We start from the raw sequence: 71,571 nt of genomic DNA on the forward strand, positions 1-71,571 counted from the left end.
TATTATAATGTTGTGTGCTTGCGTGTGTGTGTGTGTGTGTGTGTAAGTGTGAGCGGGGGAGGGGTGTAGGGGATTTGTGTGTGCTTGTGGTGGCGTGTCTGCATTCATACTTGTCGATGTTTTTCTCCTTTTCAGGCGCCATTTTGTTTTTAGTGCCAGTTCCTCTCGGATCATTTTGTTATAAACTCGTGGTTGTGGTTCGACAGTAAAGAAATGATAGTTTCAGTCGCCTAGAACGTATATATTTGCTTATTTATTAGACTACTGAATTATTTATCAGAAAAGCATCAAAAGCCTGGTCTGTTGATCGCATTTAGGTAGTTACCGAAGAGTGTTTGTTTGTTTGTTCCTGTTTGTTTTTTCAAATTAAGTACAGACTATTAATGTTTAATTTGAGTGAGCCTCACTATACAAAAACATTGCTTGCCTATCCATTATCTTAGGCTTTTGAACTTCGGTGGCCATCTGAGGAGGAAAGACCTCAAGCAGAGTTCATTTCACTGTAGCTAGGTATCAGCTGTGGTTCCAGTTCCTACTGTCTCCAATTGCAATGGCTGGCGTGCCATACATCACATTATTTTCATAACATTGTATACATTGTTTTTTCCTTTAATTAAGAAATAGAAGGCATATTTCTTGTTTCCTTAGTTTTAGTAGAAACTCAACAAGCACGTTCTGTTGGACAAGTGCAAATGTAATTGGCTCTCTTATCTGATAGAATACGATTGTGTACGTGCGGTTTGCTCATCATTTAAAGGCTTTACTTTTCTTGATTTTTGGCTTAAAAGGACAATCAGGAGATTCTGCCCCAGCGTTATTGGAAGATTCTTTTGAAATACTATTCCGTAATTAATCAAAGATAAACCATCTAGAAAAAATGTTTAAAAAAGCACTTTTACGCTGGTACCTTGCTCAAAACTAATGAAACATCATCTCTTTAATATGAAAAATTACAAGTTTTTTGTTATACGTAACTTTAAGGGGCATAATATTATTTTATTTAGACGTGCCCCTCTCCTCTCCTTCCTATATACATAAGTGCTGTAATTTTGTATAATACGTTTTCTTTCCTTTGTTAATTTCATCTGTTACTCGGGGTACTTTTTCACCTTTAATATCATAGGTGACGAATTACTCCTTAATTCTGGCGCGAAATTTCAGCGTTAATTTGTAATTTCACATGTGAAATTACAAAATTGCCATGGCAACCATTCCGTACGTCTCAGTGTCAAGATGGCGACGAAGTTTTAAAATGCCGTGAATGAAGATGTCAGGGCACAAAAAGACGTTTTAGAAAACCTGAACACACAAGAGAACATCAAGAAGGTATTTTGCCGAAAAAGTCTGAAAATTTTTGAACTTTATAAGCCAAATTTAAGGTCTAAACATTTGAGAGAGTGGAGTTCTCGATCGATACGATACAGGATAAACAAGTCAAAAATCCAAGATTGCTAATGTAATTCGTCACCCAAGATATTAATAGGTAATCAAATGGTATACTCGTGAAATAAGAGAATAATTTCACCTACGTTTTGTAATTATTCCCTAATTTCACTCGTCACCATTTGATTACACATACATATCTAATTATGTATTATCATCTGCACTAAGTTTGTTTGGAGAAACAAATAAAATGAAAAATGAAATGAAAAATTTGAAGGTTTTGAACTCTAATCCTTTAGAGTCTCCTACAGCAATTAGGTATGAAGGTCAAGACAGGATAGTAAAACCAGCCCAAAACAATTCAAAACTCAGAACACAGAATACAGCAAAAGTAATTTTAATTCTTCTCTACACGATAATCTAAGAAAAGGCGATTATCACTTTTTTTCCCATTTCTTTTTGTCATATAAACCTTATAAAACGCTGCGTTTTGAGAGGCAGTCTCCCTAAAAGCGTTCTACTCGATTTCGGACTCGACAAAACTTTTGCCTTATATTTTTATCATCAACATTACTATCCATCCTAATAACAAAATTACAGTTAGAATTAGGAAATTGTTTATTTTACTGGCATTCCCAGCATTTCATTGTTGGACGACCGTTAGCGGCTAAAATATGCAAATTTTAGGTGCTGTTTCACAGGGTTTTAACGATCGTTTAAAAGTTCTTCGGGTCATCAAATCCTAGACTATTTTGTCAAGTTATGCAATAAAATTTGCGGCACATCGCGATTCCTGAGAAAAGAAAACCGATCGGAAACAGGTTAAGCAGATGATTAATATTAATAGTCTCGGCCGGCCGTCCTTTGTTCGACTCCCAATAGTTGACCTTCTTGGTAGTAAAGTGGGTCTGGAAAAATATGCATTGCTCCCTACCCCCACCCCCTCGCCCTTTTTCCTACCTGCGTCTCTCTGAGGGTCGCCCCTACAATCCGAACGCCTGGAAAAGGCTAATCGACATACTTCAGTCGCGTTCTAAACGAAAATTTTTGTTTTACAGATAACATTAATGAGTACCACGTTCTCCTGTCTAGTGACAGGTGGAAGTATTTACATTTTGCAGCTGGAAGGTCCTTCACACATTCACCTTTACGCTCTATATATATGAGACGAGGGTACACGGTAGTCCTTGAAAACAAATTAAGAAAATATGGACTGGAGTTCAACCGCTATTCACGTCTACGCCACAGTATCGTACTTAATCTGGCGCGACTTATTGGACCACATGATATCAAATGGAAATAACACATCCCAGTCACTTATTCTCTATTTTCGAAACCCCTATAATACACTCTGTTTGCTCCCCAAATTTTGCACAAAACAATTGTTTTCAAATGCTCCTGGGAATACTGCCATTTCACAAGTGTATTTAGAAGACAATAACTTAATAATTTTTTTTAATGCAAAATTTGGGGAGCAGTATGTTGGCAGTACGTGGTTTTCGTTACAGTGTTTCTAACAGCCTGAGCCATCACTTCAATCCGCAACCACAGGGTTTTTTCAAAACTTATCTGTTCTATTGTCTTGAACGAATGTTTCGAAATGTGACTATCTTTGTAAACTTCGCAAAGATTTCAGCAAATTTCAAGTTTTCCGCTCAACACTTCAGAAAAAGCCAATTTTATCTCAACTTTTTTTTTCCGTGGGGCGTGGAGGCATCTGCCCCCTTGCCCCTCCACTAGCTACGACCAATTTTTTGCAAATAAAAAAAATTGAAGCTAAGTGGGCTTGCGAGTGAATTTCTGCATGATATTTTTGTGCTGTTATAGGAATTATGCTATAGACCATATTATGTGGTCTTATGAGGCTAGTTAGTGAAACGTAAGAAAGTGTCGTACAATCCCATGTGCTGTAAGAGAGTGCTCGGAAAAGAAGATTTTGTCCATTAAAAAGACCTGGAGCCCGTTTCTCGAAAGTCCCGATAATTAACGGGCCTGGTAAGCTGTCTCCGTTTACATTAAAGATCGAGGTTTCAATAGTTTTGCATCTAACATGATAAAACTGTCAGTTAATGAAACGAAATGGAGTAGTTTGCTAGCCTGGACCCGCGCTCTTATTCTTTATATTTCAAATTGAATATTTGATTTCGGGCCGTAAACTTACCGGGACTTTCGAGAAACGGGCCCCTGCTTCGTTGAGCAAAAAACAAGCAACAAGTCAACCATCAGAGAGTCAGTAGTGTACAAATCACGATGGGCATGAATTTAACCCACAGTTTCCAAACAACTTAATTTAACCAAATTAAATCCAACATGAATACTGTGTTTCTTGATGGAATGGTTATAACTAGCTGTTAACTAAAGGGTCTACCCGAGCCGAGGTGATTAAGGTGCTTCCATTAGAGAGAACCGGTTTCATGTTTTCAGCTCCTCTTGGTTGTTTTGGGCGGGTGGTTTCTTTCTGCATTGCTTCTTAAATCTTCTGTTTCGAAAAGCGAAAAGAAATGGGTTGAGGGCAGAGTTAAGGTAACCAAACATCACAAATACAACTCGAACTTCATGAGGGATTTTAGCTTGACATGATTTACAAAGATTGGCAGTGATGCTGATGGAAGAGTGAGGAACCCAGCAAAAGAAAAACACCGCTACAAAGATGGAGATAGTCTTGGCCGCTCGGACGTTTCTTAAATAAACTCTCTTTTCTTTACTAGAACGCAGTGTTCGCGAATAGGCTTCCGTAGAAAGCATTTGCCGTGAGATCTCTTTATCAAAAGCGCTGCTTTGAGAGCGGGCTATGACGTAAATCTTAATGTAAATACCACATGTGATTAGTGATGGGATGACAAAATTTAAACAAGAACTGAGAGTAGAGTAAATCTCTGTGAAAGGAAAGTAGCAGATTCCCTCGTAGACAAACTCGTCAAATGCTCTCCAGCCCATGACGGGAAGTAAAGCAAAAACCAAACTGTAAAGCCAGATGACAGAAATGACGATTAAAGCTTTCTTTCGTGTCATGAATCGGAAGCGGCGAAATCGATTCAAGGGATCTTCAAGACTCTTGTAACGATCCACGCTCAAGGCCAAAAGGGTCAAAATGGACGTGGGTACAGTGATAAGGTAAACGGTAATCCACGCCTCGCACATTATTTCTCCATGCTTCCAAGCCCAGTTAAGGAAAAGGCCTTCTATGTCAAATGGCACTGCTAATGTTACAGTAAGAAGATCAGAGAACGCCAACGAGAAAATGAACAAATTTGTTGGGCTACTTCGGAGACTTTTGTTAGCGATTATTGCGTAACAAACTATGAAGTTTCCGAGGGCTGCCACAGCGACAATTAAGATGTGACACGTCGCCACTGGATACACGAAGGAGGGAGGAAAGACCGGTACTTTGTCGGTCCCTGTAGTGACTGGGTTGGGTTCAGAACTGTTGTTCATGGTAAGCTATACGTTTCCACGTCATGTTATATATCTTAAAGATGTGCTACTGGTGAGAGTTCTCTGCCGAGACTGGTCCTTCAGTGTAAGTGGGCGTCCTTTTTTATCGTAACATTTGTGCAGTGATTTATTTGACAAACATGGCGCCAAGTTGATGGTGTCAAGAAGTTTACCGTGCTTTGGCTCCTCAGTTAATTAGTTTAAGCCGCAGTAAATGAGATGCTCTTAAACCCTATTGCGGAGCTGAAAGCGAGAAAGAAATAGAACTGAATATTGATAAAACTGAGCGCAATGCGGAAATAAACGATTTTTTAAAGAAATGTCTCTTTCCTATCTAATTTCTCCTCACCATTTAGGTTGTATTATAGATACGGTAGTTACATATTTGGTCTTGTTCCCCCCCTTTTTATACGTTAAAGTTTTAAGATGTATTTTATCTATGACTTTTATCTACATCCTGGACAAGCTGCCTCTTAATAAAAAGAATCGAACAGATAATAAAATTTCTCATTAATTTTAAAAACTTAGAGTTTATTAGTAGGTTGAGTATGATCGTCCAGGTGAAGGTAGTCCTGAGTAGGAATGTTGCTGTTGACAGTGACTGACGTTTCGACAACCTGTGCGGTAGACATCTTCAAAGTCAAAGTAAGTTGTATCACATCAGTTGATCGTCTTTAACTCTGGTTGTTGATCTGATTGGTCAACTAAGTCGCGATGTTATTGGTTGTCTTTCAGTTAAGCTGTCATGTTATTGCCTATGAAGACTCGTTATTTTTATTGGTGTGTTTCGATCCGTCTATTGTCACAGTTAAACAGTCGTTTATTGTTAGTCAAAGTGTCAGTTGTCCAGTCGTTCTCGCGTAGTTAGTTTTGCTTGATTCCGTCAATAAGTCGTTTGTACGGTGCCGGTAACTGTTGACTTCGATTCAGTGGCGTTTGTTCTAAGTTAGTAAACCAGCTTTCTAAAGTGAGTCGTTGATAGTAGTATGTAGAATACGTAATACATATCCCAGAATCCAAGTCGATTTGATGTTTCGTCTGAACACAATCATACTCAACCTACTTATGAAATGACCGCTGGGTGCAAACCTTTAACACGTTGAGTTAACTTATCCTTAACTGAATATGTGCCTCAAACACTTTTACAGTATTACGCTTGACCTAGATCTCAAAATTGCTTTTATTTTTGTCATAGAACATACACTGAGTGGAATTAATCTACCGGATTTAACTATTTGGCGAGTGACTCACTGGACATTCGATTCGTCATTGTACTCTGTAAGTTTGCCTCGTTCTGGTACTGTGCACTTACTGTGATTAGAAATTAAGTAAGTGCGTTCGAGTATTCTTATAGGCCTTGTGTCAAACCAGTGGCTCAAAAAACATGGGAAATTGCTTTTCGGTACTTGAATGACCGCAACCGGGAAGAAAATACTTGGGTTTTAAAATTGTCTTTTTGAGAGCCAGTGAAGTAGCCGGCCCTAAATTGCTGCAGCTTCATTATTTTCGGACAAAAGATCGAAAAGGAAAGCCTTCCAAACTTTAGCCAGTGCAAGTACCAGTTGTGCGACCAGAAAAATGAGGGAACTAGAAAAGATGTACTACATGTTTAAAACTCGCTATTCAAGGAGACTGTTAATATCCATTCAGGATTCAGGTAGCAAACATACTTTGAGGAGTGCTTTTGCCAATGGAGAAACTTTACTTTAAGCCTGTTTAAAAATTGATCTTACGCTGACGGTATTAATACTCATGATCACGAAGGCGGCTATTTCTACTCATCATCTGCTAGTAGGCTTCATGGACAATTTACTTACCTCAAATTTTATTCACCACTAGTTTGACCTGACCAAGAGCGTTCCCATTCACTTCTTAACTGTATAAAACAAAATTGGCCGAATATCTAGGACTGTGAGAATGTTTTTATGTTTTGTTCGATGACGCAAATATCCACGACAGCTTAAACGCAAAGATAGAGTTAATAGGTAAGTGAGTAATTAGAAATTGAAATTGAGACACAGAACGACTAGCGGCGCCAGTTTATCGCGTATTAATAAAAAATATTTGATCAAAAACAACAGGTATCGCATCGTTTTTAGCATGACCATCGACTGCCCTTTTAAAAAGTCACGATATCTATTTGTAGTTATTACGGTCTTGTCTTAATGAACGTGAATTACAACGCAAAGTGGCAACTACAGTTTATTTCGAAGAATGTAGTTCATTACCGTGTTTACTGCTGAAAGTGCGCTGTCCTCGAATAAGCGCCAAACCCTCCCAGCAACAGCGCTTGGTGACTTCATAGTTCAGTTTGATATTTGTCAATGAGCTTTTGTTAACGACGCTTATTCGAGTACGTACTGTAGCTTCATAACTGATGTGTAACAGTCAACTTAATGGTGACAAAGAATATATATATATATATATAGTTATTTGATTGTAATCTTATTCTTTCTGTGGATGGCCCGAAAACTTAAATTTTAAAAAAAACCTACTCATTAGCAGTCTATTAGACCACTAAGGATGGTTTAATCCTTCGCACACAAAGGCAAAATGCGAATCACGAGATCCAACGAAAGCTGAGGCTACAACCCACTAGGTTATCCAGTCAAATTCATATTGTAAGAGACAAATCCCTGGCGGGGATTTTGCCAGAGGAAGGCGCTGGCACATTTTTCCACGGCACGATTTTAAACTTATTAGGCGTCGTTGATATGCCATTGGAAGAACGCCCTTCTCTCGTCCATCAAGGATTTTCAGTGAGAAAATGCTCTTTCGTGAACAACCATTTAAATGTGGAGAAGACCTGATGCAAAAATTGATGAATAATTATGCGATTATTTTAGAGTAACTAGTAAAAGCTAGCTACTTTAAGTAAGCCCCTTGGCCAATAATGAAAAGTTCCCCGACAGTTAACTTGACCTAATGCTGTCCCTTGCTTCCTAATTTTACGCCCTTTGCCTATGCTATAGCATCCGCTACAAACTCCTCTCTGTGGGAAACCAAAGGTTCCAAAAATCATTATCTTTTGTTTGGAAAAATTGATAATCTAACTAAAGATAAGCGAATTTTCATGACTTACGTCTTTTGTGCTGTTATCAGCTATCCCTTATCTTCTGTCTTTCATGTGTCTATTTTACTTCTAATTTGTTTTTTTTCTTCTGTGATTGCTATCTTACGTGGGTACAGGTAGCTACGCCGCCGAGAATTACTTGTAATGATAAAATTAACAAGAAAAGGAAAAGATGTTATTTGATGGGAGAGCTTTGAATAGATTTATTGAGAATTAACCAAATTGCCTTAACTCCAAATATTCTAAATCTATTTATTTTGTCAATTTCTTTTTTTACCCACGTATAATCAATAAGTAAAGAACAACATAGAAGTACACATTCATAGTCAATATCTTAATATAAAGACTAAATGATGATGACCTTATTGACGGAGATTCTCTGCAGTGATTTAACAGAGAAAGAAAACTGGGCTTAGACTGATGTACACTTGATGGCCCAAATGAATCATGAATTTATTGCAAGAAAGGTTAGCGGTAACTCGTATTTAGTGAAGCGGCTTTCCGGTGAAAATTTCTACAATGAAAGAAAAGAGGATGCAAAATAAACATTGGTTGACAAAGGACTACAATCTCTAAAGCAAAACACAAACTGTTCCAAAAGTCAGTCAAGTCTTCGACAGCTGGGAATAAATTTGAATTTAGAAGGTATATACAAAAATAAACTTCACGCCTGCTCAGAATGACCCAAAAAGATGATACAAACAAAAGTTGACACAGGCTAGACATGGGTCTTCTTAATAATAAAGTTATAAGCGTTCTAAACAAGGAATAAGGGATGATGAATATTAGGGACCTTGATACAGAGGATGAAGTAGAGAAGGAATTACTTCCTCCAAATCCAAATATGCCGACTGATGACGATGCTTTTAGTCTAAAAAAGTAGTACGAGAAATAACAAACTTTATCAAAAGCGACTCGAATTTTTATGCTTGTTTTCAACTAGTTTCTTTCCTGAAAGCAAGTTTAAAAAGTTCATTAAGCACACCAGGGTATAAAAAATGAAGGCAACTCTCTTTTTTCAAATTATAGACCTGTGTCTTTCCTGTCTTGTTTTTTTAAAAGTACTTAAAGAAAATTAATGCATAAAAGATTAACGGATCCAATTCCATATTTTTTATGACAAAAAATATAATTATATATACTTAGAAAAATAAAACTTTTGATGTAGATGATCAAATTTTAACCGAAAACGAAGTTAATAGGAAATATACTAACTGAGGGATTTCCTAGACGTATCGAGAGCCTATGAACCATTGATCACTCCATTTCAATATCAATATTAGATAAGAATAATCACACTAAAATGGCTTGAAAATTTACAACTATTAATTGAATATCATAGCAAAATTCAAGAAAAACCAATTTAAAAAAATTGGCGTACCTCATGGATCGGTTTTGAGCCCAATCCTTCTTTTTTTCTATTGAATGTAAATAAAAAATATTGTCGTTTTTTTTTTTCACTGATCGATTAAACCACGGATATATAAATCTTGACAACTGGTATAAAGCAACCTGACACTTTTGCCCACTTAGTCACTGAGAACTCTGTATTATTCAGTCAACTCATTCTCACATATGTAAGTTATGGAAATATATAATTTGAGAAATACATACCTTGGTTATTCATTTTGAGCTAGTCATATCCACGGGAGATGAACATCGCTTGAAGGTGAAGGTCGGAATTTCAAAGACGCACACGTAAGATCTGGCAAGGTAGACACCTTGCGGTCCCGCCTATCGTTTGAGTTTAACTTTGATAAAGCTTCGCTGAGCAGATTTGAATAAGTAGCCCAAAAAACAAAGGGAATGAGTAGAAAGGAGAAAGCTTCTGTCTTCTGGACCCAGTTCCTGAAAGGCCGAGCGCTAAAAAGCGCTAAAAATGGAATCAATGCCCAGCATGAGTAGACTGATGAAAATAATATACATTGAATAGGGAAGCCAGCGAAAAAAAAAAAAGAAATCTCTAATAAACATGATAATAGTCTTAGCTGCTTTCATATTTCCTAAATAAGCCTCATTTTTTTCTATGAAGGAGAGCCAGCTAACTCTGTTCTTTTACGCTTAAAAACTGTGCCATGAATAGCGATATTGAGAGGTGGTATATAAACAGCAGAAGAGATGAACTCGACATCCACATACCAAAAAGTATTTTGTTATATAACAGTTAGTGGTATACCGAGGGGTAGCAAATCGATAAATGCGCTATCCTGCCAGTGATGATATCACTTGTATCGACACATGTGTGATATCATTTTTGTCTAATCAGTTCACAGTATTTTAGCGCGCTGTCAAGCACTTGTGGTTGTCGTCGTTTGGTCTTTTCGGAACTTCTGCTTTGGTCTTTTTGTGAGTGGAAGTTAGATTTTAAGTTTATTGTAAAATAGAGACAAGCAGGTTTGTCGAGATCACAGATAAGGAACTGATTGAATTCGTAGAAGATAGAGAAAATCCTAGGACAAAAAGGAAGACCACGTACGAGGTCTAGTTATTCAGAAGAATTTCATTCAAACATCAGACTCGGACTTGCTTGGTTCAACAACTCTTCATGAGCTTTCACCACAAGTTCTGAACGACCGCCTGTCGAAATTCATCTTTAATTAACTTTAGAAAAAAAGATGGCTCCGACTAAGAACTCCCAAGTTTGAGAGGATTACTTTCAAGCATCCAGAGATATCTGAATACAGAGAACTACAGAATCACATTTACTGACGTTGTGTGTTTAAAACTACTGACAATGGTTACCCTCAAAGCAAAACAACCAGTGGACTGGGAAACAAGCCCAGGACATCAGATAGCCTAAAAGACGAGGAAGTTGAAAAACTGTATGCTTCCAAATGCCATCGATGCCATCGAAATCATTATAAACACGTTTTGCCCATATTCAACCTTTACATTTCGGCCAAGCAAACGAAATAGAGTAGTTGTTGTATTGCGAGGATTTTGCTAGTATAGTAATAAAAAGGAAATTACATGGTCGCGGGGAGATAAACAATTTCTCTTCTCATGTTGAAAATATTTCAACACTTGAGGAGAAATTTCCTATCTCAGCGCAGCAAAGTAGTTTTCTTTTTATTATGTAAAATCCTCGCAGTACAACAAAGGTCAAACAAATATTCTATATCGTCGGGTGTTTGCTTGGGTCTGGCATCTCCCCAGCGTCAGTTTGCCTCCGCTGCGAAGGCCGAAATGTGAAGGTCGAAGTTGGCCAAAACGAGACGAGTATTTTACCTGATATCCAGAGAGCGAAAGCTGGGCATAAAACTCTTTTGAATATATGATGTTAAATGCTTCTTTTTAGCTTTCAAGTTTATTAATAAAATAATAATAAGCATTGGAATAATATTAATGGAGTGGGAAAAGTTTTCTTAGGGGAACGAAAAGCCATGCTCATATTCAGAGAAGTTAAATGAAAAGTGGGTAATAATGAATATAAAAGGAAAAGTGCATTACTACACTGTATTTACTTTGCATGAAAATTGAAATTCATTTTCATATCAATAGCTTTGTACCATTAGCCATAATCGGGATAGGAGACCACAAGCGCGCGGTCCACGCAGTTCCATCTAAATAGCTAAGTAAGCTATTTTAAGAACAAACTGTGCCACCCTCAATGTCACAAACTTCGCGGCTCTCGTGTGGAATTTCAGGAGATGGGTGATCGTTTTGAGACTTGATTTGAGTGCTTTCTGAACTTCCCAAGAGCTTCATTTCTTGATAGACAATGCATGCACAGAGGAAGAATGAGCCAATGTTATTAAAACAGTATTAGATAATAGGGCCGTTTATACGAGAGAATATAAGCCGCGGCTTACTATAGCCGCGGCTTACATAAGACGCGAACACCCCGTATAAATGGTACAAAATCTATGTTCCCGGCTTATTCAACCCAAGGCCAGCTCAAGCCGCGGCTTATCCTGGCCGAGGGGTTTTGGTATGGGCTTATCCTAGCCGCGGCTTACCTTGGACGTGAAAGTGTTCGTATAAATGCACTCAAACGTTGTCCGCGGCTTGCTGAAGCCGTGAACGACTGCTGCGCATGCTCTGTTTTCAATTATATCCCAGATCTTCACGGCCGAGAGACGCGCGTCGCAGTTGCGGGAAAATGGGTTTTGTTTTGGAAAATGGCGAATAGAGATTCATGTAAAAAAAGAAATGTGTTGAGTGCCCCAGAAGAAATACAAATCCTGGTCATATGCAGCGAGCTTGAGATTGCGGGGACATCTCGATGAAACCACTCAACGGATCGCTGTCGAATCTTTTGTCGGGGTTTTCGCATAAGTTTCCCAATTTTCTTTGACCAATTAGTTACCTGGGAACCCAACACCAATCTTGACCGAAGAGACAGTTTAAAATGGAAAAGACAGTTTAAAAAACAGCGTTTTTTACGGGCCAAAGCCAGTCGTTTAGCTTTTTTGCCCGCCCGAGCCATTGTTGAGAGATGCAAACGCAATTACCCCTAAACGAGGCACCAAAACAAACTACGTCATTATTGGACCGATCTGGCCGCGAACTAAGCCGTGAAGCATTTATACGAGCAGTTCGCGTCTAATATAAGCCGTACTCGTATAAATGGTTCCTTTCGCGTCTTATGTAAGCCGCGGCCAGAGTAAGCCGCGGCTTATTTTCTCTCGTATAAACGGCCCTAATTATGTTTATCGCAATAACCTCGCGAAGCTGTAATTGGCCAGCAGTAAGAATAAAGTTAAGCAAGCCATGGGGAAAAATATGGTTAAAAACAAAAACAAAAACAAAAAATATATACAGCAAAGAAAAAACAGCTTAGCCAAGGGTCGAACCTATTCCATTTGCACGGAAGGACGTCGTCTCCTAGACCACTGCGCCACACTGACAAGAATAAAGTACGGTGGAATATTATTATTCAAAGTGTTATTTTCGTGAAATTCTGCCAACGGACGCTGTTTGAAGCTGGTGGAGCTGTATTTATCAAGAATTCAAAGACAAATTTGAGGAAAATTAGTAATAATTATTTTTTTGTTGTTGCTGTTAACCTTCCGCCCTCCTTTTCCCAAAAGATTTTTTTGTTTGTCTCATCCGAACGGGATGTTCATCGCACGACATCTCCGACATCTATTCGTCGCTGGAATTGTCAAAAACACTCTCACTACGGTGTTTACCATAAGCAGAATCACATTCACAGTCGACAAATTAAGTCTTGACAAAAAGGTTCTTCTCAAGGTCTTGCCTCAAATTCAGAGCCGCAGGTAATAATGACAGAAATGTAATTTATTCATCTCTTACGGAGGTAATTTCCGACGCCATTTTGTTTCTTCATCCTTTGCGCGGCGTCCTCGTCAAAAGTGCGCGCGCGGGCCTCCCATATGGCACAGTCACAGCTTGTGCTAAAAATAGCACATTTGGCTAATTCGATGAACTCAACCCCATTACTGGAAAAGACATCCAGTTTTGGTGTAGCCTGCAGTAGAAGCGTATTTTGGGCGGGCGAAAGCTGCTTGTTTATGTTCGTACTTTTGTAACTGCCATCTTTGTTATGACGGAGGGAGATTAGGGAGAGTAAAAATACCCGCTCCTTTTGACTCGCCCCATTTTCTCACCTCTTTTCGAGTTTCAACATGCGCTTTCGCGAGCAAAACATTCGCGTGCCCGAAGAAAACGCCTGCACTGCAGGCTAGTTTAGGTGTCCTACCCCGATCATGGCTCTTGCTTTGTACTAGCCCTGGCTTTGAAACAGGGGTTTGAGCAATTCGCAAATGGCCCTATTTGGAAGACGTTTGCGATTTTCGGTAAAATGACGTTTATTGTACAGACTATCGCCGGGAGAATGGACGGCAACCGAGAGGCCACTGGGGACGAGGTTGCGTTAGCTCAGCGGTTTTTGTAGAGCTGGAGAATATTGCAGAAAATTTCACAAGTTTTGTGAAGACGAAATAGCCGAACTTCTGCCTAAAAACAGGAAGAACAGTAAAAATACAAGTCAAGGGATGACAGCTGCTACTAAACTTCTGTTTGTATCCTGAATTTGCGGAGGAACATACAAATTGAGACGGGAATTTAACATCAATCGAGGCAAGCGTACAAATCGTTTTGAATGGATAATTAAAACAATTATTGGATTCGTCTTTCGTATGATGTGAAGAATTATGCAGATCTCGGAGGTTGTTATCCACCTTGGACTTCGTTTTTGGAGGATAGCACCCTCCTCAATCAGATCATACTCAGCCTCACCCAATAACTGCTAATTGGCCTGTGGTGACAATGGACATTTCGATGCCGAAACATTGTGCAATTATACTTTTATTTATCTCTATATTGGCTCAATTTTTTAATTTGTTGTATTGTTACCTTTAAAGTTAAATATGGCAACCCTGTATTTAAATACAATTGATTGATTTAAATATTAAGAATTTACATGTTTTAACATTCGAATGAAGCTACAATGCTGATTATTCATTTATCTAAACTTGATGGTATAGAGCGTTGTACAGTGAAATGCGCCAAGGTTCCCAATAAGATTTACGGGATCCAGGATTTGGCTTTTCGAGATGCGGGATTTTAATGATGAGCGGGATACGAAATTTGGTCGTTTAACGATGCTGGTTTAAGGGTATGTTGCGAAAGCACAAATTGCTCGCTTTTTTTCCCACCCTATATAACACTTGCCTTTAATTTTGAGTATACCAACCAATTTACTCCAGCCCTCGCCACAGCTGGTCCTAAGAAGATGAGGGAGCTTCAGAATCTGTTAGCTTATTTTCAAGGCATATGGGATCTGCCAGGACTACCCTGCTGCATCAAGGCAGGGAACCTTTTTTGTAGGAATGACGAGATTGAAGAATCCTTTTGGGGACCGTCCCTTAGATTTACCTCTGAGATGTGATTAACTAAAAGAATTCAATGGTAAGATCTTTCACACATTCCACGCCAGGGCGCAAAGAGGGTCTGAATGTGTACCTTCAGTTGATAACGCTAAACACTAAATTTTTTGGCTCAGAGCTGTAACATCAAGCAGTTAAATTTTAGGCATTTTAATACTAACAGTAAAAAATACCTTAACAGTAATTTTTTTCCGGAAAGATTAAACAAAAACAGCTCCAGAACGGCCAATGTTATGTTGTTTAGTCGGCATAAACAATAAACCGATTCAGACCCACCCCAAACACAACCAAGCATTGACCTCAAAAAAATTAAAATTTTGTTAGTCATGATTCTGTTTCCGATGCTAACTTCTTTAAGAATTATGGAGTCAGAAGCTCATAGAGCAGACTGTCTTTTGTCTGCTCAGCTTTCTCGTTTCGTTTTAGCCAACTGTAGGCGAACCACGCTATCTTGTAGATCTGGAAGTTCAGAATGACAAGTACTAGCTGTTAAAGTGGAGCGACGTCTCAAACTGCTTGTAAATAGAGGTCTAGCTTTCATCGTGCGCAGTAGTGCTGAATAGGCGGCCTTGAACCTTTTGTTTCGAAAAGCGAAAAGAAATGGGTTGAGGGCAGAATTAAGGTATCCAAACATCAAAACTAGAACACGAACTTCATTTGGGATTTTAGCTCGGCATGATTGACAGAGATTGGCAGTGATGCTGATGAAAGAGTGAGGAACCCAGCAAAAGAAAAACACGGCTACAAAGATGGAGATAGTCTTGGCCGCTCGAATGTTCTTTAAATAGATTTTCTTTTCTTCAGTTGAACGCGTTTGTCGTGAACAGGCTTCCGTCGTACGCATTTGTAGTGAGATCTCTTTATCAAAAGTGCTGCTTTGAGACCTCGCTATGAGGTAAATCTTAACGTAGATACCGCACGTTACCAGCAGTGGAATGATGAAATTTAGGCAAGAGCTGAGAGTGGAATAAATTTCAGTGAAAGGAAAGTAGCAGACTCCCTCATAAACAAACTCTTTAAATGCTCTCCAGCCCATGACGGGAATTAAAGCAAAAATCAAGCTGTAAAGCCAGATGACAGAAATAACAATTACAGCTCTCTTTCGTGTCATAAATCGGAAGCGGCGAAATCGATTCAAGGGATCTTTAAGGCTCTTGTAACGATCCACGCTCACGGCCAAAAGGGTCAAAATGGACGTGGGTACAGTGATAAGGTAAATGGTAATCCACGCCTCGCACATTATTTCTCCATGCTTCCAAGCCCAGTTAAGGAAAAGGCCTTCTATGTCAAATGGTACTGCTAATGTTGCAGTAAAAAGATCTGAGAACGCCAACGAGAAAATGAACAAATTTGTTGGGCTGCTTCGGAGACTTTTGTTAGTGATTATTGCGTAACAAACTATGAGGTTTCCAAGGACTGCCACTGCGACAATTAAGATGTGACACGTCGCCACTGGGTACACGAAGGAGGGAGGAAACCCGGGTACTGCGTTGGTCCCTGTAGTGGCTGGGTTGGGTTCAGAGCTGTTGTTCATAGTTAGATGACCGTTTCCACGTCGCAAGTGATGATGGCAAGAGTTCTTCTTATGACTGGTACTTGGAGTGTTATTGGATTATAAATAACTTAAAGCGGTGTGCTATGATTTATTTGACAAACATGACGCCAAGTTGATAGGTGTCGGAAAGTTAACCGTACTTTGGATCCTCGGTTAATTAGTTTAATCTGCAGTACTTGAGATGCTGTTAGCGTTTCCTCAATTAAGCTGAAAGCGAGAAAATAGAATAATATCGATAAGAGGCGGTATCCGTAAAGAAAGGTTGTTTTCCTATACTCTTTCGGTATAGCCACTGGGCACGATTTGAACTAGGAAAAAGCTCACCGACATAAGCTATTGAAGAATATTATTCTCGTATTGTCTAGATGTTACTCTCACACGCCGTTTTCAGATAATTAAAAGTGTTGGTAGAAATTTGAAATAAAAGGTCTAGGGATGAATCCAAGGATTGGATAAAAATATTTTTTATTAACTCGGCTCGAAAAGAACTTGTGAAGTAAGTTACGCGCCACTCGGATCTACCAACAGCTATCGAGCTACCATTATATATTTTGATTCATTCTTTTCTAACAGCAAAAATTTCAGTATTAAGATAAGATTGTCTTTATTGCAGAACTGACAGTTGTTGATAAACTCTCACTTCAAAGTAACTAAAAGTTCCTTGTGATAGCAAGTATGGTATAAGTCAACGCATCAGTGAACTAATTATTTAATTCGCCTAGAGCTGTATATATGAGGGTTTATATAAAAAATTAAAGGCTTTTAAAATCAGAAATTGAAGATGCGCTAGTTGAAGAAAAGAAAAACAAAAACATAAAAACTTCAAATTACGAAGCATAACTGCTTTACAAAACAGCTGATTTTGTCTGGATAGAAAGTTTTGATATCTCTGCGCAAATGATCATCTTCTTCTACGCGATAGTTCTTGAGTGATTGACCTTTCGTGCATTGACAGACGCATTTATCTGAAAACGACTCTCTTCGAAGCCAAAACGTCTCGTTAACGGCGCCGGAATAAGTTGGAATGTTTTTAATTCACTGTATTTAATGACAATTGACTGATTTTTGAGTTTCTCCGCCCGGGTGGGAATTCATGTCGTTTAGCTATTGAAGCTTATAAGGGGTCGTTTATAGGCAAGGGTTTCAAAGTATTCGAATTAATAAATGAAGGTGCTAGTTGGAAATATTTTTAATATAAAAGGCTAATGTAGTTTATTGATGATCTCCTGAGGGTTTTTGATATTGAATATTGACAAAATACGATTGCTTTATCTCTATACCGAAATCTCTGCGCATTTAAATCTAAAGCTGCTCTTAAAATGCAAAAAAAATGTTATTTTGAAAAACAGTTACAAAACTCCCCATTATCCCTAATTTATATGTAAAGGGATATTCAGGGGCACCCAACGAGAATATAGTTCATAACCACATAGCATTGTTGAACGTATTCTAGTATTTCAACGGTAGGTATAGGCATATTTTTATCCCCTAAAAATTTTTCATCTGTTCGGATTTTCTAGCTGAAAGTCTAGTGATCCGAAAATTATACGGATCAAAACTTATCTCTTCGAAAATTTCAGCCAAAAAAAGGCTCCCGAAAATTCTAGGAGACCTTTTTAAGGTAAAAATCCGTTGAAAATGGGCAATCTACCATTTTTTTATACGTTCAAAAATCCTAGAAGAGGCAGGCAAGCAAGAAATTTTACAACAAATGTTCCGAAAATTCTAGATCTAAATTCGTCTTCTGAACAGATATTTTCCGAAAATTGACGTTGGATGCCCCTGGATATTACAACCACTGTAACGAACAGGGCCTCAAACTAAGTTAAATTTTGATGGGCTGCGCTAAAAACCTTCGACTTTAACCTAAGAAGGTCGCCTTTGGTTGAGAAATTGCTCAGCAGCGACTGAGAATAGTAGACATTCGGTTATACTTTGAATGGTTAAAAAGAAGTCGTTGTCTAGGTCTGTAATCTTCACCAGATGAAGACTCCCCACAGTGTGTAGTTTAGCATAAACAAATGAACCGAGTTGCTTGTGACCCTTTGATTTTATAACTTCACACAAGTGAGCTGATAGCAGCTCTCTAGCTTGCAGGAGAGGTGTTTGCAAGGCTTCCTTTAACCCTTACGATAATTGTCTTCCACATTTGTTCACTTCATAATTCAGGGACTGGAAGCCACACAACTGATGCAGGCCTCAAGCTTATGAAGGCAAGTCCCGCATGAAGACAAGACAAGATGATTTATTAACTCTCGACTCAGTTTTACATGACATAAAGGTTAAATTTACATAAGCAACTAAACACAGTTCAACTAGGGAATAAAAGAAAAATGTTACAACAAAATAGAGAGCGAGCTGCATGGGATCATCCAAATAGCAAAGGCTAATCTGGTGCATGACCCGGTCTACATAAAGAACCTGGATCTTCTAATCGCACCCTCAATTCAAATGATCTATTGCCTTCCAGTTGTCAAAATTTTATTTACCAATTTTTAGGTTATTAAAACTTTCTTTTATTATTGTAAGTAAGCTTAGCTTCCCTGGCTAGTTGTCCTCGTTCTACTATGAATTCATTATTTTCCAAACCTGATTTAAATTGTTTCAATTATTGCATGCGTCACCACTGATTTCAGTCTTGCATAATCATATTCATCTTATGCTGCTCCTTACTTTTACACTGAGATAAAAACAATTTTCGGTTTTCTTTTTAAAAAACTGAAGGAAGATAGGCGATACACACTAGTGTTAAAGGTTTCTTCCTTCTACATGGGCAACTGCAAGTCAATAAGATATTAAGATAAATGCAAATAAATTATCTACTATATTCAATTAAAGTCATTACTTCTGAAGGCGGTTATACACGCTAGAGAGCTAGAGATTTCTGTATATTAATCATACGCGACCGAGTTTTCACCTGTAATATGAAGTTAAATTTTTCAGATCTCCGTTCAGTTGCGAACAAACAAACAAGAAAACGAAACAATCTAACGGCAGCTTGAGTAGAAAGTGCGCGTTTCCGCCCGAGTCGTCCTTCGAGAAATAGCAAGTGGGACGAGAGACTAAGCGATTAACTACCAGTAGGAAGGCGCCGCAGAAAATTGTTTGTATGCAATTAAATATAGGCCTTAGTTGTCTTAACAAAGAAGAACCCTGTTGTTCAATTAGCTAAAAAACCTTTAAACACTAGAAATAAGAAAACTATTGGTTTCGAACCATCAGTATATTGTTCCTTTCAAATGGGTTGCGTACGTTCTACAATAACCTGGGAGTTAAACTTCGAGCATTGATGCTTACGTTTCTTCAATTAAAGGAGCGCACTAACTTTCACATCATAAAATGTAACAGCACTACGCTAGTTTCAAGCGCTTTTCTAGGCAGGTGTCAACAAAGTTGATCGGCAGATGATAATAAAAAAAAAGGAATCATCTAGAAATCAAGCAAACCAAATCCACACAATACACATTTAAACATATAGCCTTGTAACTGTCACAGCTCAGCAAAGTAGGATCGCAAAGAAAAATGTGCATATTTGAACTCTAGCAAAAAAAAAATCGCTTTAATGAGAAGTTGACTGATCTCACTTACATAAACTTACATCGCAGTGTTTGGATATTGCCTTCATCAAAACGACATCATGTTTCTGATTTCCTTGTTGTAACTGATTCTATAAAGATGCATCAGAAATTGCTATGTACTGGAAGTTGCCTTAAGGTCCTTAAAGGGGTAATTAAATTAAAAAGGAAAAACACAACATTTGCGGTCCCCTCAGCATCGAATGCTTATAGGTCGCGGATATTATTTGAATCTGTGGAAAAACCGAGTAATCGTTTTTATTCAACTCTTAAAGATGTCCCCAGCCGCGACAAATAACTGGGAACTAATCTTTAGACTGTTTAATGAGATCAAATTAATTCACCTCTCACAGTCGGTCCATCAATATTTGTAGTCTGTAACTACATCCTTAAATGCAAAAGTGAACTGCAAAGTACGCCATGACGTAAAGCTTCGTATTTTCACCATCTTGCAAAAATGAAATTTCTTCATTTGGTGAAAAATTGTGCGTGCAAATTCTGTATTTCGTGCTGCGAAATGTTAATTTCTTTGCCCCATATAATATTTTTGGGAGGGCACAGCGGAAGGAAAATCTGTGGCGGCCTTTTTGACAAACTTGGAGCTTTTAAATTAATTATATAAGTGTTTAGATCTTGTAATAAAACAAGATTTATCTCGAGAATTTGATTAAGATTTGACACTGTTAACAAGTTGATGTGGCTTTGCAAAAACAGAACCTGTGGGTTTAAAGCGTATAAAGTTCAACTGTCGGCACAATCTGAGTGAAGAAAGTTAACGCTCCCGGGGCAGTCATTTGCATACAAATGAAAGTTTGAAGTGTTGGGCCTTCAGATCAAAGTTAAAAGTAATACTTTCTTCTGAACAGCCGGCTGGTGTGAACTTTCATTTTTCTTTCTTTTTTGATTGACACTTTTTGTCGAGCTCTGTTTTTTTTTTTCCTGTTTTTTTTTATTATTTCACTAAATGGAAGGTCATTGGAAAAACAGCGAATACAAATGTCAGAAATAAGTTGAGGCCGCAGAGCTTTGAGATGTGAGATAAACAGGTTATATGCACTTTTAAATAACTTGGTACGGCCAAAAAAAAAGGGAAATGCTTTTAATATTTCTTCTCCGAATGTAAAATTAATATATAAAGAATGATTGTTGTGCTCGCGGCGGGAAAATGTACTTATCGTTAATATCTTTTGACAATGAACAAATTTATAGCTAAAAAAGGTATCTTTATTGAATTATGACTTTGCCTTCGTCAATTGTTTACGAAATAAACGACATTGTCAAAGCAATGTTATTAAACGTCAGTTTAAAATTATATACAAATAATACATCATTTACTAAGACTCAAAGCTGGAAAAGATAAAAGCAATTCTGTTTGGTCCAAACATAACAACATTTTTTCGTGTTCGAAAATATAACTTCAGTTTAAAAAAATTTAATTCTGAAATGGTACTTCCAACAAATTTGAGCAATTTCTTAGTACAGACATTATTACTTTTAAAGCATCATCGGTTTCAGTATTGTGAATTTTTATAACCCGAGCGCAGTATCATAATATGCACCTAAAGGTGATGTTACGCGGGACGATTCGCAACGACGATTTTTAGTACAACACAGCGCTGCAATGTTGGAACAATGTTTTAACCAAATGTCGCAACGATTTTGCAACGCTGTGTTACGCTAAAAATGGTCGTTGCGAATCGTCTCGTGTAACATCACCCTAGGACGATGTTAAAATTAGGGCAAGCCGCACTTGAGTATGCGGAGAAAGCGAACGTGGAAATAAAATGCGCACTGAGAATTTCCTGGTTGTCTACGACTTTTGCGTTGTGTTTGCATGGGTCTTTTTATGTGTTTTTGTGTTTTATATGATATGTTTTTTTTTTAACTCAGTACTCTACGACAGTGGAGTACACCGAACCTTTAATAAGTCATGCCCACCGGACGGCCGTATAACTAGCTCGAAGTAGGGTCTGTTAGTCGCTCGCAATCATGAAAATATGCATTTTTCAAAAGAGTCGTATGTTTTGTAAATGTTTTTTTAAAACATTTAAAAGAGTGATTTCGATAGAAACAATCAAGCTAGGTTTATTGGCCCAGAGCACAATAACCCAGATAAAGTTTCAAAAACCCTTTTTCCCTTTTAGATTAGCCTGCTCTTTACCAAAACAACGTCTCCAGTCATCTCTAAAAACTACCCACGGTGTAATGTGAAAATGACACCGGTAAGGTAGCCCATGATAAGAATTGCCAGTGATCAGTGAGCTAGAGTGGCCTCAAGTTATTTTCGCAGGTCTATCTTTACAATTGATCTAGCACAGAGTACCCCCACACAACCCCTTCTTCTCCCAGTGCTAACATCTCTTTCTTTAGAGTCTTATCTATAATCTTGAGACCCCCCTCGCCTTTCTTCGTTTTGGTCGTCAGTATGTTGTACTAGATAAAACACACTTACGTATTCCAGGATAGGGATACAATTTTCTTTTCGTTTCTCCGTGTATCAGAGTGTGGATACCGGCATAAGTGAGAAAATAGATCACACTGGTAAATCTCTCTGAAACAGTGTGAGAGCTAAAAAGTTGAATCCTTTCCGAAATCACAGAATGTTCGCCTATGTAAAACTTGTTTGCGTTACTCTATAATGATACAGCAAACAGTGTATGCATAGCTGTATGAACACAGAGACATAATGCAGTGTCTATTGACAAAACATCTTTTCCAACTCCACATCCAAACATTGTTTGCTTTTACAGTATGATAAAGGCTTACCGAGCCCAGACTAGTATAGAAAAACATTTATATATACTGAAAATGCATCACTTGTATTTGGGGGCCACTGATTTCAAGTGCGCTCAAAGTCAGACTTTTAAATTTGCGAAATTTTAATTCCCCGTCTAAATCATACCTAATTATGTAGCTTTATGTGACCTTTTATGAAGTCGAAAAGGCTTGTTTCAGACAACGGAGAGAACGATACTACCTAGCCTGTTCCAGGCTCCAAGAAAGTAGATCGCGGAAACTGTTAAAACGGATGCGAAAAACGCACAGGGGCTGGGCAGAGAGAAGGCCCCGCCCTCTTTTCCAGATCACGCGCGACTCTTTTCCATTGATCTTGTTTTTGCGACGTCCCTAATATGGTTTACTGTCTCGCGTGGGGTGATTTTCACGCGCGCTCGCGTTTCGCTCGCTCTACTATCTCTGAGGAAAAATGGGGGACTACTCGTAGTCTAAGCCTGACCAGGCTAAATGCTTGTAGATAGGCCTGTATACTGAAGTAACCATAACAAAATAGATTTTACAAGGGTATATTTCATACTTCCTACCTCCGCCATTAGAAAAAGCAGAGAACAATAAATGACAGTAAAAGTCCTTGGCCAACCCATGTCAAAAAGGTACAGCGGTAAAAGAACTGAGAGAAAATAATATCCGTTCGAAAATTTTATGTATTTAATTTGTAATCATACAGTAAGAAATCCAAATCCCTAGTTGCTATAAATCTCAAAAGAAAATCTCCCAAAACAATAACAGACTGTGAAGTAATGCTGGTGTACAGGTAGGAAAAAAAACATCTCGTCCAGCCTACTTCAGGAGCCATTCAGATAGTTAGGAGAGGCCCGAAGAAAAGAAAGTGAGAAAAAATAGAGGGTGGGGGATTTAGGGAGAGCGCCTAGGGAATCTTGCCCTCTCCCCCCCTCCCCCCCCCCCCGCCACCCCTCCCTTTTCCTTTTTTTTTTTTTTTACTTCGCCCCGCTGGAACGGGCTCGTTTACAGATTAGCAGGACTATGACTAAGCGATATGCTGACAAATGTGTAAAGTGTAAATGAAAGAAAAATTAGAAAAATGTGTGGGTTAAAATTTTTAGAAACTTATTGTAACCAGTTACATTTCGAGGAAAAACATACTCGAATCAGGAAAAAAGTGTGTAAAATATTAATCGTTTTGCATTAGAAATCCTATAAAATCAGTTGCATCTCTGCTAGAAAGGTCATTTAATAGAACTGCCCTTTTCAATCAGTCTGACACATACAGTTTACTTCCTTTGTGAAATTCCTTTTGTCATAGTAATGGCCCAAACGTGAAGCCTAGGGCCGGATCGAGTCGAACAATTCCTTCCCAATTCAAACTTTCCGAAATTCAACTCAGTTCAAAATATAGGGACGCATAACCTTGAATCTCTACACAGATATGTACGCTATGGGATTTAGTTCGACACTTCAATATAAATCGTTGATATCTGTAAAATGAAGATCACCTCTAGCTTTTCTTATCTTGGTTCACTAGTGAGTCGCACCAGTAGCCCTTTGGCTCACGACGGATGACTAACAAATCTTTAGCTATATCATGTGCGGTGACCGAACATTTCAATTGTTCACTGTTGTGGGACAGGTGTAACAATGAGCACTCTGGACAATGAGGCCGTTTGCAAAAGCTCCGGGAGAAAAGAAGCTACTTTATAACGAGTAAATCTCAAATCTCGGTAGTCATTTAAATTGCAGGAGCTCGTAAATTGTTATTTTGTGGTAATAAATAAAGAAAAGATCACAACGGAAATATGGAACGTTAAAAATGTGAGCCGGATTTTTAAAAGTATTAATTCTCTGTTCTTGTTTCTCAATATCTCTGGCATTCGGGCTTTCTGCCGAAGTTTACGCACGATCGATTGAGAGCTGATAAGATTTGCAATTTCCATTTTCTTTATCCGTAACAAGTGATGAGATGAGTGAATAATACACACATAACAGTAGAAATAAATCATACTTGTGCAAACAACGGCTGCCTTTTATTAAAAGGCGAGAAGATAACACTGGACATAAGCGCTGTAACTTAGATCAGTAAAATGAGCGGCAAAAAGGCTTAAAATTATTAGACGACCGAAAGAATTATAACAATCGCTGACCGGCTCTTGCATCACAGCTAAGGTCGTGGCGCGGAACTTCCAGAAAAAAAAACATACTTACGTTATGATTTACTTTGAAACTGAAGACGTCCTGAAGCAAAAATTATCAGTATTTTGGCAGCATTGACACTAGCTCTTCTCTTTACATGGATATAAATAAACACTTTAAAATCAACTTTATCTGCGTTATTCTAATGCATATTAGACTAGAAAAAGTTCTTGTCGCAAGGGCCTGTTCTACGATTATACGTCATAGTTTAGTTGGGAAAGTTATCAATGTGTCTAAGAAAAGGCGGTTTTCTTCGTAACTTTTCGTTTGTCAAATATCAAATTTAATTAGCGAATTGGACTATACTAAAATAAAACTTAAGTTGGTAAATCCGCCGCAATATTCAATAAGGATAGCGACACGATGAAAGTGTTATTGTTCTTAACGCTTCGCTTCCGATGAAAATAAACACTTCCAGAAAATAAATTTTATGCATAAACATCAACAAAGACCTTTTTTAGGGAAAGGACATGTTTTAGACATACCATACGAGATTTACAAGTTTTTTTTAGAATAAGTTCTTTCCGGAAAGTATCTTGGTCAATAGACTGACTGTATAAAATATAAGCGAAATTTCTATAAATTCACTCCAAACACGCCTTTTGTGGGTCGGTATATTTTGCTTTTTAATCTTGCAAATGAAAGGAATCAATAAAAAAAAGTTCTAGGACAAAATTTGAAACACTACTCAGCTTCATAAATAACTTTGGAATTGTAACAACTTGATCATTTTATTTCCTGTAATGACGTAAACAAAAAAACTTGCAGAGTTGAACAAAAATACATGAATAGTACGATACGTATATTGCGATCTGAGGCAAGAAAATAAATTATTGAGGTTACAATGGTTTTCAATTCTAAGGCGGCGAGAAACAGTTGTTTATTTAAAAGTATTTTCACAGAAGAAAACGAAAGGGGATCTAGATAAATAAACAAAAATTACTTTTTTAATTTAAAAATTTGTGTTTGTCCCGCAAAGCTGTTTGACTCCACGTTTCGTGTAACGCAATTCAGCCCCCTGGGTGATAATTCGATAACTTGAGGTGAAACGCGCGTGGGATCAAAGAGGAAAGAGGTTATTATCAATTCCAATTGGTTTGTTCCTTTTTAAACCTGATCTTGAAAAAAAAAAAACACTTTTGCTTGTTCCAAACAAATTAAACTTAGCAAAGTGATACAAAAATCTACGTCATGAACTCTTTCTCAGGGGGAAAAAAAAAAACAGAAAAAAGAAGCGCTGCATTCACTCTTAGAGTGCAAAAAGTTAAAACCAAGTTTACGCTAAAAAAAAATTGAAGCTGGCTGCTGATGTACAATTTCCGTGATTTGAGGGTTCGGCCACAAAAACGCCGAAAGGTTCATAACATACACAAGAGCACAGAAGCAAGATGTTGGCACTATAGTTCTTGTTTTTGATGTTGTTTGGTGCTCAAAAACAGTGTGTTTCGGAACTTATTAACTAAATATTTATCACAGTCGCGTCAGCAATGAACTAATCAGCTATGCGTCACTTGAACTGTTTCCAACAAACTAAAAGATCTCTCTGACTGGAATTGCGAGGAAATATGGAGCTCTTTAATGGCATAAAAAAAAACTAAAAAATGTCTTTCCAAGTCACAATTTAGGATAGAAAGTAAAAAGGACTGATAAGCTATGTTTAAAGGTCTTGTTTTATTTCGGAGTCAGTTCTTTTAAGACAATAAAATAGTTACATTATGGCCAGTATATAGAAAAAGAAATCGCAGTGTTTGGCTTTTTTTGCCGACGTCACCGTAACATATTCTCAAAGCCATATCCAACTGACGAATTCGAACAACGACGGGCCTTAAACACAGCAATACAGTGACTACAGAGTAGACTAGGCAACGCAGGTTTTATAATTCTTTCGTTAGCAACAATGCATGTCACAGTTAACGTCCCAGCGAAGCTGTTTCCCGATTTTTTTATTGATCCTTGTTTTATGAGCCAACATACAAGTATTTCATTAGCTGAGCGTAAACTGGCAGTTCGCCTTAATAAACGAACTAAGATAAGAATGCATAAAAATGCTAAACACATCTGACCCATGGAGAAGGCGATTGGGATAAACCGCAAATCTTTAAGCAGCAACTGAATTATTCGGCTTCCTAACATCGTTGCCGCGATCTCTTTCATTCGTTAGGTAACCACAAGCTGACGTCTCAAAAGCTGGTTATTTTAATCCTCTAAGGCGGCTAACACTTTCGAAGCACATTCTCCAACCTGTTAAAGAAAACGTAAAATAACAAATACTCTTGATGTAATTTTTTGGAATGGTCAGCAGCCAGAGATGTAACTACCTGGCTCTCACTACTCATTGGATTTATCTCAGACATTGTTTAACCCACTGGAAAGCGATCTATGCGCGGTCAACGGCGTCTGGACAAAGCGAACCCAGAGAAAAGCAAAAAAAGGCCCGCAAATAGTCTATCGTTCTACCCTTTCCAACCGGTTGCCGGGCGCTCCGTTAAATTCAGGATGACAATCAACACACTGTACATGTACCACACACGCAATATCCTTTCCTCGTTTCAGGCTCCGCATTTGGCTAAATATACAGGTACGTGTAAGAAGATATCATTTGCAATAATACCTTAGGAGGATCCGTAATACTAGTGAGAGATTTCAATGAACTTTGAATTCCTAATGATTGAGCTAAAGACAGGGCATCTGAATCTCCCCAGATCTGCAAATAAAATCATTTTAATTAGTTATTACTAAACAATGCTGAAGTGCTGATTTAATGAATTGTATTTGCTTTTCCATTGCAAGACAAATAAAAGCTGATAACATATACACTGCCCAAGTGCAAACCCATACAAAGCTCCAATGGTCGTGTGTTCGATTCTTGTCGATTTGCTAGCCTGCGTAGCAGTCCTTTCCGTTTCCTTTAGGCTAAGTGAGACATGCGCGAAAGACGCGCAGGGCAAAAAGGAGCAAAAAAAACCGTGCTTTAAAATATATATTCTGTATATCATACGAGTCGGTGCTACTGTGTATTCATCTGTTCACTGGCAAAAGGCCGCTGTCACTTCTCCTACATGAGAAGGTCACCATGATTGGTCCGACCTTGTTGAAACAATGGCTTAAAGCAATTCAACATGTCCAGACTTACACCATCAAATGTCTATCATTGCGCACATACCACCTATTGATATTCCAGCCCTAGCCGCAGGATGTAAAATGTTAGTCGCATGTGCCTAGCTCAATGGCCCAAGCTTCCACGAGACTCCTATAGCTCAGTGGTAGCGCATCAGGACAAATAACCAGAACATTATAGGATCAACTACTATTAGTGGCCGCATGTATGCCGCAGGGCTGTCACCAAGGGCCCCCGGGGCCGGGGATTTCCCCTGACTTCTATGAGCATTACCCCCGTCTGCTTTCTTATAGTTTTATCCTTTTTTTCGCATGTTGTACTGACTAACAAAACAGCATTCTCAAACTAGTAAATTTGCTTGCCATTGGCAAGTGTTTATCAGGTGAAATTAGGTCTAAATATCTTTTAGATTGCAACAACCAGAAACCGCTAAGACTTCAATCAAGCACAATCAGTGCAGCTTGAAGCTTCACTAGTCACAGTCTACAAACACTTACCAAAGTCCCGACCGCAACTAGAGATCTGAATCTAGCTTCATTATCTGTATCACTTTCCAAGATCTGCAAAATATCATTATCATAATTACATCAGTCTTTTTCAATTGATAACGATGATGCTCAGAACAATAATGGACAACAAATTGTACTGCACTTACGCCCGCTAGAGTTGACAGACATTGTGTTTTAGCTTCAAAGTCGGGATGCTTCCGAAGAAGGACGGAGAAACTGAAAAAAAAAAAAACAAACAAACAAAGGCGCTAAGAAAATCAATTCTGGCTTAACTAACGTTTCTGCATGATTGATTGTCGATGACTCCTTTCTAAAACAAGGCCGTAATACCAGGCAGAATTAAAAAAGCAAAAATTCAGTAGATATTTCACATTAGTCGGTTTTTATATTGACGGGAACAAGCATTCAAAGCGCCAATTTCCATGTCTCAGTAAACTCATGTCATTGCTGGAACTTACTTTAGAAGAACAGTGCATAAGGATATTCTTATGTTCTTGTTTGAGCATTTACACCAAGGTATTAAGTGTTCCACTATCTATAGAAAATAACGAGACCAGTTAGATCATGAATTAGACGAGACACAGCAAAAGATAGAAAGACGGAAAACTTTCAATGAAGTTGCGGTCAAATTTCACAATTTACGAGTTGCACCCACACGCACGTATCAACTGAGATGTAAATAATTTAAGTATTTTGTATGGCACGGAGAAGCACTGTAGGGCCTTTCCCCACCCTGCCCCCTGCCAGTATTTTGAATGGCAAGAAGAGGCACTGTAGTCCTCTCCTCACCCAGCTCCCCTTGCCAGTATTTTGTATGGCACGAAAAAGCACTATAGTCCTCTCCCCTCCCAGCCCCAGTATTTCGTATGGCACCGAGAAGGACTGTAGTCCTCTCCAAGCCCAGCCCCCACCCCCACCCTGTCAGTGTTTTGTATGGCACGGAGAAGCACTGTAATCCCCTCCCCACCTAACCCCCCTGCCTCCAATGGCCGGCCTGGCGAGGGAGGGGAGAGTCTCTCCGACAGCCGCGCCTACGGCAGCTGGGTCGAGCAGACGGATGAGACTTCGGACTAGGAATTACTGAATAACTAAATTAATGAATAACGGCCGACTCATAATCTGGGATTATTCATTCCAAGATTTTTTATAGTTTTTTTTTTTTAATTGAAATATTTTTTTGAGTTTATGATACTCACTTTCTCTCTGTGTCTCATTGCTAAAGCAGAGCCTTCATCGCTCAAAAATAGATTAGAGAATATTCGAAATGACAGAAGCACGTTCGCTTGAGGATTGTCGTCTCTGTAAGAAACAAATAAAGGTGTTACTAGATAGAACAAGTAAAATACGTGAGCAAAAACCTGTTAAAAAGCACGCAAACGATGCAAAGCGGGGAAAACATAAAGCGAAAGAACTATGTAGCTGAAAAGAAATGATAGCAACATCTGGAAATGATCGTCTCTTCAAGATGGAAACATCGTGAAGAGACTGATGGTGATTCGATCTCACAGTGTTTGAAACTTCTTCCAAGTTCTCTCTTGTGTTTCCACCTGCTTTTTGGGGGGTGGGGGGTGGAGGGATGTGTTATTCGTATTCCTCTTACGTCCACGAGGATCTTTTTTAGTTACCTTGCACAAGAAAGTAGCTTAGCCGCGAGATTGTCTCCTTCAGATTCACTACAGCAAAGTTTGGTAATGGATGGAAATCGTACAGCCAAACGTAGAACATCTAAAGCTGTTCAGAAAGATAAAGAAATGCTTGTAAACTTCTTAGCAGCTTCTTGTAAGCGTAAAATCACTACCAGAACAATTTAAACAATTCTCCTCGATGTACTTTACCTGGAAAAAGCACCTTTAGTGGCCATTTCAGGGTTTTAACCAGAGACGGAAGATGTTCGACTTTTGGTGACCTAGATTTATCCACATTTGCCACGTCTTCCAGAAATTCTACAATAATCAAAGACATGTTCAGCAAGGTTTGAGCGACAACAGAACTTTTGAATACTTTAACAGGAAGTGGTGAGACGAGCAGTTATAAGTAAAACCGACCGACGGGAGGTCATACATACAGCGTTATCCACCTTTTCAACAACTGGGGCCTGTACTTTGACCTGTGGTATGTGACCTGTACTTTAGCCCCGGCCAGAGTACAGTGGTGGGATAGTGACCGAACGTCCTGGGTTCGAACACTTTTTTCACTTTTTTTTTTTCATTTTTTTCAATTTTTTTTCCAACCGCACACTTTATTAACTTTATTACACAAACGCTGATTGTTGACTGGTTTTTCCAAAACTTGTGGTTGGAACAAGATTTTTTTTCTTACCCATCAGGTTCTTTAGTTCATCCTCTCCTAACTGAAGCGGATCCTAAGAAGTAAGATGAAAACAAACAAAAAAACAGTACTGGGGAAAATTATGACAACAATTTTGGATCGGTTAAATTTTATCATGTTTAATTCGATATCAGATACCGTGTTCAATTAAGGATCAAAAGCTCAAAATGGCAGCATACAACGCTGGCAACTTCAAGTATGATGCGTTTCGGTTCACAACGTACACAAACCAGAACTAAATCAGCATAATACACGCAAAGCAGGAAAACGGTGGGTAGATCGACAGCACGATTCATGGCACAACAGAGGCTTTTAACATTGCTCCACTTGCTAAAAGTAGAGGATCCGCGATCATTAAAATACTTCGTACCAATTACATTGTCAACAAAGCTGAAACGCGTATCTATTCATCATAGTAAACACACCAACCATACCTCTTGTAAACTATCGTTGAATTCTTTTAATTTTCCAGCGATAGCAGCAACGTTAGCATTATCAAATGATATAAAAGACGTCTGCAAGAGAAAGAAACACAAGGTGGGACGTTCTTCCAAGCAAAAGTTTTTAAAGCATCTAACAGCAGATATAAATTACCTTAGGAAAGTAAGGGTTCTGAGACACGGTAGAACTTTTACTCGGTGAACTGAGTTGATTCCCAGCTTGGCCTGATCTGTAACTACTAGCACCTAACAGAGAATTAAACAATTAAATAAATACAAATGAAGTGCCTTAAATGACTGTTGTTAATCTTTTCAGCTACTATGAATACATCCATTTCTGGTGGCAGTTTACTTCAAAAAAGTATTTTCTCGTGATTTCCTTATCTTCATAAAACGCTAGTAGCTGTGAAAGAGCAAGATGTCCACATCTCGCGAAAATACACTTGTGTACGACTCATGATTATGGAGGGAGTGAAACAGCAGCGACACAAAAAAAAAACAACAGAAAGGAAAGTCACTTTCCTTGTGTTTTGTTTTGTTTTGTTTTGTTTTGTTTTGAAATCACAAAAGTCACAGTTGTTACCCCAAAGTGACTTTTGACATTTATTCACTCTGTTATTGCTTCAAAAGATGACCTCCAAATGATAAGCGGGGGCTTGGTAAATCACATGTGATACCTGTAAATGGGTCCACTCCTCCCAAGTTGGTCTGTTGAGTTGAATAGGAAGGTCTATAGCTGCCACCACCTAACATGTTGGGGAAAAAGTAAGTAATATACCTACAATGTCAAAACTGGATTCTATACCTTTACACAGGGTGTACAAGTATGTGCTCTAACTAACACATTTTATTAAACACTGGATCAATGGATAATGTAATTCTAGAGCTCTGATTAGCTTAGCCGTCATTGTACCATACTCTCCAAATATGGTAACTGTACGCGTCTGCTCAAAATTAAAAACAAGCTGAAAATCGGTTGTTTTTACAAATAAAGTCGGGAAGAATTCTCGATATTTTGTGGGCGTTTTTAATAAAACAATTATTCTACTCGTGCTTGTTGGATATGAGATGGTTGATAGCCAACGAGGCGCGTAGTGCCGAGTTGGCTATCTACCATCTCATATCCAACAAGCACTCGTGGAATAATTGTTAAATATACTGGATTAATTCATACATGGAATGGCAGGGATTCCACCCAACACGATATAAAACAGTTTGGTTAGTAGAGTCAAAACTGTTATTCAGGGCCGAGTCCACGAGTTCAGATAGTAGAAACAGGCTAAGTATGGTGTGTATTTTACCTGTAAAAGGATCAACTGCTCCTCCACCCATACTGAAATTACTAACTGGAGCTTGTGATGGTGCAGTCGCCGGAATATAGCGCCCGGCTCCTGAAACAATATCAGAAGAATAAAAATTTACTTACTACTGCAGACAAAAAGACGTTATTTTACAGTCAGATGGAGTTCTACCAATTAGTACCCTATATAAAGCACAGAGGATGCAGACTTCCAGAAAATTTTTCCTTTTTGAAATTTCGTTAGTCTGGCTAAGTCATCATTTTGATCAGACAAAACAGAAATGGGGTCGGATTCAATCAAGTATGCATTACGCGTCTCGAAACTGTGCATAGTATAAAGTCCAAGATTCGCAACAAGTCCGAAGACTGACTGTCATTTGACGACAGTTACGGCAAAACAACAACTCTGCACGTGCAGCACACTTTTTTAGTACATTTCTTTGCAGTCACTGCACGACTACAAGAATTCAATCCTAGCGAAATTTACCTGCATTTAACATTTTAAGGGAGTTGAAAAACTCGAAAAAAAAAAACCGCGAAGACTTTTGAAAAGTGAAGTTTTCGCTGCCGTCGCTTTCGTCTTTACTTAAGCTCCCTATTTTCAGCTCGGACGGTAGACACATGCGCAGAATTAACAGCACATCCCAAAGGGGAGGGGGTTAGTAGTTTCATACCAGTGAAGGGATCTCCTGCCGCTGGTGTCTGTTGTCCTATTGTGACTCCTTTAGTGTTCTTTAAAATAAAGTCAACCACCTGATCTAAGAACATCTGACTCAGGTCATTTCGCTCTAAAAACTGATGAGCCGCCATCCACGGATCATCTTTAAAACACAAAAAAAAGGAATTAACTAAAACTGCCAGGTTAACGTCATTTCCAAAATAAAAAAAGGTAAATGCGCACATGAGCCAAAGGCCCAAACGGCCGGAGTTTATCCCGGTTTCCTTAGCATGAAGCATGCCTCGGAATATTGCTACTCCCCCCTGGACAGAATGCTAGTCCATCGCAGGGTTACTCCCCAGCAGTACGTCACCGGTACCTATTTACACACCTGGGTAAAGAGAGACAAAGTGGAGTACAGTTCCTTGTCTAAGGAAACAACGCGACGGGCGAGACTTGAACCCCCGACCTCCAGATCCAGAGGTCGAGGTCAGACTAACCGCTCGGCCACATACGCCTCCACAACGTCATTTCCAAAGTTACTTCACAAAGGAGTGACAAATAAAACAGCACATCTGTTACATACCAGTCAAATTATAAGGTAGCTTCATACGAGGAGCTCCTTCTTGTATTTCAACGTCGAAAACGAAATCGTATTCCTGAAAAACAAAACAAAAAACAGTTTATAAGATCCAGCCAATCCTAGACTCGCTGGCGGACATCTTTATGACAAGGGGAAGGAGTCTAGATAAACCTCAAGCGCAATAAGGAACTAGAAAGCAAATCTTATAATTTACACTTATTGTGCTATTGAATTCCCTTCCTACAATTCATTTGTGTTTAAACAAAGAAGAGTGGATTTTAGTCTTGATTTGTTTTACTGCCCACTTAAGGGAAGTTATTTTAGGATCTACAGACCGTGAAAAGGGTGCCCGCGTCCACTTAAGGGGGTTAAAATGAAGGGCTTTAGAAGAGCAGTTCCCGCGATCAGGCTTTCATTCACATTACGCCCGCTTCTTGCGTCCATGTTACTTACTACAGCCTAATGGGTGCCTCGTTTTACTGCACATGTTGTTTCTTTGGCCCCGTCTACACGTAACCGACGAATCCGGCATACGAATCCGCAACGTTTTGAATTCGCTCTCCAGAGTAGAAATTTTTCAATACGCTATGAGTCCGGAATCGAGTGGACGCTAAATCCGGATATTTTTTCATCCGCTGACGTAACAAGATAGAGCCCAGTTCTTTACCGTGAATACCGTATTCAAGATGGCAACCCCGTTCCAGGGTTCCCTCTCTTACCCGTCGAGAAGTCAACCTTGCTCTTCGCATTTTTATTTGATATCTGGGCAGATTCTGCCATGATTCTAGATACAAATTTCGCGCGCTTTACGACGCATGCTCTGTTTCCAAAATTCCCAAAGGATTCCTGGGTACTAGAATGAATCCGGATTCGTGTGGAAGGGCAAATTTGATTTGAACACGGATACGCGTGGACGAGGAAATTTTTGAATCCGCAAAGAAAAATGTGCAGATTCAAAAATATCCGGATACTTGTGGACGAAGCCTCATCTTCTCGCATTTGCTCAAATGGGAACCCCAGCCTCGCAACACAGCCGCATTTAACAGCTGAATTTTCATCTCTTTCTCATGATCAATTACAAAGGAATACATGTTGCAAATTCCTGCGGTTTGACAATTTCAAACATAACCTCTGAAACACATATCAGTATTACAGAATGGAATTTGGACAGTTCTTTAAATTTTGAATTTTTTGCACGTGGCACGCGAGAGTGAAAAGCACTTCTGTGTCAGTAGTATCTCAGCTTAGCAGTAGACAAAAGGTACCTTTCCGTTATACATCTGCTTTTGCGTTTGCCTAGCAGCGCCCTCTGTTCCCGCGGATCCAACTACTTCGCCGATCTGAAAATCAGACAGAAATAATCCAAAGGAAAACTGCAAATAAGTGATTTTCAAAAGCTTATTGTGGGCATCTTTTAATTACAAGTCATTACAACTCAGGGCCGGGTTGTTCAAGGCTAGGTTAGGTAACCCAAGGTTAGTGTGAAATTTGAATTCAGATATGAAAACTTAAACAAAATTCAGTTATTTCTTTTTGTCCACAGTTTGGTAATTGGATGAACTAAAAAGAAAAGAGAAAAATATCTGAGAAGATGCTTTTGAAAAAAGGATAACGAAATCCGGATTAAAATTTAACCCCGGGTTAGCGCTAATCGGCCTTCGATCAACTGGGCCCATATGACATCTTTATTTATTTGCCGTTGGGAAGAACGATCAGATCAGATACAAACGGTAAAAGCGTTACCTTGTCCCATTTTGATTCCATACCATTCCACTGCAAAAGAAAGTTTTAAAACCGTTATTATCGTAAAGATGACTAGGCAATGATTTCACTATTTAGTTAACGAATGTTATCAAATTTCTTCTACAGTGACCAAAATGGAACTATCAAGGCATTTAAATACCTATTTCTGACTTTGCATACTAATCTTTTGGTGTTAATTAGCCCTCTTTGCCTCGATTACATCTGGAGAATTCAAAAGAACTTTTCACTTGAAACGAAGCATTTAGGACAAATTATCACAAAGACAAAACAATGACTAAATTTACCAACATTCTGAAATAAGACACAAGGTGATTCTCTAACAGTGGACAAGTACTTATGCTCATGTTTCAGCTGGCCGACATGGAACACATAAACCAGCGAACTCATCTCATTAATTCAGTTGACAAAATTATGAGCTGCGCTCTCCGCTAATGTAGAATGTTCCATGCGTTCAGATAGTGGAGCAAGGGCGAAAAATAAAGCAAGCGCAAAAAAGTTGTGGATTAGGGAGAGAAGAAAGGGAACCTCCCTCTATTCTACCGCTCTTTCCCAGGCTGCCACCCATGCAGCAAGACAATTTTTGTTACAGTAACCTTTTTAGACTATCACAGTTGCGTAATGAATGGTTTCCACGTGTTCAAGTTACCATCGTGTAGTCAAATGAGTTCTCACCTGATGACATTCAATGATATTTCCCCTTCTGATCAGTTTTGTTTGACCACTGTTGTTCCCTAAGACAATCACAAAAAGAAACAGTTTATAACTTGATATCGACAAAACTTTGAAAGGTTGTACTAAATGACCCTGTTTTGCTCCCAAAGACCAACATACTCTCTACATTATTTGAACCTTCAGCAAAATAATATGACGGTCATTTAAGAGAAAACCATAAATCTATCTATGGAATTCTTTACGTTAAGTGTCTTAAGAAAATGTCACGAAACCATTACTGTGTTTATGCTAAACTCGCGTATGAGGTATAAAACCAGGACAGAAATATTCTTCAGTTTAGTTTCAATGTTTACATGTGGCACAGAGACGAAATTAATTCTACAAGAAAGACGCCTGTAAGCAGAATGAAACTTTTCGTGAGTTTCGCTTGACGTTTACCTGGCCTAAGGAGAGCTTCTGGTCCAGGAAGATCCTCGAGTTTAACATCCCCCAACTGACCACTAAAACAAAAACCACAAATATTTGTTGTTAGAATTAACTGAATACTTGAAGAACAAATCCAAAGAAATAAGTGATAAATTATGATTGATGTTCTCTTTGTATTTGTGTTGGATAGCAGTAATGTCAAGTGGAATGAAATTTAATGTGTAGTTCTTGTGAAAACTACTTTTATCTCCTTTCATGGAATAGCCTGTGATCATGCCCCTCGGGGTGGGGGGGGGGGGGGTACTCGACCAATATTTGGGTATAGGTGAGCCGCTGAGGGTTTCAAACCCTGACCCTGGTTAGGACAAAGGACAAAATGCACTCCGTCTTGTTCTAAAGCCATTTATTGGCAATCGCAAATTCACGTTATTGTCATTGCTTTTGTGTGGACTACAAAAAAAATTCATCTAGCAAATCAAATCAATCGTGCAGGCAATACCCTGTTGGCAGACTCCCCCGGCAATTATGTACCCTGTTTAGGACAGAGAGGTAAAAACCATACCCTGTCCAGTGGCACATCCCCGTATAGGTCATGCATGTCTAAGGGAGTACCCCCCCCCCCCCCCATTAGGGCTTCCCCTCTCCTCAAATAAAATCGGCGACGATGCGGCTGACCACATACTATTCATCGAAGGGAATGGACAATACTGTAGGCTTGATAATTTCTGCGTCCTCCGCGTTCCTTCGCAGAGCAAAACCGGACTGACCAGCCTACAGACATAGAAGATTGCCAGGGAACAAAGAAAAACCTGCTGTAAGCAACTGAAGTACGATCGTGCTTAAAATTTAAACGAGTTTTCTTGATGGAAAGTTCTTTACCTGGCTGCTTCTGCTGGAATAGCGTGGCTTGCAACTTCAGCATCAAACAACTAAGACCAGACATAGACAAAAAAAATCATTAAAAGGCCAGGCTAAGTCACCTGTTTCAAGCATTCCAATGGGAGGCTCAGATTTTCCTTGTCAAACGCTCGTAAAAGTCAACAACTCAACACATTTATTTACAACGCTAACCACGCACTACAAAAGCCCGTTTCCAGGTGGGGTGTACTATGATAAACATAACAAAATTAAGAAACGTAAATTAAGCCATCCTGTCCCTACTTACTAACCCGTACTTTCGACACTGACGGGACAGGACTTGCGTCACATATGAACTTAGTAAAGGACCTTCTATCCCACTGGAGGATTCACTGGGCTCAATTTTTTTAAACTCATTAACAATTATACTTATACAATAATTGGGAATTCTTCCTTTAAGAAATTACCCTTTTCTTCTTTTGGGAATTCAAACAAAATTTTGCACATGACTTAAAAAAAAGAAAAAGAAAAAAACGCAAATATGTCGTAGCGGCCTGAATCAATGAATTAACATGGCGCAAATTTGCTTTTCAAAATGAAAGTTTACGTGAAGGGACGGATGAGCATAGACAGACCTGAAGTTCCTCATCAGATGCCACTCTTTCTGCAGAGGCAGTGAAAACACGAGCAATACCATCACTACAAAACAAAATTAAGACGGAATCCATCAGGAAATTGAGTATTTCAACTTTCAGTGGACAAAAACCTAATACCAAAAACAATACTGCATTCTTTGCTACATTTTTCAAGGGCTTAGATATAATTATTTATTATCTGTAATAACACCAACGACTATTTCTCATGGGAGCCCGAGAAAATAAATGTAAAATTTCCTGTGAAAACACAGGTAAAATTCTGAAAATTTCGTGTGTAAGATGTCATTTTGTGAAATAGAGGGGTAGGAAATAATCTCAGGCTACACTTGAATGTCCTGTCATACAAAGCATCTTTGCCTCAAACTTGTCTCACAATTTAGTTGTGACACAAGTTACATCGAGTATAGCACAAAGCAGAAACAAGTACTACTTCCTCAACAATTGAGTAAGTACTGCAGCATTTGTTTTATCCGGTTGCATTGAACGTTGCGTCAGGGGCACCCAACGATTGTTTTCTTTAAAATATCTGTTGGGAGAAGCAAATATTGCCTAGAATTTTCTTTAGCTTGAGGATGGCTAAAAATTTCTAGATGACCGTTCCATTTATAAGTTTTCGAAGCTTATCTATAATAAATTTGCGTACGATTTTCTAAGATTTAATTTTTCACATTTCACCCACCACGTTAATCTTTTTTCGTGGGAAAAAAGGAAACCTAAAATTTTCGGATTCAAAAATGTGATGGAGAGAGAAAACATAAAAATTCTCACTTTCGTAATACGTGAAATTGCATCTAAAATTTTCGAAAAAATAATAACGAAGCCCTTGTAATTTCGAAAAGACTCAAGTTGCTCTAGGATGACTGAACAGATACAAATTTTATAGCGCCTCTAAGAATACATATCTAGAGATCTAAAAGTGCTCTTGAGAGCCTCAAAAGTGTTTTCAATATATTTAGGAGGAAACCGTCGTTGGGTGTCCCTGGAACGTCTCGCACAAAGTTGCGAGACAAGTCAGTTGCATGAAAAAGTGATTAGTGTAACAGGACATTAGGGTGTTTGCAGACTGAGAAAGCCGGGGAAGAAACCTTTCTTTTTAGTCTTACAAAAAGAATATTCTGTGAGATTGGAGACTGTTGGAACGTGAGAAGGTGGTAATGAATCTTACCTTGATCCAGTAACAATATCTCCGTTATTTAAACATGTTACACTCCACACTGACTGAGCTGGTAATCTGATTACTTGGGAACAATCTCCATCTGATGATAATAACATACAATTTTGTAAAAATAACAGCAAACAGTTAAGGAATGAAGTGAAGGTATGATGAGCTATGATTGGATGAACAATGTACTAACGCACTAATGTAGTGCTCGGTTGGAAGAGCGCTCGCCCGTCTGCCAAGCGGGAGGTCGTAGGTTCAAACACCGGCAAAACCAGGGTCTTACAAAACTAGCATCAAGTCTCCCTAAGAATGGTATTCCTCAAGAAACGCCTGCTACTACGCCTATAAAAAAGGTGGAAACATGATACTTCTGACGATCGCGTCATTGGATGCCAAGTAATACGATGTAAGCGTAGAGACCCCCACGGTGTGGTCAAGCTTTCACGGGCCTGCAGTACCTGTCTTCACGCTATTGCGGTTACCAGGCCAAAAATTGACGAATCAAAATCGAAATCTTAATCCAATCAAAGGATATCATTTGGCTAGTCAAACTATTTCAAGACCGATTTCAAGCTACCGGTGACTGAAATTCAAAGTCGAACAGACAATCAATTTGTCCACGTCTGACTTAACAGTGAAATACAAATTCTAACTGAGGATGATAATTTTACCTTTCCATATTCGTAATGTTCTGTCTTCTCCAACAGAAACAAAATTACCACCTTCATCAGGAAGAGCTGCAATACTGATGAAAGAAGACACAAAACACGTGAAATACAATCATGTAAAAATAGGTAAAGGCTCTATTGGAGCCAGTAAGGCCACAGCTTATCATAGCCTGCATGCATGCTCACTTACGTGAGTTCAGAGAACATTTTGGCAGTCGAGCACCAGCGAGAGGAGAAGCCACATTCTTCTCGCGAGCTCACGCTGTCGGCTCTCCACCAAAATTTTCCCCAAACCCACACAAGTGAACATGAGCTTATCACCGTTTCAGTAGCACGAAGCACTTAGACGTATTGCTACTTCACCCCTGGATGGAGTGCCATCCATCACGTATAACGCCGGTAGCGATTTATACAGCTCAGGGTGACAGGAACAAAGTAGAGGAAAGTTTCTTGTCTGAGCAAATGATCAATGTGATGACAGGGCTTTAACTTTCAAAGTCCACGGTGTAAACACTAACACCATGGATTGTTAGAAAAGGAGATACATGTATCGAACAGTCAATAGATGGCCTTGCACTGTATCAATAACCTGAAGAATGAGATGGCTCAAGACTGACCTTGATATGTCAGATCAGAACATTATGCTTACAATTTTCTAGTTGGAAGTTAGCTAAAATAGTCAGTAGCCCTTCTCATACCTGTAAATAAAGCTAGTATGCCCTGTATACACTTGAAGACATTCTCCCGTGCTCATCCATCTTCGAATGGTGCTACATGCAATTATTAGAAAATTAATAATATTATTTACAGTGGACAGCCAACAAGTTGACAATTACCTGTATGATATCTACAATGATGTTGTAATACAAATGGTGTACATGTTTGACTATGTCCCAGTACTAGTTTAAGGTAAGTTGAGAGACCACCCAGCTAACTCGCAACATCACCCATAAAAATGATTTCTTTAAGGTTTCATGAATTCAGGCTCAGGGGTTGAGTTTCAACTTATAGTTAAACACCTCAAAAACTATAACCAGCATCTCAACAAAGGAGTTTGAGAGACTCTTGACATTTAGTTGCTGAAGTAGCTGACAGGGTAATCCAATTCTCATAACTACTGCAGTGAAAATCATGACAAAATAGAGTTGTAGATGGCAGTTTGAGCCCAGTTGGACATTGATCATCTGCATACCATAAGTAAGCAACTAGTTTTCTGGGAATCTGGTGATAAAAATGTTAAATCATGTAAAAGACAATTTGCAATAAGACAAATTTTAGCTGGCTGACTTAGGGTGAGCTTATACTCTACTTGAAAAATGTAAGCTAAATGTACATGTACCTATCGTTAGAAGATGATAAGAACTCAACAGCAGAGAGTATAGCCAGGCTTCTAACACAGTCCGTGTGTCCAGTGAAGGTTCTCTGACATGTTCCAGCTTTCCACATTTTTATTGTCTTATCAGCAGAACCTGGCAAAGAAAAACAAATTTGCAGTCGAAACCTCAATCTGCTGTCTTTCATAAGAGAACACCTCAGTTGAAACCTTTTTTGCTTAACTCTTCAACCTTTTTTGTTCAGACCTCCCAAAGGGTGACTTCACATACTATTATGTAGGTCAAGAAAATTTCTTTGTTAAGAAAATAGGCAAATGCATCTACTGCCATGTGAACAGTGCCTACTGTACATCGATGATACTAAGGTTTGTCAAGCAGTGGTACTGCTGTAGTGTGTACGACGTACCTGTAAGCATCAGGCCATGCTCTGGCATCATTTGAACAGCCCAAACGGCAGCTTCATGACCTTGAAGTTTCATCATACATTTGCTTCCTATCCACACACATGCTGTTCTGTAAAACAAACATGCAAAATAAGAAGGGACACAGTCAAATAAGGGCCTGGAGACTTTACAGTCATACTACATGTAATTCTCAAGAAACCATGTTGCAGTATGAAACAAAAAAAAAATAAAATAAATGACACGTGAATGCTCAGCGGAATATATACATGTACAAGCCAGCATGTCCTTCTTAATTCCTGTTAACAAGGAAACTCCTTGCTTGAGAAAAAAAATGCACGTTACTCATAAAAGCATGGTCTCTCTGTTAACATGCAGTACTGACAGTATATGATTTTTTACAATTGGCCTCAAATGATATTACCATATCCATCTGAAAAATTATTATCAACTCTTTGAAAATCACATTATCCTAAACAACAAAGGAGCAAACCATAATTCTATGTAGTTTGAAATGTCAGCTGTCTCCACCCCCTAACCCATAGGGGTTGCTCTTAATGGGTTAGGGGGTGGAGATGGCTAACATTTTAGACTAAAAATTGTGTGGTAAACTAAGCAAAGAACAAGACTTCTGTGTAAATTAGCTTAAGATTGTGAAAAAAAGTCTTATTTCCTACTTGTCCCAAGATCCAGAAAGAAGTGTCCCAAACTTTCCAGCAATCAAGGAACAAACAGCTCCGGTGTGACCTTCTAATCTGTGTACTGGTTCTGCAGGAATGAAAGATGTTTTCGTACATTAATAACCAGCCTTTTAGTGAGACTTTTGGAGCTGGTTTTTTATGGAAGTGAGATAAAATGAGTAAACACACCAATCCATTTTTTTTAATTATTTCAGCAGCTTGCATATAATCCCTCAATTTTGCTGTTTATCAACCATGTAGAACTGGAATATTTTTGTGCGTAATGTGACAAATATATCTTTAGACTTTTTAATGATTTGAACAAAGTGGACTGCAAGCACCTTTATTCTTTAAACAGACATCAGAAGCATTGTAGTTAACAAATTTAAATTTTTTCCATTTCCTTCTTTTCTTGTAAGCCATTTTGGACAACACTTTGTCAGGTAGTGTAAATATGCTTTAATATGCAGTGCAATCCTGTTGATGTGACCACTGTTGGGAATAAAAACTTGGTTGTAATAATTAACCGTATCTTCAAAATAATAAAATGACCAGTGTTTCTAAGGTTAGGGTCGAAAGAATATGGTCATGATAACGAGGAGGTGGTATTAACGGGGTGGTCGTAAGGCGGGGTTCCACTGTAATAATTGTTATTACGTTCCCAGGGGATTATACTGAGTAATACCCTTAACAAGCCCCAAAGAATTCTTCTATCTAAAATTTGGGGTTGCAAAAGAGACACGGGTCGAAATCAAACTTTGGGATTTTGGGGGTTACTGTGGGCATGTTGTAGGTAAAAGCTGTTTTCAGGCTAAGCCAATAATGAGCCTAATTTCATTAGGAATTTTCACTGCTTCCTAGCCTTAAGCCATAATCATTTAACATGAGAACAGATTTTACCTACAACAGATTAACTTGTATAGACTGTGCCCAGGACTTTTGGGGGTAAAAGAAAATGCATCATAGATTTTTTCCAGTACAAACTTAATGTAATTATCTAATTCAGGTCTCTTCTAAGAGAAAGAAAAATCCAAAAGTGCAGCAGTCCTTGAGGTTGAATCCTGTGAAGGAGGAGGGGGGACACTCAAGGCAAGTTTTGGTAGAGGTGCGCCACCGAGCCCTTCAAACCCTCACCCTAATTAACACAAAAATGTTCAGTTTTGCTATCCCGTCTAAGACAAGAGACCTACTTTCAAAAGTCTGATTCATTTCATTTAGCACTAACATCATGGAATAAAGAGTTTTTTGCAATATATTGTGGCTACCACTCATTTAGATCCCATATTGCCAACCTTGACACTCTTTATAAGGCCTCCAGTTCAAAAACAAACTGTGTCCAAGACACAAAAATTAATAGTGTGCGCAGAAACTGTGTACCCTGTTTAAGACTCATAACCATACAATGTACCCTGTTTAGTGGCACATAACCACCATGGCCAAAATAGGGAGTACCCTTGGGGGGAGGGGTGCATCACAGTTCAGGGTAAACTACTCCTGCCTTAATTGAGTGAACTTTGGCAAACAAACAAACAACGTTTTTATAAAACTTACCGAGAGTATCCAAAGTCCACACAAGAATAAGATTGTCATGACCACCAGTAACTATGAGCCCTGGGAAAATAATTTATTTAGTACATGTAAGGTTACACAATGCAAGATGGTAAACAGAACCACAGTAAAACACATGGGGATTAAAAGGTCTGTTTTTTGGTAAGTGTCACAAGAATCACTTGTTGTTAGGGATTTTAAGATCTCACAAAGGCGACAGCAAAGGAAACATCCTAAAAGCAATAAATAAACAACAACAAATTTCTCTTTCTCATTTTGAACTTGCATATTTCCTTAAGAATTCAAATCCAGGAGAGTTTGCCTACACTTCACAAAGTGACAAGTTGGGATAATCAAACTGAAGCTTCAAAGAGCATGAGGTCATTTTTAAGAGACATTCTTGCCACTGTCACTGTTGTGGTATCTTAAACTCTCTATTGATGGACCATGGAATGATTGTTTCAATTTTTTATGACTGTTTAAGATAGCACTAAGGTTGTTGGTGATTGGGGTTCTTCATTGACACAGCATGGGCTGGTTTTATAATTATTATGCCGTAGTAGATATGGTGAGCATGAAGGTTTTCCATAACCCCTTCAGTTGTAAGGTTGGTCATATCCACCTATCAACTTGGACAAATAAGTATTAAATTATTATTTTTATCAAAATTCTTTGTAATGTTGCTTACAATTTTTCTTATAACATCAAAATGATGTTCTATCATCAGGGCCCTCACTAAGATTTCAAGGTGTGGGGTATACATGCATACAATAAGTACAACACAGGCCACAGGAATTGCAGCATTACATGCATGTTTCTTGCCTGTAAATTCGCCATATTGCACGAAAATTACACAAGAAATACAAGCATGAAACAGGTGTGTAAAAAAAATACACGCAAAATTTTGGCAACTGTGTGTAAAATTTTACATGTAGACTGCAAGCAATGGACGACTTTCATCTTTGGCTGAAATCTGTGAAGTGTTGAACGATGATCTCTCGCCCTCAAGTCATATTTAGGGGGAAAATCAGAATGATCATTTCTCTTACCACTCCAGCTACAAAATTACTGTTGATTCAGTTTCACTTTGTAGATGAATATTTATGCAGTTTAATCATTTGAACCTCCTTTGAAATTTCCCAAGGCTTTTTGCTACCGGATTGAAACTTAGAATGATTCGTTGAGCTGTCTGAAATGTTTTCAATGACATGCGATGTATGGGCAGGTCGGTATTTTGTTTTCATTTTGTAATAAACTCGGCCAGGTAAAAAAAATTGCAGAGTGGAATTGAACGGCTAAGAAGTTGTGTTCGTTCTGTTTTCCTTTTGTTTCCTATTAAAGTAGTGGGGGGGAGCATGCCATACAAATGTAGAAGCCAGGGGAAATTTCCAGGATCTCACCCTAACTGAGTGACAGCCCTGATCATAGTTCATCAACCAAAGGTACTCAAACATAGAATCTTTTTCCAGAGGAAACTTTACCCATCCATCACTTAATACTCTACCTATCACTAAGCTTACCTTTCCTAATCATACATAATTTCTATAACAATGTCAATAGAAAATCATGTTTCACTCTGTACTGTCTAATTTATTTAGCCATATTGAAAAAAAAACCCTCTCCTGTTAGATTGTACACCAAAAAACATAATATCACTAAGTACTTTTTCTTTATTTTCTGTCGAACCTTACATTGTTCTACGAAATTGCCTGTTTTGGTTAAAATTCCTTTTAACACTAAGCTTAACTTTTTCCTCTGTTCACTATTAACAGCCATTCCACTCTATTAACTATGTTCACAGACTGTAAGCAGTGCGTGAACTACTTATAAACCAAGATTAACATACCCTGCTTGAATTTGTCCGTGGGAGGAATCGTACAAACAGCAGAAATAAAATTACTGTGACCACTAAGAACATGGCCCTCTTCAAAACCAAGTTTGTCTCCAAAAGGAACCCACAGGCGAGCAGTTCTGTCCCGTGACGCTGTTATAATTCCTCCTTCAGGGAAAACTGCAGGACAAACAGCTCTAACGTCTAGCTCATGGCCACGCAACACGCTGCTTAGTTTATATGACATGCTTTTTTTACAAAGTTGTTGAATTGCTTTTCTTTTCAGATTTGATCTTCTGTTTTACATTGTGGACAGTTGACGTAGGATATATAGCGTAGGAGGTAGTCAAAGCTGTTGAGTACAGCTCAGAGTACTGCTGTAGCAAAGGAGTGGCTACTAAGCCAGAAACAAGCCCAGGGTCTTCCGGTTGTCACTGCTTTAATAGAATGAATTAATTGCGCTACCCGTGAGCGTGGCGGTAAAACCTTTCTCTAGCTCAAAGACGTACCGGCGACAATGTAAAACTAAAGCATTGAACAACTGTCGTTGTGGGAGAGCTCAGGCGGGTTTTGGAGCTCTAACGCGAAGAGCGAGACACGCAAGAGGGTCGGGAGAAACGAGACAAATTGCGTGATATTTTTCTGTCTCTGTTCTTAACACCAGGCTTCCCTGCAATAACGCAGAATTTATTCCCTCTTGCACACAAATAACAACCAACAACATTTATAGCATAGTAGGCCGCTACGCCTTATTTGGGCCCAAATTAAGCTTAAAATAAGGTTTAGCAATACATCAAGATAAACAAAAGGAATTTTCGTGAGTTTTGCGGGATACGATCTAATAACCAAATCTTTGGAGCCGAACCATGAAAACTGACCAAACTGAACAAAGAATGGGAGGCCGGATCAGTTTTAACAAACACTCCAAAGATCTTAGATGAATGGCCAGTCCAGGGCCAGTCATTTAGAAGATTTTTGTGTCACTGGACGACTCTTTGAAAAATCGTCAAAAATTAATTAAATAGTTAACCCTATGGTTTTCAAGGATGGTCAAGGTTAAAAGGATCAATTGCGACGGAATGACTACCGCCACTGAGCTGAACTATTGAATAACCAAATTAAAGTGTTTTTACTTTGCGATCAAAACATAAAGGGTCACTGACCTAGATCCTTTTTCACTAAGAATGTTGCAAACAGCCGTAGACTAACTGAACATGCAAATAATTCCTTAACACAAGGATTAAGGCTCGACTAACTAGACTCATATAACGGTCTCTACTGCCTGTTGTATAAAATACAATGAAATTTTATTTTCATTTATCGTCGGAAGCATCAGACCGTTTCAGCTCAATAAGTCAATAGTGAGCTAAAGCAGCGACGCCAATTTTCAGGAACGTTTTGAACCGTTTAAAAGATGCGCGCTTTTTAGGGAGATAAATTAGAGGCAGACAATGAGAACTCAGCCATCCGAGAAAACTAAAAACCTGAGCACATTGGCTCAGACAACACAGCGGGCTGCTTCCAGAACCTTTACGCCTGTCTGTATAAGAAACGGCACCCATCTCACGGAATATCATTTGCGACTTAACTCAGTCAAGAACAAAGTTAGCTCGGTCTCACTTACACGATGAAGAGTTTAAGTCGGCCTGCGGTTTCTATAGTTTCGATCCTCTTAATTTTTTACATTGGCTACTCTTGGGCTAGATCATATCAGGTAAAATATTTATTTTTAATATTGTAAAGGATAGCTTTTAACTATTTCATGATTTCATGTTTACAAACTAGCCATTTTTTCTGTACCTAGGAAATCCACCATTTGTTAACCGACGACGAGAGAGAGTTGATTTTTGGCCACCCATTTCCAGAGTATGGTAAGAAAATGATTTCAATTAAAGCTATGCTAAGCTATAAAGCTACTCTGGGATGCATCGAAATGAATTTTGGAGTTTTCGTTTACAGTTCAATAGAAAAATAATAATGTCTTTATAGCTTATTTGTACCGGTTTGGACAATAAGTTAAATAGGAAAAGCTATCCGACTTTCGAGTATTTCTCCGGTCAAGCTGATGATCAGAACTATTTTTCCTTTAGATTTAAGAAGAAAGCTATCTTAGAAACTGGGATAAGCTCATTTTTCCATTGCATCCCAACTCTATCGTTCATTCCAAAATAGAGACTCGTATTGTTTATGCTGTTTTGTTTTGTTATTCGAAATTCAGTTAACGGTCAAATCTAGAATCGGTAAATTATTCATTCATATAAAAAGCAATGACGGACATAAAAGTTATTTATATGTTTGAGCACTTCTTACAATAAGCTTAGAATACAAATAACATAAGTCAACTAGGGGTCATTCGACACGATTTTTGGAAGATCAGACTTCGTAGCAGTTGGCTCTTGTCCATTTTTCAATCCTGGAAATAAAATGTGTGGGGTTAATGCCTAAAACACTGAAAAAACACATAAGCATCAACGACATGAACCCTTGCTTTAATTTAAGGGTCGCAGTTTGACGAATTTTTTAACAAAAAAGATGTAGCTTCCTTTCATAGCCTAAGGTAGTTTTGTAGGCCCGACAAATACCGTTAAGGTTTTGAAATAGTATGATCCTAGGTATTTTAGTTTAATCACAAATTTAAAATAACGCATTGAGGCGTGCATGCAATAAAGCTTGATATCTTCTTATGCAATTATACGCCTCATGAAATGAAAATAGTAAACAAATCAAGATTTGTTCAGGTCTGTTTGTTTCTGGTATGAACTCCTGCTGCTATGAATTGTCAACAGCTTGTTTTATCATTTTTCCATGATCCAACAAACATTCCAGACAAGGTATCAGACACTGGAAAATTGCTACCTAAGCCCCGTCCACATACACACGGATATTTTTTAATACGCAACTTTCTCTTTGTGGATTGGGCTTCCGTCCACACGCCATCAGGTGAGTCCGGTATACGAATCCGCAATGTTTTTAATCCATCTCCGCTCCAGAGTGGAAATTTTTAATTATTCTATGAAACCGGAACCGTGTAGACGCCAATCCCGGGTAGTTTCTTATCCAGGGACGTAACAAGATCTGGCCCAGTTCCTTACCGTGATGGTGCCAAGCGCAATAATTGCTTCTTTAATACTTCATGGAATTCAGTTTCATGTCTTATAAACGTGTGTGCATTCCTGTACTTTTAGTTATTCCCGATCGGCTGCTCGACATTCTGAGGCTTTTTTCCATGTCAGCCGGAGAATGATGGCGAGAAAACTTTCGCATCAGCAGAAGATCACTTTTCAAATTAGCTGACGAACTGAGAGTGAGCGTGGGTGGACAAATTCGATTTGAACGTGTGGGCGTGGAAATTTTTGAATCCGCAAAAAGAAATTTGTGGATTCAAAAGTATCCGGATACTTGTGGACGGGGCCCTAGATATTCCACCACCAATTGCTTTCATTCGCGCATCCACCAAATCGAAGCTTTGTGCGTTTTCCCGCTTTTTGACTGACCTATCAGGAACGAGTGATGTCTGAAAAAGGATAGCTATTTTCATCTCCTAAAAACGCTTTCGACTTTTCTTTGCTTGTCTGCTAGACTTGCTAACAAGGCGACTTTTTTCCTCTCAGAGATTAAACCTACTAAAGTACTTCTACTCGTCCCCTTGACTTTAAATAGCCTGGCAAACCGCGTGCATTTTCGTGCCTTCACAAGCCAAAAAAATTGCCTGCTTCTAGCTATCAACAGGACCCCATATATATAACCTCTTGCTGTCAGTTGGTTTGTTTATTTGCCTGCTATACTGACAGCACCAAGGGCTTTTTAAAAACATCTCATTTTTCCTTGTTGGTATGTTTTACACACAGTTCCAGAGTACGACATATCTCATCCTGTTCAAGTTGATGAAAGCGGCAGGTTCTTATCACGTGACCTAGCAAATGGCAATGCTCGTCGAAAGAGAGATGTAGGAAGTTCTGTCCAAGAGCCTGTATACTTTAAACTCTCAGCTTTTGGGCAAGATTTCCACTTGAAGGTCACACTGAATCATCAGTTATTCTCGTCCGATTTTGAGGTAGAGATTCGAGGAAACAGCTCAGAATTTCATTATGACATTGAACACTGCCATTACATTGGGCAGCTAATTTCTCCTGAAGGAAAAAGAAACAAAGTAGCACTTAGCAACTGCGATGGACTGGTAAGCTATATGTCGTTAATATATCGAGAGATGTGGGTTGAGAGGAGTTTAATACAATGCCCTGATTTCTCCGTAAAACAACCGCAACCGGTTGACGCCTACCATGCCCTAAAAAATAATGCGCAAGTCCCAGGAGATTAAAACCGCGATAATTTACTAGTTTCGTATTAGAAATGTTGTAATGGCTGCATCTCTCACGGATTTGTCACGGTCATGCGTTCCCTGATTAAAAATTCCTAATGTCGAGAAACGTGCATCCTTTTTTTTTCCTGAACGACTGAAGTGATTCCCAAATTAATCTGCAATTTCTACCTTTCATCAAGACGACGAACATCCCATATAGGAGTCCCCTCGGCTCACTCAGGACCGGTGCACAAGGATAACGGCTTTTCTGAAGTTTCCAACACAAAGTATTCTATACAAATTCAAATGGAAAAAAGAACGTAAATAAATAGGAGCTGACTAGGAAGCCAGATAAGAATGGACGTAAAAGTTTACCGTATTTATTCAATTAACCGCCCTGGGCGCTTATTAAATTTTTGGACCTTGAGAGTGGGCCCTTATTTAAGGATGGGCGCTTATTAAGACGGAATCCACAAGGAAACTGAGTAATTTTATTTCTGAGAGGACAAAAATCTTGTACCAGAATAATTTAAAGAATATTGCATTCTCTTTTGAATTTTTCAAGGGCTAGAGATGTAACTAGTCATCTGTAATAACACCAAAGAAAATTTCTCATGGGAGTCCGAGAAAATTAATGTCAAATTTCACAAAAATTGTGAAAACAAAGGGAAAATTCTGGAAATTTTATGTGCAAGAGGTAAATTATTCTGGTACAAGGTTTTTGTCCACTGATAGTTAAAATAAGTCGATTGCCTGGTGGATTCCGTCTTTAATTTTCACCATTTTCAGCAAGTGTAGTATGTTTATTTCGCAACAAAACAATAAATGGTAGTAACAAAACGCGAAGATGTAACAAAGCAAGGTTTCTGTAAAAAAACTCTGAAGAAAACTCCGCCTTTGGGGAAGTCTCTTGAGTACTTATCAATATTTTTGCGGGGGTTGGGAGGATGAAGAGGGGTTCGGGTGGGGGTGGGCGCTTATTCGAGGCTGGGCGCTTATTTCAAGTGGGCGCTAATTCGAGGTTGGGCGCTTATTCGAATAAATACGGTAATTTCAACTGATATAGAAATAATTCTGGAAGAATTTTTTTCTCAATTTTTCTTTTCTGTCTGTTTTTATAACAATGAATACACGCAGCAAGGATTAATTCGCACTCCAGAGGACGTTTTGATGGTACATCCACTGCCTGACCGACTAGGACTGGAGAAAAACAAAACACGAGCCCACGTGATCCATAAAAGATCCTTAACCCCACAAAAGACTCTCAGAAGGGCCATGCAAGACGAGAAAAGATCTGCCGGCTGGTGTGGAGTACAAGGTATTTTTTGAATAATTAAAACATTCATTCTCTTGAGCAAGTTGGAGGCTTTGACTTATGAACAACTCGAGTAAGTGTCCGATGCAGTTAAACAGTTAATTGGCTGAAAGCTTTTTGCATGCCTTGAAAAAGATTTTGCTCGTTGGACATCATTTTTCCTAATTTTTTCAAAAAAACAATATTTCATTAGAGAACTAAGTGGCCTTCATCGGGAATTTCAAGTTAACAGGTCAACTAAATCATCTCTTTGTTAAGTTGTTTAAAGCACCGCATGTATGACTGATCTGGCAAGGCCATACTAACAGTTATAAGCTAACTGACCAATTAACAGTTCGCATAGAGCGTACAGCAAATAAAAACGCGGGAAACTGGGTTTAATATTGCTAATAGGTTAAAATTTTAAAACATAGCCCCTACCGTCCGGGTACAGATTGTCATCAGGAAAATAGCCATATGAAGTAAGTCGCAATTGTCGCTGTATATTAACGATAAATCCTACTTAAGCACAATTAATTTACGTTCCCATTCGGCGATGATAACTAGCAAAGCCCTTCATTGTTTGTGCACAACTTGCTTCTTTTCTTTGCTTCAAATTTTCAGGGCACTCAACACTTCAGCAGTCCGACGAAAGCGAATCACACATGAATTATCCTCGTTCATCATTGAACCGCAAACGAACCATTGAATCCTTGATTGTCGTAGAGAAAATCATGACGAAGTTTTATGGAATCAATCAGATAAAGAAATACGTTCCCACTATTGTCAACATGGTATGACCCATAACCTAGCCATGCAAACATTTACAAATGTATCAAGAGATCAGGAGCACCCAACGTCAATTTTCGGAAAATAACTGTTCGGAAGACGATTTGAGATCTAGAATTTTCGGAACATTTGTTGTCAAATTTCTTGCTTGCCTGCCTCTCCTACGATTTTCGAACATCTAAAAAATGGTATAGTTGCCCATTTTTAACTGATTTTTACCCTAAAAAGGTCACCTAGAATTTTCGGGAGCCTTTTTTCTGGCTGAAATTTTCGAAAAGGTAAGTTTTGCTTTTTCGCTAGACTTTCAGCTACGAAATCCGAACAGATGAAACACTTTTAAGAGATAAAATATGCCTTTATCTACCGTTTAAAGACTAAAATATGTTTAACAATGCTGATGTTTTAATTAGTGGTTTTGAACTATATTCTCGTTGGGTGGCCCTGAGAGATGATATAGGCCCTATTCAAACGAAACGATCACGTTTGACCAACTTCATTGAATTGAACATTTTGGACGAAATTTATTAGATCTGTTTGATCACCTTGCTAGACAGTGTTGGGTGGGATTAAATCTGTTTTAATTTCAAACGTTTTATCCAAGATCATCTAAAACTTTGTTGCAGTTGACGAGGTTGCATCACACTGGTAACGTTTGGACAGTTTTGGCAACAAGTGTAGGGCGTGCGCATGTTCAGTCTAGTAACTGATTTTGATAAGCAAACATGCCTTTCGAACTTTGATCAAATATTACTCAGATTTGGATGGAATTTTGCCCAACATTCCCATGCGCCTTTATCGGGCTATAGATAGCAATGAGTCCATTTAACGGTCCCTTGAAGTAACATATTCATATAGTTTAAGGAAAAATTTGACATTATGAGGTCTTTTTCAATATAACATACCAAACCCGACACAATTCTTAAGCCTGTCGAAATGTGCGACACACTCGCTGCCGATATGACATAGATCATTAAATGCCCTCAATGTCACAAACCAAGAGCCATTTTTCGCAGATCTAATTAATGAGGATATTCAGAATGACTCATTACCTTTTTTTTTCTTCAGGCGCATGGATTACTATCAGATGCTTCTATTGGAGCAGATATCAAGTACATTATCCAAAAACTACTGATTCTCCAACAAGACATGGTAGGTCTTGAAAAATATAGACTGGGAAAGAAAAATTTTTCAAATGAATGAAGGTGTCAGGGAAGAGAGAAATTATTAGTATAACAATTTAGGGTGAATGCTGCTTTGACTTCGGAACTGTGAAACAAGGCTTTCAGAATCGTTTTGTTGGGCATTTTTATTGATTTGTTTTATCCAGACGTTCGCAAGGGTCTACATAACTGAACACAAAAACGTCAGGTAGTATTTGTTACCCCACCTGCATCTGGGACTGGACCATGATCAGCAACCACGCGCAAATGTACAGTGAACTTTCCTAGTCCCTATACGGCGTCGTCCCTGGCCTTCTCGGTTAATGTATTTCGGTGACGTATCCGAGACTTGGACCACGTGGACCAAAACGCATAGGCCGTGCGGAATAATGAGATCTAGAGCTAGGCCTTGAACGGTGAACAAGCTCACTGTTGTAGGAGAAAAGTTCACGAATTGTTTGTTAATTACTGCCGTTGTAGCGTCAGAATTTTATATGTATTTCCTGTCTTCAACAGTACATCTGATATTGAAGATTGGGTAGATATACTCCACCAAGCCCACAGAAAAATTACTGAGTAGCGTCGCTTATAGCCTTCTACACAACCCAGTCCCCAGGAATTTCCCCCTTCCATTTCCTAAGGAAAAAGAAAAGCCCTGGGGACGAGTTTGCCTTCTACACCACCACGGATCACACAGCGGGACTTCGATTGACGATTTTAAAACATACGGGGTGGTCTTAATTTCCGAGATCTTAGAAGGCAGTCCTTAAACTCATAAATTCTGTTTTGATTTATTTGTCTTTCTCTAGAACAACCTTGAGATAAACACGCATGCAGCTAGTACTCTGTCAAGTTTCTGTAAATGGACCACAGGGCAAAATGAGGCAGATGACAAAAACCCAAAGCACTTCGACCATGCTGCCCTTTTTTCCAAGTAAGATGCAACTTTATCTTAATTCTTGCAAACTGAATTTTAGGAAAGAAGAGGTTTCCAATCAGGGAGAGGTATTCTAGTATTTAGTATACTCTAGCTAGCACCAAGCACTGCAGTGGAATTTTATTTGGCAGCTCGCAAATATATCTGTGAGATTATGCTCGGGTTAGCTTCCGGTTGGACAGAGTAATCGATTGATTCACCAATATCAGCTAATTTAAAAAGCCGTGTTGTTCATGAGCTGTATGTCCAAATTGACGTCAATTCCAATATGTTAGCATTGAAGGGATTTTCGGCAATCTGCTCAGCCTTACGTTCTCAGTCTTTCCTTGACTGAACCTTGACAATCTGCGATGCACTGAGTCCCGTCATAATTCAGATCTGTATTAACCAGTGTCCGTATTAACCAGGTTAATTTTAGACAAAACAAATGAGCTTTTCGTCGGGATAAACGAAACGGTCCATCATATACAGGTGTCTATCGCAAGCGTTTTTAGGGGAGCTCGTATTTCGTTCTTTTGTGGGGAGGGACGAGGTACGAGCTCTCATAAAAACGCTCGCGTGGGAGGCTAGAGGCTCAGATCATTTATTTGAGGCTAAGTAAAAAAATTCTTCTTCTGTAGGTTAAATTTTTGTAGAGGCAAAGGTAACGGGCAGGCAGCAGATTGTGGAACTATACTAGGTAAGTCATCTGTCAATTTAACATCAAGCCCTTCACTTTATAAAAGGAAAACTACATCTGGCTGTTAACTGAAAAACTGCGGAATTTTTCTGTCTTGGTATTGCGCAAACGATTAGCGCTTAGCTAGTTTGAGCTGCTATGGATTTTATTACTTTATTTGATTCTTTCATTTCCCTTCACATCAAGACATCATATTTTCTGTCAAAATTTAGATCGCTACTCGCAAGACGTGTGGTTTCCCACGCGTGAACCTTTTACCACGAAAAAAGCTCGGATGCCGAGTACATGAGTATAATGACCAGATCAAAAGTACGACCGCTTTGCAGTCTACAGTATTGAATCATTTATGGGCGAAGTCAAAACTTTTGGCCATTAATCTTATAGAACGGCAACAAGCGTTTACATCCAGTGTAATAATTAAACCCAAGCAAAAGGTATCAGATTGGATAAGTAGTCCACCGGGTATCAATGAACCAACTGATTAAAACGAAGGGAGGCAGCGAGGACGAGTTTACAGCGCACGGGGTTGAACTGGATATCTCTCTCGGTAGTTTCACGTTCAATCGCTCAAAAGTGCTGATAAATATCATACTTTTACGCCCTTCTTTTTACGCCTTTTCCTCTTGTCTCATCCTGTTCCCTGTCCAGAAAAAGAAAAATGTTTTTCAAGTACTTCTGCTGTTGCAAACTGCAATATATCTTGGAACAATATATCCTAACCTGAATACTACTACATGTAGCAAGTAATTTTTCTTTTTTGTGTTACGTTGTTTAGGCTTGGCTGACTTGAAGGGAATGTGTCAGAGGGACACAAGCTGCACCCTCAACAAAGATACTGGATTGGGAACTGCATTCACTCTGGCTCATGAGACAGCTCATAAGTAAGAATGATGAGCAATTGATCATTTCCTACCCTGCAATCATGCTCACTCGTGCGAGTTTGAGATAAATTTTGGCAGGGGAGCCGCCAGCGCCGAGAAGAATGGGGCGAGGAACTTCTCAGTTAGTGGCTGTCCCCCACCAAAATTTTTCCCCAACTTGTCCAAATCATTTCCTTCAACACCGTTGGACAAACATTTTCGTCGTCTTTCTGGAGTCAGATTATCTCCAATAATCGTATATTTTTTGTTTTTTTACAGTTTGGGGGCTGAACATGATGCTGAAGGTAACAAGTGTAGGGATGGTGTTTACATCATGGCAACTAGGGCCAGCGGTAAAATCACAGCATTTGATTGGTCACCCTGTAGCCGGAATTATATCACAAACTTTTTGCAGTAAGTTTAAGTTTACATATGAATAGCACTTCTACTTGAATAACCAAGACTTACTGTTGTTTCCTTGGGTAAACTTTACTCTGAATAGATTTCTCTAACCTCCTGGACATAAATGGGTGCTTATTTCAGTGAAAAAATAAATATATATATAAAATAATTGTCCTTCGTGACTATTTTTTATATATCATGCCTGATTTTACCTGTACTTTTGCTTCCGACTTTAATCCATTCACTCTTGAATGCCAAGCGACTTTCAACTCTAACGGATAACAAAAACACAGGCAACGTATATTTAACTGTATGTTACTATTATCCCTTGCAGTAATGCTTTGAACTGAATTTACCTTTGCGCAGGACTGCTCAGTCTAAATGCCTGAATGACAGCAGCGACCACAAAGTCTCAATCCCTCAAGGGCTGCCGGGAAAACTCTACAACGGGGATGACCAATGTGTGCGCATATTTGGTGCTGGTTCAAGTGTTTGTCAAATGCCGGAATATAAAAAGGTGAGGTGAGAGGGAGAAGGACAAGTTTTATAAGTTACATGAACAAGACAACAGGTGATCTCGGCATAACTGGAAATTTGATTGTACAATATGAGTAAAAATGGGGAAGTTAGCTTCGCACTCTTATGTACATCAAGAACAAAAGCGTAAAACCCGGTTGAGTAATTAATTTCTGTGAGACATTGTAGTGGAACATACTTAAAACTAGTTACATCTTTGAATCGATAAAAGATCCTCGCAGCTGAGTTTTTAACTTGAGCAGTTGATAAATAATAAACTGACAAACGCGGGTTTATTACTTATGAAATTTGCTTAATCTGGCACCTTAAGTAGGACGTTTCCTTCTACCATTCGCATTTATTTAGTGGAATACTTGTTATGTCAGTATGTTATCCCAGGTGCGGCTAAACTTTATTCAGTTTGTTTATTATTTTTCTGGATGTTGATCTTCCTCACTACAGAAAATGTGCGTCACCTTACACTGTCTAAAACCTGACGGGTATTGTGAGTCCAATGACGAACCAGCCGCAGATGGAACAATATGTGGTCTCAACGATGACATGGTACCGATCCTTCTTTAATCCACTTCTGTTAACGAAACCGCGAAATAAAATGAAGGCAAATTCACACGTAGGACAAAAATAATACCTAAAGGCAATGAGCTCGATAGTATTCAAGTGTATTTTGCTTATTTTGCTTATCCTGAGGCTGCGCAAGACGCGAAATGGCTTTAAATCAAAACGAGACTCCGCTCCGAAGATCACTACAGAACATCCCTCAAAGAGAGAAAACAAGCCTCCGGTTTCAAACGCATTGAGATTTCAATTTACTAAAAGATATGTCCAACATGTCAATTTACTCAAAATAAATAGAAACAACACAAAAAGAAAATACTGCGCAGACAAAATTTTTAACTTAGCCCTTAAATAAGTAGCATTGACTTGTCAAATATTTCTAAGCGCAGCGTCAAAAATTAGTGAGTGTCGCGAAGTTTTTTCGAGGATGTTATTTTGTTTTTGAAATATTTACTGAGTTAATTCATATGGTTTCAGGACCATAATTACTGAGGCTCAATCTGTTATCTCATAGGTGTGTAGCCGGGGAAAATGCCTCCCTGAAGGGAAAACAGGTTACCAGGATGTGGATGGTAACTGGGGAGCCTGGGGAAGGTGGAGCGCATGTTACCCGCGCTGTGGAGGAGGACTTAAGAAGAGAATGCGCAAGTGTAACAATCCTGCGTAAGTTATTTCATAAGAAAAAAAAAACAATTCAGTTATTCACATAACTACATCACAGTTTCTGCATCAATTTGTCTTTTTTAAACCGTGTTGGTGTTTTCGCCTTAAGCTTCCCTTCGTTTCATTTTCAAGATAATTTTCTCATTAAATCACTCTCCTATCCAAATCATTCTTCTTTAAACACTATGATATGATTACAGAAACCCAAACTGAGTGCCTTGCATGGCTCACAGGCATTTTCAAGGTAACCTATTATTAGAGCTTTTTAGAACGTTTTGATCAGTAAGAGATTCTTTCTTTCTCTACTTGATCAGGCCAAAACACAGAGGAAAACTGTGCGAAGGGAAAGCTGCAGAATACACATATTGTACTAAGGTAATTTACAATTTAACTTTGCAGTTCAAAGTTTAGTTTGTGCCTCAGGCGACTTTCTTCATAACCAGCCCGACCTTAGAGGAACACACTTTTTTACCATTACAGCTTCTATATATTTCGTAATATGGTAACTATGGGCAGCCTTAGACAAACATTGCTAGAATGCTAGTGATACTAACATTTCTATTGGGTTTTCAAAGAGTAGAGGGTGTGCATGGAGGTGCTGAGATCTCAGTCAGCAATTAGATTTTTGGTGATTTATCAGCTAACAGCTTTCAGCCCATATCGTTAGCAACCAAATACTCTCAGCCTCTTCCCCGGGCTAGTTCGCGCTATCCAAGTGAGTGGAGGAGGCTTGGAACCGAGCGCGACGTCATATCCGAAATTGCTGAGGTCGACTGGGAACGAGGCTGAGTTACTTTTCGCCCCATGAAAGGTAATCCGTATCCCAGAATCCGGGGAAGTTTTACTTGTGGACCCGGGAATCCTGGGCTTTAGAATCAGTAATTCAGCTTAAGGAATCTGGAATCCCGCTTATGACGGTAGTCAGGTATCCAAAGCGAAGAATCCAGGATCCAAGACTTCCTTGGGTCACCTTTCTTGGGGACTATTCTTTTAAACCAGATCTTAGAAGACTGTAAGAATTAGAGAAAGTTGTGGGCTAAAAATTATGCCATTTCCAGAGCCTTTGTGCACTGATTCGTCCTGACAAGGTAAGGCTTCTAAGTGAATATTGATCAAGGCGTCTATACATGCAATATTCGGTTGTCAATTATCCAAACATCTTTCTTATTGGAAACTGTCATTGGAAGTATATTCAAATTGACATTTACACTGTAGAAATGCCCTCCAAACTCCGAGAATCCCAGGATGAGACAATGCATAAACAACAGACACGTTCAGTTTGAAGGAGGACCATTCAAATGGATTTATGACCCATATTATGCCCAAGGTTTGTATATATTAATGGTATAGGTACCACTACAAGGCTTAAGAACTCTTTCCATTTGTTAGACCGGTCAAGCTGTAAAAAATATTGCTCTTAGACTATTAATCACACCTATCCAGCCAGATCCGTCTATTCAGATATGCTCGGCAGTGATGGGTTTTAGAGGAAATTTCGAGAAAGACATATAAAAAAGGTAAAGAGTCCTAATTTTAAGTCGGTTGCTGGAAATAGTCATCTGCTAACAAACGTGAGGCCAACGATGCTCTCATTTTACCCCCCTCTCTCCAACAGTACTCCGTTTTACGGGTATTAAAAGCTTAACTTAAAGCTACACGGAAAGGAAAGAGGTAGAAAGAAGGATTTCAGTTGTGCTCACACAGGGGAATCGAACTCGGGACCTCCCACACAGAAGGTCGTGCACTAATCAACTGCGCTAATCCACCTTCCTCTTAAAATGACCGGTCCGGCTGGCCAGTTAATCTGACTTTTGATAAGAGCCCTAAGACTAAGGAACATCTTCTGTTTAATTCGGATACCAGTAGTATAGTCTTTTTTATTGTTCGACTTAATGAAACTTCCCGAAAAAGGTAATTTTACTTGGAGCTTTCGAAGCAAAAATGTAGTAAGAGAAGAAAAAGAGGACCATTGAAATAAAAAAAATGTGCTATCAGAATTCGATCAAAGACTAGAGTGCACATTTTATCCTCTATAGTTTCTCTATTTCAGGTTCTCCAAAGTGTACCCTAAGCTGTGCTACAACGAATGGAGACACCACAACTTTTGGAAATGTAAAGGACGGAACGCCCTGCTCTGATAAACCTGACAAGACATTCTGCGTCAATGGACAATGCAAGGTGAAATATAATATTGCAATTGCTTAGGGAAGTTTAGAAAATAGAATATTTGGGAGGTCATAGGTTCGAATCCTGTCTGAGAGAAAAGACATTTTCTCTCGTTACTTGCTAATATGAACTAATAAGGGACAATGATGGGTATTTTTCAGACTTTGCAGAGGTAACGTGTTTTTACTCTAGTTCTTTAAACAAGACTTGTAAGTCCACAAACCTTATAATTAAATGTAATTTAGTACCCACGAAACACGTACGAGTTCTTAAGAACTCGTTTTAATGTTTCCATGCGTTCCCGATCGAATTAGAATTTGGCAGTGTTGGTTTTTAATTAGGGGGTGAGGGGAAGGGGGGGTGAAAACCGGTGTACGGGGAGAAAAACCTCTCGAAGCAAGGGAGAGAACTAATCACAAACTCAACTCACATATGACGTCGACGTCTGGATTTGAACCCCGACTACATCAGTAGGAGGCGCTGCTGTCACAGCTGTGCTACCCTATTTCACAAGATCTATTTGTCAGAGAGTGTCCCTTGTGACTTTTGCGATATACCATTTTCTTCTAGGCCGTTGGATGTGACGGCGGCTTTGATTCCAGAGCGAAGAAAGACAGATGTGGAGTGTGTAATGGAGATGGTTCTAGCTGTTCTGGGGGTACTATCAATGGCAACATAACACCAAGGCCGATCAAGCCTAAACCAGCCTCCAGCGGCCAACTAAAGACCTTCACGTTCAACCGGAAGCCAGGATGTAAGTTAGGCGTTTGAATCAGTTCCTCTTCGTCACCAGCAACTACAGGGTGCGGTCTGTAGCTACAGAACAGAGAGCCACGGCTCACTGGGCCTTATTTGAAGGCCAGTTAGCGCTAGACTAGGTTGAAAACTTTAACTCACTACTGGATTTTTCCGTATTTATTCGATTAAGCACGCTGGGCGCTTGGTAAATTTTTGGACCTTTAAAGTGGGCGCTTATTCGAGGCTATACGCTTATCAAATCTTAACGTTTTGCAGAAAGTAGTAAATTTGTCTTGTAAGAAAGCAATAAATAATAACAAAATGTTGTCACTTATTCCAGGCAATTCCAGGCTTGGCGCTTATTAACTTCTCCTAACTGAGCGTGGGAACTTACTCGACTGAGGTGGGCGCTTATTCGAGGTTGGGCGCTTAATCAAATACTGAGATAGAGATCAAAGATCCCATAGTTTTCTGCTCATCTTCTTTAAAGCTGGTATAACATTACAGGGATATCAGCTATTTCATGCCGCTACCAATGCTTCAGCGCTTTTTAGTTGATGAATACCTTTTTTATTTATTCTACAGGGGACTACTATCAGACAATAACGACTCTTCCTAAAGGAGCTCGAAATATTGAAATCCAAGAAGTTACTGCTTCTGTTAACAACTTAAGTAAGTAGGGTTGGCTTCATCGGCTCCATACATTTTGTTGCATGCAAGAAGCACCTGCGCTCATTATAATGTCGAACGAAGGAGGAATGTTTATTCCAAAAAAAGGGAGTGTGTGAAGAGAATCCAGAGAGAAGCCCTTAAAAATTAAAAGGTTTCTTTCCTACGAAAGAAAGCTTTTGGCGGGCGGCCATTAATCTTTTTTTTCTGCAGACATAAGCAGACAGAAATCATGACCTGGAACTGAGAAGAATGATTCCAGTGTAGTGAAAATAGCGGTAAAACAGAAATTGAGGAGACCTTCCTTGTATTATATTCCATGGGGACGATGATATACTAGTACATAGCAGGGATGGGATTTTCGTAATTAAAGAAAACACAGCAATCCCAAACGCTAAAGTCAAATTTCAGCGCCCGAGGGGAAGGCAATTCCTTAATTACCTTTCCTTGAAATGCATTATAATTGTTAAATCTCTCATTTTTCTCCTGGGCATTTTCCGGTGGTGTGGGGTAACAAGAATAAATTGAACTATTTACGTAGTGTTTTCATTTTTTTTTTCCAAGTGTTGGAAGATGCTGACATGAACAATATCCTGAATTACGATTCGTACCTTTCCAATTACGGTCCAAAGAACTTCAGAGGGGCTGGAACCACTTTTAAATTCAGTAAGAAAAACGAAAGGGAGACCATCACAGCCCGAGGTCCCTTAACAGAGAGCTTAACATTACTGGTAAGTAATTAATACATCATAAATATCTTAGAGGCTTGTTACTCGACGAACCTTGTTGTAGCACTGCTTTCCAGGAAAAGGGTCATTTGAAGGCTTTTTGTTTAATTATGTTACGAATCATGTTTCATCTGAGAAGACCTGTATGTTTGCCAGTGTATGCAGTTGTAGCATACGGGTCGTGACGTTTATGAAAGTCGTTAGATTGGTGAAACTCGACTCTTATTTAAGGCCCATTCGATTGACCGTATTCCAGAATACGAATAAACGGAGAATCTATAAATCATGGTATTCACTGCATTGAAAAATCTAAAAACCTGTCTTGTTAAAATAGCGTTCAAGTGATCAAGAAATAACGACAGAAGAAATCTGTAAAAAAAAATGTCGTGTATTCTTATTCCAAAATACAAAAATCGAACGCATCTTTCTTCATTACGTGTAAATGAAATGATGAAGTGAATTGGAACCACTAGTTTAGAGAGATGATGAGCGATTTGATTGTTGGTTGGTTTGTTTGTTTGTTTGTTTGTTTTTTGAGAAGGAGATGGGACATTATCCTCTCTTAATGAATCCCAATGACCTTTACGTGTTACTTACCCTACCCAATTCTCGGCTTTCGCTACAGTTTGAGGCTAATGATGACCAGAAGAAATACAAAGTGACTGGCCGGTATGTGATAGGAGGTGCCCAGTCTGGAAGGGACCTCTTTTCAAACAGTGATGACTTTCCAGAACTTATTCAAGAACTTGAGGAAGTCAATCAAGAACTTAGTGACGCCACAAAAGCAAATCAGGCTCGGGAGAAAACAAAGACTAAATGGATTATGACGTCAGAAGGATGTTCTGTTACCTGTGGTGAAGGTATGAATAACGTCACGTCACACTTCTCTCTATTTCAGGTCCTCAAAGACCTCTAAGACATTCCAAAAATGTCCTTTTAATAATAGGCTTGCAACTGTACAGAATGAAAATATTCTCAAGTAGTGTTATTCGGCGCAATGTCTTCGTTCTCACAGCGACCTACTCGCAAAAGAATTAAGTCTCCAGATTATACGGTGGGTTGCTGCAAGTTGTTTAAACCAAAAAAACTTAAAGACTTTTGTTCTTGGACCATCGTAGTTTAATCAGAAATAAAACACAAACAAAGGTGATAAATACTGTGAGCGTTCACTTTTGAAAATGTATGTTGACTATCATGCGAAAAGTCAAGTTTATATAAAAATGAGAACGCTCACAATGTTTATCACAGTTGTTTGTGTTTCATCTCAGAAAAACCTGGCTAACATACGAAAGACCATGCAAGCGATTATGACTTCTTGAGCAATTACTCCCATTGTGAATTGGTGAATGAATATCAGGACATCGGAGGCTGGGGGATATTGAGCGCTCATAGCAAAGTCACTTAAAGAAAGGAAAATATATAAAACCGTTTTGCAGTAAAAACTTCAAAGAAAGTTACCAATTCTATTTATATCAGCCTTTTCCATAAAAATTCGTCAAATTTACCTTATTCAACACGAAACAGGTTTATAAACTGAAATAGAAGCAATTTCCACGTTTTGTGTTAAGGTTCCTTTTCTTACAGGGGTGGAAACGATGATTGCAGTCTGTGTCCGTGACGACGATGAGTCAGCGGTTGGAGATCAGTTTTGTAAGGAAAAGAGGCCTAAGGACAAGTACAAAAAGTGCAATCTCCAGAGATGCCCTGCAAGGTGAGGCCGGTAATGCAATGAGTGTATATTAGAACTGAATTTACTCTGGAGTATATGACATCAGCAAGACTTCATTCTTCAGTAGTATATAATCGCCATTTGCAAAGCTGTTCTATATGAAAAGTATTCTTGAGATAAACTGAAGGGTTTGATAGCAGTCGCATGCAATCATCGACAAACCGGTGTAGATACGGGGATCTGCAGCGCTATATAAGACCAAATGTGTTCAAAAATAATATTATTGTGTTCCTCAAACAGTTTGGCTAGATTTCTGGCCTTGTTATATGAAAGATAGTGGCCCTGGTTTTTAAGAAAGGGATAAATAAAAAGGGACGAGTAGGCGGTCACAAAATCAACACTCTGCTGCTTATGAAAGTATGACGCAGGGGTAAGATTCGTCTCAGAGACCTTTGGCCAGGATTCAAAACGCAGAAGCGACGTCATACGTGGATTGAGTTTGTTAATGGTTTTCTTCCTTGCTCCGAGGAGCTTTTCTCGGGGAACTCCGGTTTTCCTATCTCCTCAAAGACAAAATTTCCCAAATTCCATGCAGTCAAGAACGGTGGAAGAAGAACCCCTGTGTCAATGTGTAAACACTGAATATTAATATGTTTATTTATTCTTTTGATTTAATTTTATGATACATTGTAATAATAATTAAAAATAATAGTTAAAATACTTATATAGCACTATTTTAATAGAAATGATCAATAGCGCTTTACAATAATTCACTCAGTTAAAAATCTATTCCAAATGATATAGATAAACAATGTAAAATATGAAATGTAAAATACAATTGAATGAAAAAATAATTAATTAAATTAATTAATCAAAAATAACAATAGTCTAACCTGTCCGAAAAAGGTGGGGCTTAGGTTTGCATTTTAAAATAGGTAATGATCGAATATCGCGCAAAACACAGCGATAAAAGGATCTGGCACCAAGCGTAGAAAGCATTTTCTCTTAAGGCGGCTCCAGTAAAAGACTACAATTTGATCTAAAATAGTATTTCTACTCATTGGGTAAGAAGCTACAGTTTATTAAGCATTGTGCCCCCCTGTCTAGGTTGCGCAAGCAAAGCATGATTGTCGTTAGCAATGTATTATAAATAAATTATAGAATATGGTTTATCTGATATCCTAAATAATCAAGTGTTCAGTGGATTATTTCCGATATCACAAAAACCTCATCCAATAATTGCTTAATATCATGAAAAACGTTTTGAGACGCTTTCCGATCCTTTTTATCTTTTCCTGTAGGTGGGAGTTTGGTCCATGGACCGATTGTTCTAAAACCTGCAATGACGGGACTCGTGGAGTTAGGTCACGCGAGGTTTTCTGTGCCACAGATTCACAAAGTGTGGAGATAGAAGTGAAAGAAAGTGATTGCAAGGGACCAAAGCCAGTAACTTACGAGGAATGTGGAACTCAGCCCTGTCCAGCGGAGTGGTACACAGTGCGAGCAGGCGCTGTAAGTCAAATAACATAGCATAACTCTGTTTTTCCAATTTAACCTGAGAGTAAACAAGATAATTAGTGTTTTAAAGCATATTAATAAGTTTATTTACTTTATGACAACTTATTGAGTGAGAGTTATCTATCCGGCCTCTAGCCAATTTATCTTCAGTACGCATACATGTGGTATGAACTAAACAAGAAGCAGACAGCAACTTCTGTCTAGTCACAGTTGAAAAGATCCAAATTTCGCCTATCAAACAGGAAAGTCAAAGAAGCCTTTCAAAGTGCTAATTCCAGTCACAAATTGATTGAACGATTTTGTTTTCTCTCAATTGTTATATTCTTACACTGTTTACAGTGTTCAACTTCTTGCGGTGCTGGTGTCCAGGCCATGGATGTGAAATGTGTTAGAGTCAATTCATCAGGCCAGGCTGCGACTGTAGAAGAGAATGAATGTACTGATATCAAGCCTCCTACTCACGTGACCTGTAACGCAGACAATCCATGCAATGACGACCTGGACGCTAAAAACTAAGGTAATGGATAAGGCGGTATCTTTGAAAAAACAGAGAGAGGCAGGTTTTCTGCATGCCCGAACCAGATTTTCCTCTCGTATTTTCTTTTTGGCGTTAAATGGGTCTAAAAATATGAGGGTATCGGGAAAGTGAAAGCTAGACGTTTTCTTTGCCAAATAAAAATGCTGAAAAGAAATGCTTTGAGACGCTTGGGTTCGGATCCAAGATGCATAGGAAATTGGTTACATTCAAAAGAAAGCATTTTGGGTCATTTTGAAGTAAGCCAATCTCTGTTACTCTGTGTACCGTATTTTAGCTGGAACACTGATTTTTTTTTGTCTGCTTCAAATTTCAGATCACGTTTCCGCCCAGATCCTTTCCAGAGGGTATTCAGTAGTTAAGACTACTTCATGTAAATACACGTACTTAAGTTATGTGATTGAAATTTTACTTATTTCACTAGTTTTGTCTCAGATAATTTCAAAGTAATCACATTTTGTTTACTAACCTTTATCTTTTTCATCAGCAACTTTTCTGTAAATATTCATTTCAGAACGAATAACAAAAGATGCACAGTAGGCATAGTGCATTAGAGTAGCATATGTTTCATAGCATATGTTTCATAAAGATTAATGTACATATTATGTTAGTTACGTGTAAATGAAAATGACCTTTGGTAATTTTGGACATCATGATTTTGTAAACAAGTTTGGTAAATCAATAAAACTGGTTTCATTCAGTTTTCAATAATGATGTCATTTTTGTCTTTAATACTCCCTTAGATGAGCCTTTGAATAATGTTCTGCACTCTGAAAGCTTCAGCGAAATGGCACTTGTTACACAACCGTTTCTGGGAGTTTGGGTGAACAAGCGTTAACTATGATTGGTCGATGGAATCTTAAGACACAACGAAACAAAGCAATTGCTTAAAAATTCCTCACCAACGAACCGAGAAAATATTTTTTTCCGAAGCCTTTTTCTCATTCTCCTTGAAGTTTAGCGTTTGAAGTACATGTACTTGGTCACTGGTGACTAATCCTTACCCTCTGTAAAAATCATGTGCCTCGGAGACTTGTCAGCTACCCCAAAATTCTTTTGACTTAAAGCCGGACCACGGCCAGACCAGTCATTTTGAGTATGAAATAAACTTTTCCCAGGAGGTTTTGCTGAAAAAGCATGACTACTGTTTAGGATTTGACTAATCTGACTGGAATATTTTGATTGAAATGGAAATTCTCATAACTACGGGAATGGTCTGGCCGGTCAGTTCTGATAGATGGAAAGCGCCATTAGTCAATCGTTATAATGGCTTTTTTTAAGGAAGATTGTAAAGCTTTCTTCTGTTACCAACCTCAACAAACCTTTCACCTTTCACATATTTGGCTCAAAACCTCGAGAGGCTATGTTGTCAGTAAAACTAGACTTATTTTACTCACGTATAACGTCTTTTAAGAGCATAAAGAAACGTGCAAGCGGATGCAACAACTGTAACAATGTTGGGAGTTGTTGCGTCTGTTTGCAGGTAGCTAAAAGTTTGACCGGTTTCAAACTTTGTGCAACAACTCCCAACAACACACGTCGAGGCTTAATGCAACAGGGTGTGCAAACTGAGGCGCAACATATAACATCCAACCATGTTGGGAGTTGTTGGCCAACAATGTTGCGTCCGTTTGCACGGGACTTAATAAGCAGGCTAGCGGCGATGTACAGCACAAAACTGATAAGTAGAGTCATTTTTAAGTGCAAGCTGTTTTTAGTTTTAAATTTAAATGAAATTAGTAAATTCTATTTGATTTGTCATTCGCCAAGTATGCAGTTACTTTTATTTATAATATCTGACAGTCCGGCTTCTGACTTTTTAAAAACATGCAGCTGAAGCCGCGTTTTTTGTTGATTCCGTGACCAGCTAAATTAGTGGCAAATAGTTTCCCAAAGAGAAAATGGATTTTAGCTTCCTTTTCACGCAGTTTCTCAGCTGTGCGCCCGCGGCATGTTAAAGAAGAAACGTGATATTTAAAAACACTTGGGAGGGTCTACTAAAGAGCAAAATTACCTGCAGGGATTTTACGTGATTCAGTGAGTGAATGAGATACAACGCCGACACAATTTACGTAAAGGAACCTTATTTTGATGTTCAATTTGAAGTCGAGACTGTACTTCAAGAAAATTGTTGGAACACTTTTTTCTCCGCGTCTTTGTTGTCTGTTTCCGATTGTTCCTTTTAGTTTACCTCAGAGTAAACTATTTTCACGAGGAAAAAGAACGCTTTTTCAGCTCCATTTGTTGGTGTTGCTTTAGGCAGATAAATCGTGTTTTTGGTAATTCTTAAGTCAAGATCAATTACAACTAATTGATATAATTAAAAAAGAAGATTTACCTGCCGAAAAGACATGAAATGTATAAGGAAAAACGTAAAATTTGTTTTATATTAATAACGCTTTTCTGTTGCTTCATTTCAAATTATAATCACCTGTTAGAAAGAAATGTGGTGTTGTTTTTTTTTCTTTATAATTGTAAGTAACAGGAAAATACATTGATTATAATTAAGTTTAATCGAAAGAAAGCTCTATTTTTTCATCTCTAAATACTATTGATAGAGATTTCCATTCACTGTGTAACATTTATTATAATTTGTCGTACCTGGTGGCACTCAGTTTATTGCTAAGAATCGGCCTACTAAAGCCGACTTTGAAATTCAAATCTATTTACTAGAATGGCCAAAAAAAGATGTAAAAGACCAAGAGTGTAAATAAAGTGACGAAGTCTTTGTTATAGTTCTTGAATTAATGTCATGGAACCTTTGCAATACAAACATTTTTCTTTAATTTCACGTTATTACCAAAAAATATTTCGAGGTTGTGCATTCACAGGCCTTTGCGACACTTGGATTTTATCAAGTAAATCGAGAAGCATCTAATTCATAATGGCATATTTAAAAAAAATACCTTTATTGAATCTTGTTAAGGCAGAAAAGCAAAACTTAAGTGAATTTTAATAATTCAGTAAATTTTGGACTTAGATCAGATTAATGTAAGTTATCATTTAACCTGTGTGGGAACTCCAAAAAGCCCTTAACGTGCGTTTCTGCTGCGGCGGAAAGGTGGAAAATTATGGGAAATATAAACTGAATTAAGTCATTGTGTTGTTCCTTAATAATCTCAGTGCGAGAAGATCTGCTTTTGGCAGATTAAAACTATCCTTAAATACCGATTTTGTGCTTCCACAACGTGGAAATGACCATCAAAGATAAGATTTTGGTTTTCCAGGAGTTTTCAAGAGAAGACCGGATGTGTTCTTCGGAGATGTCATGTAGGCTTACTTTGCGAATAGATTTTAGTATCGTGTTCTTGTGCTATTTTAAACATCGCCCACGCAGGCGAAATTTTTCTATTTTCGTTCAAAGGTACCTAAATAGATGAGGCTTGTAGCAGGAGTTAAACGTACGATTTTACAAGTGGCTCTCAGAACACAGTCTGCCGGTGGTTTGAGCAATTGTTTTGTCGAAACGAAATCCGTACATTAAAAGACATCGAAATCTTAATGACTTATCATACTCTATCGCAAAGACACGTACGTTTGCAGTTCAATACAGGATATATCATACTTCTGCTATAAAATATGACGGATATGTAAAATTGCTTGAAAGTAAATAATGTGTATCCGTTGAAACAAAATTGCAACAATCGAATGCGGTAATGAATATCCTGATACTGGAATTATTCTCTGCAATTAAAATCAGAATCGGCAATCTACTGAAAAAACACAATCTCAATTCCTTGTAGAAGAAGCGCTATCTTTAGATTTAAGGATCGAAACATTAAAAATCTATTTATTTGGCATGTTAGAATGTTAAAAGAATTTTTGTAATTCAGATGTGTATGCTCTTTTTCACAAAAAAGTTGGAGTTGTAATGTGATGCAAAAATGTATCTTTTCTCATTTGTACATCTATGATCTGATGAAACGAGTCATTCATGCATTTTGTGTTTCTAACTTTTAACTTTGCTCTACAGGAAAATTTCAGTGGTTTTATTGCTACAGTTCATTTATTTTTAGCAACGTTTTCAAGGACCTTATGGACGAAACATCAGGGTAGACAATGTTTAGAACTGAGTTCATTGCCTTAGTACAAGAGCTTTTGACGATTTACATTTCCCTTCCAATTAAACCCAATGCATATAGTTCTACGCAGTACTAACCCTGATGAAATGATTCATTCATGCACTTTGTGTTTCTACCTGTTTCTTTTGTTCTATAAGCAGGTTTCAATGGCTTGCAAGATTTCAATGGCTAAATTACAATTTTTGAAGAGATAAGAGTTCATACTACAACTGTCGAACGAGTGTATGATGCACATGTGAAAAAGCGAGTGCATTGAAATTCCTTGCCGAGTAAGAATTAATCTTATTATAAAAAAGCAAAAACGCTAGCGGAAGAAAACAATATAATTAAAACTGAGATCGCCGTCATATATTGAAGTCTGCATATTTATTTAAAGTAGATGATGGGTTTCGTTTAGTTTAAACTTGTGGTTACTGGGAGTAGTAACGACAAGTCAAATTATCCCTAAAACACGCCCGGCGACCATGCTTTATCGTCAAATCTCCGTCATTTTGAGCTCAGCCCAAGCTGAGCAACCATGACGCCGAAGAGTCGGGGAATGAAGTACTTTAGTGTATATCTGAATATTTCAATGCGGTTTGGACATTCTTAAAGCTAAATGAACCTCTGGAATGTTTTCTAATTTGAGTGAAACACAGTAAATAAAAATCAAATATTCGATTAGTTTTAATCGAAATAAATAGAACATAACATGACTCTTGTGACCAAACCTAATTGTACAAATCCGAATGTTGAGGTGATCAAATGGGCGAAATCAAAATTCGGTATAGATTTAACTTCAGTTGTTAAGGGTGTTAGCCAAGGTGAAAGATTCAAGTTCGATTGAGCACACCCTGAGCTTATAATCAACTGACAAATGCCAAAACGATTTTAGAGATAAATTTTACAGTTATCAGGCTAAATATGACAGGTCTTCCGCTCTAAGATCTTTCTGGATCTGATTCTGCAACAAATTCTCTTTCTGTGTAACCGCAGAAAGTAATTTCAGTAAGAAATGAAGTATTTTGATGTTAATCCTAGCTCGTAAAGTTCTGCCTTGATGGTTATCATAAAACAAAAAAACGTTTTATTTTTTAGTAAAAACATGAATGAAAATAATTAGTCTCGTCAAACCACCGTTTGACTTTTTTTGTGGAGATTCGTATTCTTGTTCTTTTAGAAATTAAAATCAATTCGTTTCGTGAGCTTTCGGAATGGATCCTAATTTTTTTTTTTTAATTTTTGTCTTAGACCGGATACTTAAAGCAAATGAAACAATTTCATAAATTTCGCGTGACAGCAGCTTTTGCCGAGAAAGAATAAAAATGCGTTTTATTTGATCGGTTAAAAGGGACATTTGCCTTTGTGGTGAGCTAATTTTATACAGAAAAGGCTTCAATTAAGTATAAGTGGCTCAGCTTGTCCGAAAGAAATTATTTATTTCAACAAACTAAAATGACAGATTGAGATTTATTATAGGAATAAAAAGCTTTTAGGGCTGTGGTTAGCCTGGTTAGGTCTGGGTAGGGCGGCAGAGCTTTGGAAACTTTTCCTTC

The 71,571-nt window shown here is 38.5% G+C and overlaps 4 protein-coding genes across 4 annotated transcripts; 1 reads left to right on the forward strand and 3 right to left on the reverse strand.

The window, feature by feature from the left end:
• Positions 1 to 3,794: 3,794 nt before the first annotated feature.
• LOC140938470 (octopamine receptor beta-2R-like) lies at positions 3,795 to 4,948 on the reverse strand. Its single transcript, XM_073387947.1, has one exon. The coding sequence runs from the start codon at positions 4,816 to 4,818 to the stop codon at positions 3,796 to 3,798; it is 1,023 nt and encodes a 340-aa protein (XP_073244048.1). The 5' UTR covers positions 4,819 to 4,948; the 3' UTR covers position 3,795.
• A 10,026-nt stretch (positions 4,949 to 14,974) lies between these two features.
• On the reverse strand, positions 14,975 to 25,008 carry LOC140937723 (dopamine receptor 1-like). Its single transcript, XM_073387289.1, has 2 exons — positions 24,832 to 25,008; positions 14,975 to 16,507 (listed from the first exon to the last, which is right to left on the reverse strand). Exon 2 carries the CDS (start codon positions 16,277 to 16,279, stop codon positions 15,149 to 15,151), a length of 1,131 nt encoding a protein of 376 aa, XP_073243390.1. The 5' UTR covers positions 16,280 to 16,507; positions 24,832 to 25,008; the 3' UTR covers positions 14,975 to 15,148.
• A 1,461-nt stretch (positions 25,009 to 26,469) lies between these two features.
• Positions 26,470 to 46,054, reverse strand: LOC140938475 (phospholipase A-2-activating protein-like). The gene is made up of 29 exons (XM_073387953.1): positions 45,771 to 46,054; positions 43,928 to 43,987; positions 42,374 to 42,464; positions 41,702 to 41,808; positions 41,301 to 41,430; positions 40,660 to 40,731; positions 39,965 to 40,038; positions 39,297 to 39,387; positions 38,111 to 38,174; positions 37,497 to 37,546; positions 36,630 to 36,691; positions 36,192 to 36,250; positions 35,499 to 35,528; positions 35,021 to 35,095; positions 33,759 to 33,831; positions 33,189 to 33,335; positions 32,516 to 32,605; positions 31,892 to 31,960; positions 31,369 to 31,460; positions 31,209 to 31,289; positions 30,766 to 30,808; positions 30,282 to 30,389; positions 30,072 to 30,177; positions 29,643 to 29,745; positions 28,905 to 28,981; positions 28,593 to 28,662; positions 28,435 to 28,497; positions 27,431 to 27,523; positions 26,470 to 27,060 (listed from the first exon to the last, which is right to left on the reverse strand). Exons 1-29 carry the CDS (start codon positions 46,000 to 46,002, stop codon positions 27,016 to 27,018), a joined length of 2,457 nt encoding a protein of 818 aa, XP_073244054.1. The 5' UTR covers positions 46,003 to 46,054; the 3' UTR covers positions 26,470 to 27,015.
• Positions 46,055 to 47,337: 1,283 nt separating this feature from the next.
• Positions 47,338 to 66,659, forward strand: LOC140937253 (A disintegrin and metalloproteinase with thrombospondin motifs 6-like). The gene is made up of 24 exons (XM_073386796.1): positions 47,338 to 47,469; positions 47,560 to 47,626; positions 49,604 to 49,932; positions 51,193 to 51,373; positions 51,974 to 52,143; positions 53,204 to 53,287; positions 54,108 to 54,232; positions 54,856 to 54,914; positions 55,690 to 55,795; positions 56,054 to 56,188; positions 56,543 to 56,693; positions 57,155 to 57,256; positions 57,783 to 57,931; positions 58,246 to 58,306; positions 59,147 to 59,258; positions 59,982 to 60,109; positions 60,668 to 60,851; positions 61,421 to 61,507; positions 62,069 to 62,235; positions 62,858 to 63,092; positions 63,817 to 63,943; positions 65,203 to 65,413; positions 65,759 to 65,936; positions 66,271 to 66,659. The coding sequence occupies exons 1-23, from the start codon at positions 47,383 to 47,385 to the stop codon at positions 65,933 to 65,935; spliced, it is 3,234 nt and encodes a 1,077-aa protein (XP_073242897.1). The 5' UTR covers positions 47,338 to 47,382; the 3' UTR covers position 65,936; positions 66,271 to 66,659.
• Positions 66,660 to 71,571: the final 4,912 nt, after the last annotated feature.

Source organism: Porites lutea, chromosome 5 (genome assembly GCF_958299795.1).
Source record: "Porites lutea chromosome 5, jaPorLute2.1, whole genome shotgun sequence".
NCBI lineage: Eukaryota > Metazoa > Cnidaria > Anthozoa > Scleractinia > Poritidae > Porites > Porites lutea.

Excerpts from the sequence above, each read along its gene's own strand:
- LOC140938470 (XM_073387947.1), bottom strand. The coding sequence starts at position 4,818 with ATGAACAACAGTTCTGAACCCAACCCAGTCACTACAGGGACCGACAAA.
- LOC140937723 (XM_073387289.1), bottom strand. The coding sequence starts at position 16,279 with ATGAACAACAGCTCTGAACCCAACCCAGCCACTACAGGGACCAACGCA.
- LOC140938475 (XM_073387953.1), bottom strand. The coding sequence starts at position 46,002 with ATGTCATATAAACTAAGCAGCGTGTTGCGTGGCCATGAGCTAGACGTT. Across the intron at positions 38,175-39,296 it reads GATATTGTTACTGGATCAAG|TGATGGTATTGCTCGTGTTT; the intron begins GTAAGATTCATT and ends TTTGTTTTGTAG. Across the intron at positions 27,061-27,430 it reads GTATTACGGATCCTCCTAAG|GTTGGAGAATGTGCTTCGAA; the intron begins GTATTATTGCAA and ends TTTCTTTAACAG.
- LOC140937253 (XM_073386796.1), top strand. The coding sequence starts at position 47,383 with ATGAAGAGTTTAAGTCGGCCTGCGGTTTCTATAGTTTCGATCCTCTTA. Across the intron at positions 49,933-51,192 it reads TTAGCAACTGCGATGGACTG|CAAGGATTAATTCGCACTCC; the intron begins GTAAGCTATATG and ends GAATACACGCAG. Across the intron at positions 54,915-55,689 it reads AGATTGTGGAACTATACTAG|GCTTGGCTGACTTGAAGGGA; the intron begins GTAAGTCATCTG and ends TACGTTGTTTAG.